The sequence below is a fragment of the Alligator sinensis genome, unplaced genomic scaffold, assembly GCF_000455745.1.
Source record: "Alligator sinensis unplaced genomic scaffold, ASM45574v1 scaffold237_1, whole genome shotgun sequence".
NCBI lineage: Eukaryota > Metazoa > Chordata > Crocodylia > Alligatoridae > Alligator > Alligator sinensis.
In genome coordinates this window covers 277,471-340,060 of record NW_005841849.1, presented here as the reverse complement: position 1 = coordinate 340,060, position 62,590 = coordinate 277,471, and the positions used below count along the sequence as shown (strand labels likewise).

Genomic DNA, 62,590 nt, shown 5'->3' with positions numbered 1-62,590 from the left:
CTGAAAAGGGGACATATTTCTGGCTGCAGTTAGCATGCCAGAGCATTTTACACAGGTCTTCATTCAGATCAGGAAAATACCTTGGTATGAAATCAAAACACCAGTGTCTTTCAAAGGGAATTAACATATGCAGCTTGTTGGCACCTTTAAAAAAGTAGGACACTAGTCCCAAAGCAATTGGGCCATGTAATGGCTGCAGGATCTGTACAGGGATAATCTGACAGCTCCTGCCTCTTACCTAGTCTCCCATGTGTGGGTTTGCCAAAGTAGTGGGTGAGCACTTAACCTTAATCTAGCTCCTTTTATTTAAGTGAGTACTGCTGCATATAGCCTGGTGCTCTTTAAGACCAGATCCTACCCCTCTTTCACATGTTGAGTGGACCTAACTTTATGCATAGTGCCCTTGACTGGGAATATGACAGAATCTGATCCTTCCCCCCATCTAATCTTTATGATCTATCTTAGTTTGTCAGTTTTCCACAAAAAAGCATTTTTTGTAACATACATGTAAGTACGACCTTTCCTGTACAGCTTTGAGAGAGAATGCAAGTGCTTGCTACTTAATGAAATCCATTTTCCTGGGTACGTGTTTTGTCTAGGGGAAAAAAACAGATATTTACGTGAACTGTCTGCAAACAAATCCAGATCAGTTAATTTGATCACAGTTTTATTGGTCCTTTTCTTCCTGCTGCAGGATTGTCATTTTGCAGCTCTATATTTTTGTCTTGACTACTGTCACTATTAAAATGTCTCTTTGGTATGAATAAAACAGGGTAGATCTGCATAAAAATGTAACCAAACCAATATGCTGAGGTCTATTCTACGTGTAGCAATTCCCTGGCATTCATCTCCATTTCTAATGCGCCTTGGCCTTGCAGTGTTTCCCACCCTTCCAACTTGGCTTATGCCCGATTCATACAAATGTTAAATGTGCCTTACTTGATGCACTGTGAGTAGCCTCTTGTTGGAAGCAAGAGACTTTATTAGTCACATTCCTTGAAGTTAGGCATGTGTAAGTCTTTGCAGAGGGGAGGGCTTGGTTATTCTAGCCATTTGCTCAACTCCATTCCACGCTTACATAGTTAAAAAGAGAGGTTTTTTTTTTAAGTTGGTAGCTATCCCTTTAGTTCACATTCCTTCCAGAAAAGTTTTTAAGCCTACAGTAATTACAAGTAACTAGCATTTGTGGAGTTAAATTAAGCTAGTGAATCGTTTTTAATTCACCTGGTGCTTTTGATAGCATTTTGTGTAGCCGGCTTCACTTCCCTGTGTAGCCAGCATTTCCCTCATCTGGAATGACCCTCAAACATGAAGATGGAGGTAAAACCCCTTTACAAAATTAAGTTAAATAGTGGGTCCTGATTTTTAATGACTGCCCTCTCAGGATTTTTTTAAACCAGTGGTTCTTAAAGTACTCATGTTGACAGACTTACTTTAATTAATCTTTTTCAAATAAAGTATTGTGCATAACCTCAGAAAACTCCCAACTGTTGTTCATATGTGACAAGAGACATTGTAAAGAAATTGGTGTGTGCTGGATATGGGCTGCAGAACACTCCCAGCAGCTTGGAGTTAGATGGAAGAACTACATGGTAAACAGATGGGATTCAGAGGGAAGAAAGCCTTTGTCTGGTAGACAGCTGAACAGGAGGAAGAAATGAGATGTCCTGCCTTTCCTAAGAACAGTTCAGATGCAGCTTAGAATGGCAGTGTTATCCACGCAGCTTGTTGCAAGTAGCCAGCTTGTTACTGTGCTACTAATGATCATTAAATATGCATGCCAGAGCTCACTACCACCATGTAACAGTTTCTGTGACCTCCTCATTTCCTGCAGTGTGTTGAACAGGACTACTAAGGTTCCTAATATTTCTACTCTTTTAAATCAGAAGCACATTAGTTAGAACAGGTGTGAAAAAACTTCTGTTTCCAGGCAAATGACCATTTCTGCTTGTGTTGTACCTGCCTGCAGTTAGGATGGAGGGATCTGTTGAAAGCAAGATATTTTATTCTAGAATCATGGGGCTTTTCTTTCTCGAAAAATGAAGTGTGTTCTGACTCTGTGCTGTGATGTTTTTCAGGGAAAGAAGCCCAGAAAGGGTCTCTGCTTTTTGACGATCTTCCGCCTGTCAGTAGTACTGACTCAGGTATGGGAGCTCTAATCACTGTCTTTGGGATGTAGCTGGCTTCCATAGTTTTGGCAGCATCCTTGCTTTGAGATGTTGTTGAAGGTTGTGCCATACCTGTGTATGGAATAAAGCCTTCCAACATATTCACATGGCTTCATGGGGGTTTTTTTGGAAATGTTTATGTGAGTAAGATAAAGCTTAAGTCTTTCCACTGACTGCCTAGTAACAGCCGTTTGTGTCCTGGGGAAGTGTGAACCCAGACTCAGCTGGGTAGGCTTAATTGTAGCCACTGCATGTGTGGGCTCTGCTCAAAATTTTGCTGATGACAGGATGGAAACACTGTTAATGCCTTGTCCGCTTTTCTCTTATGTTTCAGGGAAAGGCGGACCTTTGCTTTTTGATGATCTCCCACCAGCCAGCAGTGGTGACTCAGGTAAGGTGCTGTAACAGTCTTCCCCAGGGCCTGTTCATCTGCCCTTTTCTATAGAATATATCAGCATAGCTTGTCTGTCTGGAATTGCCTAAAATTTGTCACCTTGTTCAGTCCAGTAGTCTTACCTCTATCTAGGTGAGTAGTTGATCTGAGCTATTAGTAATGGTGACCTATTACTGTAACTGAAGATCTCAGTTAATCAAACATAGGGCTCTTCCAAGATGTAAGGGCAAGCACCTTTCAAACAACCCCACAACATCTCTGACATCCTTGAAAGATTACGGATAAGGGTAGTTTTACTGTGGGCCTTTTTGGAAGGGATTGGATTGAATCATAGTTGCTAGCATGAAGTTAGAGACCTGACAACAAGCAAGCATGCCATACAGTTAAGCACCAAAGGAGCTTCTTTATGATACAATCCTAGCTGAAACTGCACCTTGCTATTACAGTCCTGAATTCCTCTTAAAGGTAGACTGCCAATCTTGCCAAATTTCACTTTTGTAGACATATGTTCACTGGGGACCAGAGAGTGAACAAGTAACTCATCATGATGTGAGCATATGCCTCCAGTGGGAAAAGACTAGAGTGTTGACTTCATTGTCAGGTACAAGACTAATTATGGTACTTCCTCATGGCACTTGACTTCGTATTGTAATTCATCCTCTCAGGTAACACATACAGGATGCTATTGTCTATCTTAAATCAGTAAAAAAAAAAAACACAAAACCCTTCTTGTGATGGTCACATTCTGCAGTGTAGAAGTACCTCGTCTTTAACTTGTTATTTGGGTATGTTAAAATCAACTAACTCAAATCCTGGACTAACAATTTCCAGATTATCTGAGACTAAGGACCAGAGAAATCTCTCAACCCAACTGTGCTATCTGGTCATAAAATTGCAGGTCCATAGCACATCAGTGCAAAAGGAAATGTTATCATCAACATAAGTTAGAGATTCTCAGGAATAAAATTAAAATGACCAAATCTTCAGCTGTCTGTGTGTTTGCTGTCTTTCAGCTTTCTGCACCACTGAGCAGGTCTCAGTAGGGAGTCATGGAAAAGGCAAGAAGAGGAAATCCTCAGAGGAAGAGAAGAATGGCAGTGAAGAACTTGTGGAAAAGAAAGTTTGTAAAGGTTTTCAGACAGTTTGAAAACAAATGTACTCAATTTATACTCATGACATTGGGCTGAGTAAGTCCAGAACAATACCAAGCATGGTTCCTCAGTCTGCCTTGTTATGGCCTCTCAAGAAATGAAATGCCTGCCCTGTTCTTTCTAAACTCCATTGCCCAAGATGTGGCAACTTCTTATGGTTTGGACACACTCCCTAATCATGCCCTTGCCCATTTAGGACACTGGGCAGTTGTCCTGAAGCAGCAGAGTACCGAAGTAGGTATTTTTACAACTGTCCAAGTACCCACAGACAGAACATAAATTTTGGTTCCCTTGCCCCCAAAGCAGCAAAGATGGGAAAGTAACTGCTTAGCCTCCTTCTAGCAGATTGGTGCTGACCCCCTTGCTATGTTAGCATCTTGAATAACTTCTACAAACAGCTGCTAAGAATCCTTTGGGAGAACTGATTTAATCCTTCGCCTCTGGCATACTTAACTTCCATTGCAGATGTGCAAGGCAGTGATGTAGGTACCCACATTTTGCACTAGGATTTGGGCACTGAATGTGCTCAGTAGGCTCAAACTAGAAGTTACAGTAAATGTTGTTCCAGTAAAATGTACCTCTGTGTCCTCTACTATCCTCTACTTTCCTGTTCCTAGGAAAACCTTTAAGGGTTTGCTGTTTGATCAAGAGAGTTCCTATGGAGTATATTTCTTCCCCCACCCCCTAGATTTTCAGTGGCATCTGTTAACGCATTAGACTTTCCAAAGCACTCAGACATGCTCTGTTACATTAGTGTGTAAACAGCCTTGCAGTTTCTGACATTGTGTGGGACTTGGAATCCTGAAGTGTCAGAGCATGCCACTTTCAGTAGAAGGTGCCAAATGCAGTCTTGGAAAGCAAGAGATGCCACTTACAATGGTGCCGTGGGATTTTTCGGAATGCTGCACTGAGCAAAGCGATCACCAGTTTACTACTCTGTAAACTAAGCTCAGGAGATGAAAGAGTCTTTCGTTTGCTTCCCATTAGGATCTGCTGGCATTTTTGCACTGAAAGGTTACGTAGCCGAGAGGAAAGGTGAACGAGAAGAAATGCAGGATGCCCATGTCATCCTGAATGATATCACAGAGGAGTGCCGACCCCTTCCTTCTCAAGTGTAAGTAGTCTCAGACCGTAGGAGTCAGGAAACAGAAGGGTGGTGTTATCACAAGGAGATGAAAGAGGCCCTATTAAGCTTTTGACAGTGACCCCTCTCACTTCTTAAGCCGTTAATGCTTTTGACTTTGTCACTCTGTGGGTTATGTAGTGGCCTGGATTGCATCCGCAGGCTTTCTGCTGACAAAACCAGTAGCTAGCAATCTAACCTTGGGCCAGGGCTGTAGTATTTGATTGTGTAAGACATGTCTCATTCTGAGTAGTCAGTACCAGTTTCCCAGTCCATGAGTTTCCCTGAGGCACCAGCAACCCACAATCCCATTGGTTCCTTAGGAATTATGTAGGGCTTAGCACCTCAGAATTTAAGGGCCTAAGTTAGTCACACAAAGTCAGAGGTTTTCTGGGTGAATACAGCTATCTAGTTTCATAGTAGCTAGGGTCAGGAGAGCCCTGAACAGATCATCTAGCCTGCCCCCCTGCCACAGGCAGGAATGAATGCTGGGTTCACAAGACCCCAGACAGGTGATCATCCAACCTCCTCTTGAATATTCCCAAGGTAGGGGTGAGGACCACTTCCCTGGGAAGTTGGTTCCAGATTTTGGCCACCCTTACTGTAAAATATTGCCTTCTGATCTCCAACCTAAACCTATTTCCATCAGTTTATGACCATTGTTCCTCGTCACCCCAGGTGGTGCTGGGGAGAAAAGAGCTCTGCCTATTTGCTGTTGATCCCCCTTGATGAGTTTGTAGGCAGCCACCAGGTCCCCCCTCAGCCTCCTCTTGCTGAGGCTAAACAGGTTCAGGTCCTTCAGTCTCTCTTCGTAGGGCCTGTCCTGCTGCCCTCTCACCAAGCGGGTGGCCCTCCTCCAAACCCTTTCCAGGCTGGCCACATCCCTTTTGAAGTGCGGTGCCCAGTACTGGGCGCAGTACTCCAACTGCAGCCTGACCAAAGTCGCATAGAGGGGGAGTATCACCTCTCTGGACCAGCTTGAGATGCATCTTTGGATGCATGACAAGGTATGGCTGGGCTTTTAAAGGTTTTAACTAAACCTTCCCTTTGGAATGTTACTGAGATTAAAGTTCTGGTTGCAGCAATGGAAAGCACAGATATTTAGCAAAGGAGCCACCTCATATTGACCTCAGACTGAATAATCTGAAAAGTAGAATTCACTTGGAAAGTAATGTATCATTTTAAAACACTGTCAAATGATAAGGAATGATGACATCAAAACATGAGTTTAAAAGCCCAGTATAGGACCAAACTATCTCAAGCCTCACATAGCTAATATGTGCGAGTCTAGTGTCTAGTGGAGCTATAAGAATCATTCTGCAAGCAAAGCCAGCTGGGAAGTATTGGGTCACTATCGATGAAATACTGAATTTTGGAACTGCTAGAGAGAGGCTTCACAGTTGGCCTGCCCACAAAACAGACTGTCCAGCAACTGTTAACTATGGCCTTGGGTCCATCTTGCCACATCTTCCCTTTCAGGATTGGAGAGTAGGATGATGATTAGGGACATGTCCTGTCCCATGCCAGCCCTTTCACAGCCTGTCTGGTTTAATGTTTGCTCTTCACAGGACCCGTGTCTCATACTTTGCTGTTTTTGATGGCCACGGGGGAGTTCGAGCCTCAAAATTTGCAGCACAGAATCTCCACCAAAACCTGATTAAGAAACTTCCAAAAGGTGAGAGCAGGATGGGCATTGGCAGTCTTCCATGTCTTGTGACTTGCATCTGTGTTCACTAAGGAGTGAACTTGTTTGCGTGTCCAGGGTTGGTTTTATGAGGAACAGGAGCATAGCTGCATGTGGAGATTTGGGAAACTGAAGCCTGGAGGTGAGGTGAGACCCTAAATGATTGAGCATTTTTTTTGTTAGTGTCCCTGGTAATCACTGTTGTAGTGTTTTGTTTTTTTTTTGCCTTGGCTATGCAAGGTCTATATATATGTATGTATGTATGTATGTATGTATGTAGCATATTGTAGGCATGGTTGAGGAAAAGAATAGCACTACAATAAATACCCCTTACTTTCCGGGGTGTAGAAGTAAGAGGTATGTTACAATTTCTCTGTGCACATTTACATCCAAATCTTGTGCAGTTATGCTCATCATGGTGGCCATGTCTGCCCTGCAAATGGAACGTCCTTGCGCAAGCTCTGATATCTCAGTGTACCATTGGACCAAGTGTAGGGTGTTAGAGGGGGCTGCAATAGGTGATGTTAAGTGTTTTCAATGGGAGTATGTCCATTGTTTCTTCTGAAGGAGAGGTGGTCAGTGTGGAGAAAACCGTGAGGAGATGTCTTCTGGATACCTTCAAGCACACCGATGAGGAATTCCTAAAGCAGGCCTCCAGCCAGTAAGTGTAAATGCCTCCCAGGGCTATTTCTATCTATTAATAAACATCAACCCCTTCCAGGCCATGATCCTGAGCTGTGAAGCTTAGGAGCTGCAAACTATGCAGTTGGGCAGAGGTGCCCCAACCTGGAGATTCCACTCCACAGTTATAGAAATAGGTGTTTTCTGTAGATCTCCTATCTTCATCCCAGCTTTTTTCCTTTCAACCTTAGGTTAGCTTATATAGCCAGGACTTTATCCTTATGAAGAGAAGCTGGTATGTTTCTGTATCCTGCTCTGCCTCTGATTTAAAAAAAAAAAAAAGTATTGTACTTTTTATATTGGTAATTAGACAAACCTGTGAGCAGAACTGAGGGATCACCCAAGCAGAAGCCCAGGGGCTTGTATTAACTGAGTTCTGGATGTCGTGAGATGGAGACTTCCTTTTGCTGAGTTCTGTGAACCTTCAGGCATGTGACACAAGGGTCAGCCCTTAGCAAAAGCTGACTTTTCCTCCTTGTAACTTTGTTTCTGGTGCCTTCAGGAAACCTGCTTGGAAGGATGGCTCCACAGCAACCTGTGTCCTGGCTGTAGATAACATTCTCTACATTGCCAGCCTTGGAGACAGCCGGGTAAGCAGCACTGAGGTACCAGCTCCATGGAATTTCAGTCTTGTGACATTGCCCATCACCCCCAGAAAGAATGGGCTTCCTTTGTAGGGAATCCTGTCAGGGCTGATTGTCATTCAGCAAGTGGTTTCCTGTTTGGAGAGGATGTGTCATGAGAACTTACTCATTCCTCTTTGTTTCATGCCCTGCTCTTAAATTCATTAATTGCCTTGTGGTGGACTCTAGATGGTGCTAGATACCTGATTGTATTCATTTTTTGGGTTATCTTCTACTTACTTGTCTTAAAACTACTTTAAAAACACAAGTAGTTTGTGGGAATTGATGCAAACCCCTAGCTATTCATTTACCAAAGCGATCAAAATACAACACAGTGATTTTGTCCCAGGCATGTATTTGCATTGCTGAGGACTTGTACTTGATAACCTTTGTGTAGATGGGGAAGCAGTGCTTAGCATGTGGTTTAGTAGAGACTTCAAGTTAATGGTTTGATATCCCTTACTCACATGGGTTTTTGTCAGCACAGGCGATTCTGTGTCGTTACAATGAAGAGAGTCAGAAACACTCAGCCTTAAGTCTCAGTAAAGAGCACAACCCTACACAGTATGAAGAGCGAATGCGGATACAGAAGGCTGGAGGAAATGTCAGGTAAATGGGAGAGTGGAGAGGAGGGTGTGAGTGGTTTCAAAGGGACTGAGGATCATCACTTCCCAGGGCTGTCAGGGGTGTTCAGTACCAAAGGGCACACATGGGAGTTTCACTTAGTCTTGTGGGAGAAGCAGTTATCCTTGCAGCAGCATCCAAGGATTTGGTAACTGAAATGCTGGTATTCATCTTCCTAGCCAGAAGATGCATTTATCCATCAGTTGTGGCACTGTGTTGGAATGACAGAGGGTAGGGGACAGTGCAATGTGTCCAAATGAAAGTTAGGTGGCAAAAAACCAGCAGACATCAACTCAAACAGTTGGGAGTGAAATGAGGAAGTAAGTGTCTTTACATTTATTAAAAATGTATAATAGTTGTAGTAATAATGATGATCGTGGTGATAGTGATGATGATGATGATAATGCTAATAAACTGTATGTTGCACAGATGAGCTGAACGAGTTTCCCTGCTTGTAGAGTCGCTTTTAATTCTGCCATCTTGCCATAGAAGGGAGTGGTACAAGTGTCACTGGAAGTTGGGTCTGTCTGGCCTTTCCACAACAGCACTTGGCAATCAGTATTTCTAAATTTGCTGCATTGTTGGAATGTCACATGCATACATGAGTGCATTTAGTTCACCCCAACCTAAGTGAAATTGAAGGCTTTCTATACTGTGTCTGTTTGAAGCAGGGGAAATACTTCTAGAGCTGGATTAGTGTCTTTAAAGTGTACACCCTATCGGGGTGGGTGTGTCCATATTTTTCATCCATCACACTCAAATATCTGCTGTATTAGTAACTTACTAATCTGTTTTGATCACTTTCTTGAAAGCTGCTTCTTGGCACAAGAAACGTTCCACCTGTTCCATTTTTTTAAAGGGAAGTCAGTGACGGTGAAAAGTTTAGTTTGTGAGTGCTCCAAATGAATGTGCCTTACACTACCATGGAATCATATATCAGCAAGTTTGCAGGGTGTGGGAGTGGGTAGGCTAACATTTGTCCTAACAGTGCCACTTCTAGAGAAAGCTGTGTTGCCTTTATCTTCTGAGAGCGCATGCCATTTTTTGTATGTATCACTAGTCCATCTTTGCAGGCAGGAAGGAGATGAGAGAGTATCTTAATCCTTTGCAGACATGAGGAAATGTCCCCACCCATGCCAGGAGTCTTCCCCTAGTTTTTGTAGTTAAATGTTTTATAGCAGAGAGAGCAGAGAAATGAGCTATCTTTCAGCGGCTGTAGACCCAGAACCCTTTTTCCTTTGACAAACATGGCCTTTTACTTTCATGTTTTTGAATCAGTGTTGACTGAACAGGCAGGTAAGCCCACATGCACAGTACCTGCCTTCTAGATTGTTGATGAAGACATTGAACAAAACTGGGCCCTAGACTGACCCGTGAAGCACTCCACTTGATACTGGCTGCCAACTAGACATCAAGCCACTGATTACTATGAAACCAACAATCCAGACAGTTTTCTATTCACTTTACAGTCCATTCATCCAACCTGTACTACTTTAGCTTGCTGGCGAGAATGTTGGGGGAGACCTGTAATCAAAGCTTTGCTAAAGTCAAGGTGTATCACATCTACTGCTTCTCCCCACATCCACAGAGCTAGTCATCTCATAGAATGCAATCAGGTGGCTCAGGCATGACCTGCCCTTGGTGATGATTGTTCCTAATCACCTTCTTCTCCAAGTGGTTAGAAATGGATTCTTTGATGACCTGCTCTATGATTTTTCCAAGGACTGAGGTGAGGCTGACTGGTGTGTAGCTCCCTAGATCCTACTTCTTCCTTTTCTTAAAAATAGGCACTAGATTTACCCTTTTCCAATCAGCCAGGACCTCCCCCATTTGCCACGAATTTTCAAAGATTATGGCCAGCAGCTCTGCAATGACACCTGCTAACTCTCTCAGCACCCTTGGGTGTATCGTGTCCAACCTCAAGGACTTGTACATAGTCCCCTAACCTGTTTTTTCACCACTGTCAGCTGCTCACCTACTCACCAAACTGCTGCCAAGTGCAGTAGTCTGGGAGCTGACCTTGCCTGTGAAGATTGAGGTAAAAAAAGGATTGAGTGCTTCACCCTTTTGTGCATCCTCTGCCACTAGGTTGCCTCCCCCATTCATTAAGAAAGCCACACTTTCCCTGATCGTCCTCTTGTTGCTGACATACTTGTAGGAATTATTTTTGTTAAACTTCATGTCCCTTGGTAGCTGCAACTTCGTTGCGCTTTGCCCTTCACAGTTTCATCCTGCATGCCCAAGCAGTGCTCTTATACTCTTCCCTAGCTGTTTGTTCAAGTTTCCACTTGTAAGCTTCATTTCTGTGTTTTAGCTCACTGAAGTGTTCCCTGCTAAGCCAAGCTGATCTTCTGCCATACTTGCTAGTCTTCCTGTGCATTGGGATGGTTTGTTCTTGCACCCCCAGTAAGGTTTCTTTAAAGTACAACCAGCTCTTCTGGACTCCTTTCCCTCTCAGACTGGCTTTCCAGGGGACACTGCCCATCAATTCCCTGTGTGAGTCAAAGTCTGCTTTTTCTGAAGTCCAGGGTCCTTATTCTGCTGCACTGTTTCCTTCCTTTCCTCAGGATTCTTCCCTGTTTGTGAGCAGCAGGTCAAGAAGAGCATGGCCTCTAGTTGCCCTCTCCCAACACTTGAACCAGGAAGTTGTCCCCAACACTCTCCAAAAACTTCCTGGATTGCCTGTACAGAGCTGTATTGCCCTCCCTGAAGATGTCAGGGTGATTGAAGGCTCCCATGAGAACCAGGGCCTGTGATAGGGAAACTTCTGCTAGCTGTTTGAAGAAAGAGTCATCCACCTCATCCTTCTGGTATGGTGGCCTATAGTAGACCCCTACCACAACATCACCCTTGTTGTTCTCCCCTCTGATCCTAGCCCAGAGACTTTCAAGAGGCCTATGTCCAATTTCATACTGGAGCTCTGAGCAATCATGCAGCTCTTTTACATATAGAGCAACTTCTCATCTTCTCCCCTGCCTGTCCTTTTCTGAACAGTTTATACACATCCATGACAGTACTCCAGACATGCTAGCTGTTGCACCAAATCTCTGTTATTCCAATCATGTCATAGTTCTTGTTACTTTGCGAGGACTTGCAATTCTTCCTGTTTGTTTCCCAGGCTCTGTACATTTGTGTACAGATATCTGATGTAACTAGCTGGTTACCCTATTTTGTCACACATTTCTTATGTGCAGACAGAAGAAGATCAAAGCAAGTAATGTATATACCTAGTCACAGTCTGCAAGAGCAACCTGTTTGAGGAAGAGAACTTGGATAAAATACCTTGATATCAAAGCATATAAAGTTAAGATTCAAAAAGGGATGTTCCACCTTAAGAACAGTCGTTGGACTTAAACCAGGAATTAATGCAGGGAATTCCAACGTTGTGCAGAAGGCCAGACAAAATAGCCCCAGTGGTTCCTTCTGGCCTTTTATCTCTGAACTAGCCAATTGCCCATCAAGAATGACAGTGGGGGAGAAGGGTGGGAGCGTGGACAGAGGTCCATGTCTGGTCACAACCCCCCCACCTCCCCTTTGGGTTCAGGTCTGGTTGTCCCATCCGTCCGTGTCTCCTCCCCCTCCCATGCTCCAGGTCCACCTGGCCCACGTCCACCTGCCTCCCCCTCCCAACCTCCCTGTCTTCCAACCTCCCTCCCTCCCAGCTGTTGACAGGGCCTGGCAGTGGCATGGCACCATCATCATCGGCTTTTGTTGGGGTCCGGTGGCGTGCTCCCCGCCATCGTGGTGGGAGGGGACGGAGTCCATCATTCAGCTGCACTCCTGCTTCTCATCCAGGTGGGGGAGGTGGGGAATGGGCCTGCTCCCCCCACCCTCACCCCTGATGCTTTGGGGCTGGGTCCGATTTCTCTTGTCCCATATGGGTCTTCATAACTTATCCTATGCAAAATATTAATAGAACAGGGATATGAGATGGCAACCCCTGCCTTTGCTCTATTTGCTAGATACTGTGATACACATCCCCAAAAGCTTTCACAGTGCTGTTTACGAAATAAAGGTTTGTCCAGGTCTATAGCTAGTAATGCTAATTTTAAAATTGCTGCACTCAGGTACTTTGTATTTTTTGCTTGCAGTATTCTACTCAGTTCCTTGGTCTTGCCTGATTCTCAGCACAAGAATGGCATTTCCATTAAAAACACTGATTCTGTAACAAATTTTGTAGTGGATGCCATTACTTTTTTTTCTTTTTTTAGCATAATCACTCAGTCATTCTGAATCCTGGTGTTGGCATTCTTCATTTGCACTCCCATGCACTCTGCTCTATATCTTATTAAAACAGAATCTCCTTCTTCTGGCCTCTCCCTCCAGCAGCCAGGCAACAGTCCTGTTTAAAATAGATTTCTACAGGCCTTAGTTACATGTATCACACACAGCTCTGTGCTTCTGAATCAGGTTCCTGATTAGACTGAGCAATTATCAGGTTACACCAAGACCAAAGCAGCCTCCTAGCAACCTCCATTTTTAAGGAAGTTTCTGTGCAGGCTTTGCTCATTTTGAATTCTTTGTCAAAGGAAATGGGCAGAGATCTTGACTCTGTTGGAGGCTGTTATTCATCCCTGAGTCTGTTGGAGGCTGTTATTCCTGTTGATTTCAGTGGGGGGCAGGATTTCATCCATGGCCAACAGCACACCCATAGGAACAGCCCCTCATCTTTTTATTTATAAGTATCTGTTTATAATGCTCAATCAGTGCATTAAGTCTTCTAGCTGGAAATATGGTCACAGACCACTTGTGTAAACCTGGGAAATCTGGTGTCCTGCTGAGCCAGTTTGTTTCAAGTGGGTTTCCTTTCCCTCTTTTAGGGATGGGCGAGTACTAGGTGTGCTGGAGGTTTCCCGCTCCATCGGTGATGGACAGTACAAGCGCTGTGGGGTCATCTCTGTGCCAGATATCAAACGCTGCCAACTCTCATACAATGACAGGTAATGCACAACCAAGTAGAAAGTGAAGCAGGGAATGCATTTTCTGCATTGCTGACCCTCAGCAGGAGTGGCACTGGCTACTGCACTGAGTAATGCAACATGCTCATAACTCTAGGTGAATCAACATGCTAAGTAAATCAGGCTGAGCACAAAAAGTTAGAGGATGCTTTTGACCTTACTCTCTGTCCCTGGCCCATATGTGTAGTATTCAGCGAGGATAATAGCACTTCACTTCATGGGTGTGTTGTAAAGATTGTTTTTGAAGTACTCGCACTGAAAAATGAAAGCCTTGGGAGAAATGAATGATTTTGTGCTCAGAGCATGGCTCAAATTAGTGCGCTAAGCAAGATGGGGGAATCTGCTGAAGAGTACTAGAAGCTTTTTTCACAAATGGACTGCATATTCTCTTTCCACTGCACACGGTGGAGGGGTCTTGAAGCTCTGTTTTTCTGCCCGTGCCATTAAAAAGCTGCTCCTGTTTTTTTCTCAGCCCCCACATATACTGCACCACTCAGCAGTATTTTGGTGTATTTGTTGGATTTTTTTGGAGAAGTGATCAGCAGTTAAATAGTTCATGGCAAACTCATTAGGCCTGAGAGTCAGCAAGAGTTAATGATTGTCTTTTGAAGAAGTAAAACAACTGAAATCGTTGCTGGTGCTGAGAAATGCAACTTTAGGGTAAAATATCTCATACAGTTACAAGCCTTCTGGGGAAGGCCAGATTTAATTGCACACTCTCTTGGCATATTTCTAGGTATGCTGCTTATTTTTTCACTCTCCACCCTTGGAAATTTTTAGGTCAGCAGATGCTGTAATGTAGGATGGCACTGTTGATGCCCCATTTATTCTGCAAGTCTCTTCACAAGACAGATGTATGGAAGAACAGAACATCTAAGGAAAAAATAAGCTTCTACAGAAGTTGAAGATGTTGCACATAAGCCATGCACAGTGGCAGTTTTGCATTACTAACAATTGTAGTCTGACTTTGACTTTGATATGTGGATGTTACTGCATCTGTATTCTTGCGTTGCTCCTTAGGTTCACACATTATATATGTGGAAGGGTAGCTTCTGGAGTGCTGACATACTTGCTAGCACCTAGTAAGGCTGATGTCAAAACTTAGCTGCGTTTTGCAATGATCATCCTTTGAATTGCACTGGAGGGCTTTCTGTAGATAACTGGGGGATTTTGTATCATGGTCAAGGGTCTGAGCTTATTGCCCAGCCTTTCTACTTCTCTTCCAGGTTCATCCTGATTGCCTGTGATGGTCTCTTCAAGGTCTTCACACCAGAAGAAGCTGTGAATTTCATCTTGTCTTGCCTGGAGGTGAGGAGAGGCTAGCTCTGGGTAGAGGCTAATATGTGCACTGTTTCATCAGTGCATGAGGACTAAGAAATTGCATGTAGCTTCCTCCAAATGGTGGTGGTAGGCAGGAAAGGTGAACCTGGGGAGAGCAGCATACTCTTACCTGAGACAGGTGAGCTCTGCCAGCTTGTTGAAAGTATCTGTTTGGAAAGAGTAAAGCTACCTCTGCCATGTTATCCTAGTTATATGTCTGCTTCATGGTGCCATTTTATTACCTTACCGTTCCCATGTCCTGTACAAAGAAGTGGTTCCTGCCCATCATAGGACCTTTCTTTGCCAGTTATTTGCCTTCACGCATGAGTCGTCTGTTCTTCTAGATCTGAAAGAAACAGAATTCAAAGAAGTATGATGCTGTGTAGTTTTGCTCCTTAAGTCACTATTGCATTGTGTAGCACAAAAGTGTAACAAGTATTGGAATCCTGAATAACCCACTGCAAAATGTTTTTGCCTACTTAATCTGAGTGTGATTTTCTTGGTCTGTGCATCTTCCACAGGACAAGAACATCCAAATGCGAGAAGGGAAGCTAGAAGTCGATGCCAGATATGAAGCCGCCTGTAACAGGCTGGCCAACAAAGCAGTGCAGCGAGGTTCAGCAGATAACGTCACAGTAATGGTGGTCCGGATTGAGCACTGAAGGAAAAACTTGGTACAAGTGGCGTCCAAAGCTGCATGCCGTGGATTTAAAAAAAACAACAAAAGTCAGTGTGTGTGCGTGTGTGAGTGTATGTGGGTATCCCCACTGGATACTCATCATTGTAAATAAAGTTTTTTCTAATAGTTTTTAGTTCACTTTATTTGTAGTCGTGTATGTATGTGTATCTGAATACCCAGACCTGCCACCGGTATTAATTTCCACAAAGTTTAAATTACCTGGATTCACCAGTCTAGCAGAAGGCTTGGTAAGTGGCAACTGCTGGAACACCCTGTCTGTGGCTACACAGCAACATGAGCAGAATGGCAAATGGGACTAGACAAGTCGCATTAAAAAAACAGTCATGAGGCTTTTAGCCATATTAAGAGCAAAGAAGAGATCCAGATTCAGTGAAAAACTCAAGTAGCTGGTTATAAGTGCTTGTGAAAGGCAGTCATAGTTCTACATGCCATCTTTCACCCACCCTTCTACAAAAAGCAGCCTTGAAGAGCTAGAGCTTCAAGATGGCCATTGAAAGAAGGGAAGTGTAGCATTCTGGATCAACAATTACAGTGCATGTGAGCTAGCTAGCAATTGCATTTCAGTTTCATTGTAGCAGCGGTGTCAAAGGTATGGCCCGAGGGAGCCACATCATCTAGCCTCATGCTGGGCCTGGATGCCAGCCTGAGATGCAAACCACACATGGCACCCATGCCAGACTGGCTGGCTTGGGCGCTGCATGCAGTGTGTGTCCTTGAGTTAGGTCCCTTGTGTAGTGCAGTCCCAGACTGGCCAAAGTAGGTGCTAGATCCAGAATAGGGGAGTGGCAACTCCATGAGTGCCCTGCATACCAGAACTGGCACCTGCACTAAACATGGCATCTACCATGAACCAGCCAGAGTGGGCACTGCCTGCAGCACAGTCCAGGACCAGCTGGAGTGAGTGCCATGGGTGCTGGATCTGGCATGTAGTAGGGAGGAAGGGGGGCTTGGGCCTGATCCAGCTTGCCAGACTGGCTTTGTGCTGTTCATCCAGCCCATGGGCCAGCCCCAGGCCTCTTATCTGGCCCACAGACCAGCTGATTTTGAAATCCCTGCATTGCAGAATGCAAAATGTTTTGTAAACTCAGTCTAATTGCAAGTCCTGAACTTCAGGGCATATGGGATTCCCTCTTTCCCATGGATCACATTTTGCTTTGGAACAGAGAAGGCTAACAGATAGGAGGAATATCTTGGAAAGCTTCTGTTTTGAAGAGCTGAGCAGAAATTTCCTGTGCCAGCAAACCTGTCAGACTGAATAGCAGTTGAGGGTTGCTGTTTATAATTGTGTTTATGAAATGAGCAGGCTGAGGATATAATTTCTTCAGGCTCAGAAATGAGTATTGTAGAAGTGAGGGACAAAATGAGGGAAAAAGAGAGAAACTAATATTTTGTTTATTTAGTAACACTGAAGAAGCATCCTGATAATACAGGTATCAGAAAGAAAATGTTGAGCATGATACTAAAGCCTCCCTTCTCATCCCCCTGCTTCTCTCAGTTTATCAGAATAAGGGTAATGCAGACAGAGGGGAGAGGGAGATGTCTAATATAGTGCCTGCCAGCCAGCAGGGAGACTGTGGTGGCAGAGATACAAATAGATGGGGCATTGGGCTTCAGTCCATCATCTTTACTGCTGCTTCCAAGAAGTGCTCCTCCTCCACTCGTCTTTTATTCCTGCTTGCTTTTTGTCTCATCTCTGTCTGGCAGTGATAAAATGTGCTTTATTTTTTTTTCTCCATCTTGCTGCTTTCTCTGCTTTACAGTTTCTTTTTCTCATACTTGTCATTTCTTCCCCTTTTAGAAATGTAACTGAAAGCGCAACTCAAGCTAGTTACATAAATATATTCCATATTACCATAGCATCTCATAAATATTTCCATAAAATGCTTTATAGCATACATTTATCTATAATGCAGGTGGGGGAAAAACTTTGGAAGGATCCTTGACACGGTCCATAGAAGTTGCAGAATACAAACAAGCTGAACTCCATCATTGGAGGCTGGGGGCAACCACTGGCCCTATTTGAAGTCCAAGAAATTGTCTCCTCTCGTTTACTGGTAGGGTTGAGTGGATGAGCAATGTACTGAGAAATAGCTTTTTTTTTAAATTCTAGGTACATAGTCTTGCTGCCATGTCTCCGCTCATTTATCAGTTTGTTGGCTGGTATTTTCAATGCTGAGGATGGCATCCTGAGTCAGTCCTGAACACTATGGTATTCTGTAGCAATAACCCTGCTGTGGACCCTGAGTTTTTCTTTCTCTTCTAAATATGATAGAGTTACTTGTATCAGTAGGCTGGATTTATTTTATGGACGCAATCAGATTTGGGGATAGGATAGATTTTTATCATCCAACATTTCTACGTAGAGTTGCACTGTCTGGTTTCCAGTGGTCTGCTAGTCACCTAGCAGGGGTCTGTACCCAAGAGTAAAATCCTGCTGCCCTTTCGGCTGTTTCATCAGCCAGTGGAAACTGTGTTCTTACCTTGCATTAGCTCATACATGGTAATGTCCTCAGAGGTAAAATAGCCTGCAGTACTCGCATGTTGACAAATGATGGTAAATGTTTACCTTGACCTGTTAACTTGCATACTAACTACAACGCCTTGCCTTCATTAAGCTGCCACTGTGTTAGCTACCTTGTAACACCTCTTCTTGAGTAAAGACTGCAAGCGTTGGGTCTCTCTTACCCCATCTTTGAACATAGGTTTTATGTTCTGTTTTCTGTCAGGGCCCTCAAAAAATAGAAGAGCTATTTCCCCCCCCGCCGCCCCTCCCCATCCAGAGCTGCAGAAGCTTTTTGAAAAGATAACAGTTGGAGGGGGTTATACCTCTGTGTGCCTACGTGCAAAGGGTCCCGTTGTCATGAAGGTGGGGCTGCATGTCCTAGGATATCTCACTGAAGTTCTGGCAGCAGCTCAGGATTAAGTACACAGTACTGAGAAATTTAAACTGCAGCTTTTCCTCCTCCACCCCTCGAGATGCAAACCCCCAGCCCTCACGTACACACGTAGGCCTGCTGGCTTCATCAGCATTAGACTGTGTTATCAAGACCAAAATGAGGAGTGACAGCAAGTATCTCTGCCACCCATTGACCAGGCTCTGTGCCAAGGAGATGAGGTGGTGCTGCTGCTAAAACACTGGTGCTAGGAAGTAGGAAATGACTGGATAGCTATTTGTTTTACACCCAGCCTGTGACTCTCATGACGCTGCTCTGCTCTGGAGATGAGCTGCCACCTACCAACAAACCTTAACCACCTTAACTACAAATATGTTGCAAAAAAGCTGAAGCTATGCAAAACCTTGGCTTGAGCTGCTGAACAACTGATCACAAAAACCTGCTAATCTCTGGCTTGAAAGGCTTGTGCAGTCTTCAAACTGTTCTTTCTTAAGTACAGATGCTTACTGCCTTTGGAAGTCGGCAACAGTGCAAGATTGTCCATAGATGATAAGGCTTGACAACTGTTCTTCACAAAATAAATTAAAGGGGGTGATTCGAGTGAGTCTCCTCTAGCCTGTGATGCCTCAAGGGTTTTTACCTGCAGCTCTGTAGAGGCTTGCTATCTCATGCAATGTACCAACCTGGTGGTTTTGACAACTGAATCTGTGCAGCTGGCTGCTCTTGATTGCACGGTGCTGTGCTTCCCCATGCTTGGGTGAGAGTTGGTTGAATTGCTTTTGAAGAAGGATCTGGTACAGTTTACAGTGGGACAAAGGAAAGAGGTATTTTTGGATGAAGGGCCAAGTGCCTGGAAGCCATTCACACCCCCAGCAGAACAGCACTGAAATCCGAGCCACTTTGCACAGTGAGGGATGATCCTGTGGCGTTGTCTACAAAAACCGAGGCATACTGGCCAGCCTGCGGGAGAGAAGTTGATAGTGAAAGTAAAGCCAAGGGGCTAATACCCGTACACAGGAGTGCTTTGAGTGAACTCAACACAGTGCTAAACTATGCAGTTCTCATCTAGCTAAAGAGACACTCATTGTGATGCTACAGCTAAGGTTGAGTTCTAATATGAGACTGATCCTACCTCTGCCTCCAGCCCCTATGAGGGGTTATGAAGAGGTGCTGGACAGTACCAGAATCAAGAAGGGGTGGGTCAGCAGTGCAAAATGCTGCAGTCATCCCCCGGTGTGGCTGAAACAAGCTGTCCTATGGTCTGAGCAATTTCAAACTGATGGCTCAAAGACCTCCAATGTGTTATAACAGAGGCAAGTATTCTGCGTGTTGAATACAGCAAAGTCACAGAAAAAAGCATGATTGGTGCAGAGTGAATGACATCAAGACACTCACCTTTTAGCCCAAAAGCCTAGTGGTTAGGACACTTGCCCAGGGAGCAGGAGAGCCAAGTTTCAGGTCACTGTCTCCCAGAGGCAGTTTGAACCTGCATCTCAGCAAAGCATGCTAACTACTGGACCATAGGCTAGACTGTGCTGCAGTTCTCTACTTGAAATTGGCTTGTGGGACAACCAAGAGGAGATATGTGGTGCCAGGAGAAAGCAAACAAGCTGGGGAAGGGGGTGTGGCTCAGATGGATGCCTCCCTGGATGGCTGTAGGTTCCTCCCAATGTGGCAGGCACTTTCCCCGTGCTGTTTATCTATTTTAGGCAATGAATATAAATGAAAGGTGCAGTGGGCCAGCATCAATAGAGCAAATGTGTGCAAGTGCCCAAGTGGGAGCAAGTGCCAAGCTGGGTATGTGTCATTTAGGCATAAAAAGAACATAGGATCTAGCCCTGAATTATTTGCTCAAGGTCACTGAGGACATCAGTGGAAAGGAAGCACCACTTGAGTCGCCCAGCTGGCAGTGCCAGAACCCTCACCAGTGGGCTCTCCCTCCTGTCAGGTATATGTGAAAGTAGGAATCTGACTGTAACTTGGTCATGTCATGCACTACTGGGAAACCCAGTCAAAGCTAGATCATTTAGGATGGTACTGGAGGCTTCTATTAGCCCTAATGGCCACTTAAACAACCAGAAAAAGAATCCAGCACACCTAATAGTAATAGACCATCACAAACACCTTTGAGGACCTGGGTTCCAGCCCCTAGAGGAGCTAAAAGACCAGTCAGTGTTATTAAGAGTTGTGGAATATAGTACAGGCAGGCAGATTTCTGCTCAGCCTCAAACCAAGACCAGCATAGCAGAGGCAAGCTTATATTTGCCATTGACCATCTTCCCTGCTGGGTTCCCACTGCTCTCCAGAGCTATGACATTGCCCTGGGCTTGCAAACCATGTTCCCTTCCAGCTGTCCTTGGGAATGAGTCTATCCAACTACAATCATTATGCAGGTCCCATTCATAACCCTGGGGGGGTCCTGCCTCCCACCTCAAGCTCCTTCAGTTTGTCGATGTTTACCTGCAGATACAAGACGCCACTGACTGAGATGGTAAAGAGTTCGCTGCTGCTGTCCAAACCAGTCACTGTCTCCAGAGAACTGAGGGTAAGAAACAGCAGTGTCATTGCTATAGTGAGCAGATCAATCTATATATCCCCTGGGCATTACCTTCTAAATCTCTGTCTGTCTGAAGTAGATAGAGAAAGACCATTTACACCCACCAGGGTCACTTGAATCCACCAACCAGAGGGGAAGGTCCAGACAACACCCCAGAATAGCTTGTCTCCTTTCTGCAGATCTATTTGCCATTCTGTGTGCTGCATCTAGCATTTCCTTCTCAATTATATTTGTAAAAAATGAATATTGTGCTAAAAAATGTCCCTGGCCCAAGTATTCTGGACCTGCAGTCTCTACACAGAGTGAATGCAGTGTGGCAGAAAAAGCAGGTCCTCCCGTGCTGCCATACTAACATGCCTCACCCACGTTCTGGAGGGACCCTCTCATATATCAGTCATGAGTATTAAGACACCCACTAGCCCAATAGGAAGATACAGAACCCTTCCTCACTAAGACATTGACTGATATCCAGCATATATGGTGGTCAAGGTAGAAAGCCCTTACAATCTGATCACTCATGTGAAATGAGCTGGTATATTTCCTATGTACAACACAAGGCAACTGCTAAAGTTGGTGGTCTCAACAGGGATCAGTGACCAAAAGGGCCTGAAGACTGAACCCTGGCCTGTCCCTATGGCATGGCCCTCCAAAACAGGTCTAGTCAGCCTCCTGTTCTCTGCCCACCAGGTATTGCATAGAAATAAAATCCAGCTTCACTAGGAGCTGTGCTGGAACTTGCCTCATTCACTGTCCAATTGATGAGCTACCTGTGCATAACATGTATACAAATGAGGCAAGGCGAATCAAGGCTGCTCTAACTTAAACCCAATTGTCAATGGTTTCAAGAGACCCTTCAGGCAGGCACCAATCACAAGGATTCCCCAACTGCGTTATCTCCCTTCTAGGTACATTCCTTTCCGTGAGGGCTGGAGAAGGTGGTTGGCACTCTGGGGTTCCCCTGCATGAGGCATCCTTCACCACAGAGGCTCTGATGACATGCTGTCATCTCTTCAGTGTAAGAGCTATCTGGGGACACCTGCATGTCATGTGCACACTCACATGTTGCGCTGGCAGAGAGACTGGACACAGATCAGCACCCGCAGGCGGTCCCTCGCACGCTGCTGTCCCCTCCGCTGATGCTCACCATGAACTGCGCGCAGAGAGGAACCAATGAGAAAGGGATACAGTAACCCACTTGAGAGAGTGCTGACTGCTGAGCCCTGTTCTGGGGTCTCAGACACCTGAGCAGCCATGATACCACACTGCAGACCGAATGAACGCATATCCCAAACACCTGGGCTGGAGCCTCAGCAGATGTAAAGTCATGTAGCTGTATTGATTTACACCAGCTTGCAATCCAGCCCAGTGACTCCAATGGAGCTGTGCTGATTTACATCAGATGGAGATTTGGCCCAGAGAATTCCAAGAAGAGTCACCAGCATTATCATGTGGCACGAGCTAGTTCACTGAGGGTCAGCAGGAGCACTTACCGATGTGCAGTGTGGCAGCAAAGGTGTAGTACCCGGTGATGGGTGCTGTGTACTGGCCGCTGGTCAGATTCAGTCCCAAGCCTCGGTGGAACATACTCTCCTTCTCAGGCTGGTGAGAGAGGAGAGCAAGATGCTGCACAGCAGGAAAAGCCACCTCAGTTCTATATACTGAAGACAGTGCTGGGTTCTCAGGGAGGAGACTCGCATTTGACGGGGTACGTCAAGCAAGACAGTTGGCCAAAGTGATGCAGGGATTCACAGAACCTAATGAGACTTGGTTATATGCCACATGGACGTGGGATAGCATGGAAAATCTAACATCTTTACCATGGAGAGCGAAGTGACTGATGCCTATGGTTAAGTTCACACTTAAAAAAATATTCCAGCAGCCTTGTTAATGGGGCAGAATCCCTGTAGAGTGAATGCAGCTGTTCTGATATCAAAGCCTTTAAACTTTGTATAACTTATTTCATTGGGACAACATGAGTGTTAAAACAGACACCAAGCCCCTCATTCCAGTATGAGAAAGACCTGCATCTCTGTTGAGACTTTTGCTGCCATAACCTCATTGCTAACAGTCGCACCTTTTGCCAAGACCGTTATGCCAATAAAACCCCTTAAGTGCAGGTCCTGTGTAAAAAACACATTTGATAAATTCACCTGGCTTTCGATTTCCCTTCAGACTATGTGACAAGGTACTCTTTTTTACAAATGTACTTGTTAATCAAATTAATTCACCCGATGCTGCCTACAGGTGATTTTTCAATCATAAGATCCAGAGAGAGGAAGGAAGGATGGTTATAGAATGAGGATGGTTCTGAGTTCAGTGCCTAACTATGCCTTGGGTGAGTTGCCTAATCTCCCTCCTCAATTCCTCATTGGTAATGTCAGAATAATAAACATTCTTTCATCTTGCCCATTTCAAATGTAAAATGTTCCAGGCCAGGAAAATCTTCCCTGCAGTGACACCAGGAGATCAAATAATATGAAAATAACACAGAAATGCAGAAACCATAGCTTGTTTTTATGATTGGGCAGAGTTCAGCTGTTTGAGTACCTCAACAATGTACTTCCAAGCTCCTTAGCCTGAATTAGCTGCGATAGTAATGCCTATTTTGGGGATAATTTATAACATGCTTATAATTTATTTTTAACTGATCTGCACTTGGCCTTGACTCCATGTTTGTCTGCAAGCAATAATACCTAGTCACTTTATTGGCAGGGTATGTCATCATAACTTCAGCTACTCTTTTGGACAGGGACTGGCCAACCAGTGTAATCTGCTACTGCAGGAAGCTCTGGGAGCAAATCATTTGGGCGAATTTTCAGAAAGATTGCTGGGAGCTTTCTGAATGTTAGCATTGCAGTGTTGAACAGAAATGGTGCGAGGGAGCATGGCTTGGCACTTCAGGATGTAAGATGACTGACTAGGAGGCTCAGAAAGGAAGGATTTCCCTTCCACAAATACTAATAGTTCTGCACAAATTATGTGTTTGCAGGGCTGGGACTTTATTTATGTTCACAAACAATCAGTGGGAGTCTCTTCATGGGGCTATCTTCACCATCTGAGAGATAGCATGCCAGCAGTTACTACCAGGGGTGAGATAGTGGACTATTTGGACCAATGGTCTGGTCCAGCTTGGTGAATTCCCATCATCACTTACTATGTAATAGATCTGGAGCTCTTGCAGGGACCGGCGCTCAATGGAAATGTTCCTCCGTATCCGACAGTGGAAGGCTGCTTCCACTCGGTGCTGCAGCCTGCTGTCTGTCCATGAACCAGCCACCAGCGCCAACATATCATCTTCTTTTCTTTCCTCCTCTTCCTCTTCCTCACCTTGCTGGCAAGCTTCACAGGCCTGCATGCTCATTTTTTCCCGTTCCCTTATCACCCCTGAGTCAAAAAACAAAAAAAACCAGAGAGCCAGTTTGAAAACCTAGGAACTAATCATTGTTTTTAAGAAATAACTGAAGTCCTAATCTTGCTCCAGTTGAGGCCAGGGCAAAGCATTGCTTGATTTCATGGAAGCTGGACAAAGGCATTATTAGATATTCTAGTCCAAGCCCTGCAAATTGGTACTATCATGCAAGATGGGACCCCCAGTGATCCCTGATCCAAATGCACAGGGTCATGATCCAGTCAGATGTTCTGTTCTGGCCATGTCAGGCACTTCTGAGGTTGACTGAAGGAAGTTCTAGTTTGCTTTTAGGGCACTGTGAGAGAAAGGGCTATTAGTTCTCTCTGGGTTCCTCAGTGTTGTTTCTAAGTTTGACTTCTAAAAACTAAGGGATCCAAAAACCAAAACAGGAAATCTTCAGAAATGTAATAATCAGAGGTGGCATTTGCGATGCCCAAAAGCACCACACACAAGTACACACGCACAAATACAGCCTTTCACTATATGTGCACAGACACATAACCAAGGTGTCCATACCATTAGTAAATATTAATGATGGCAGAAGTATATTATATGCCTGTGCCATATGTATGCACCTGTTTAATTTTTGCGTGTGTGAGAGTGAGAGGGAGAAGCTCTGCAGCAGAACATTATGTAGTCATAAGTAATACAATGAACAATTAAAGCCACCCATAGGTCCTCATTTCAATTCAGATCTCTGAGCAGAGCTGTAAGGAGGAGTAAGGCCCATCACCTTCCCCACCACTCATGTCTTTGCTTGGGCTAGCAGGACCTTGTGTCTGGGTGTGCAGGGTAGGTGCAGTAGACTACCTTACTTCCCCCAAACTGCCTTCCCATATGCACTAGCCATCAACAAATGGGCAGTTAAAACAACCACCCTCTCCTGCCCTTTCTATGCCTCCACTAAGGTGACAGCAATGAGACTGGGGCCTCTCCCTCCCAGCAGGATAGGAGCTCTTCCTCTTTCAGCGTCATTTATGCAAACAACACACCACCTGGATGGCACCCTCTGGAAAGGCTCTCTGCCCACAGAGTGCATGCAGTGACTTAATCCCGTACCCTTCAGCAGCAGCCGGAACTCCCTCAGCAATTCTTCTGGGCTCACCAGGGCTCCTGGGGGCCCTTGGGGACCTGGCGGGCCTGGGGGGCCTGGAACACCAAACTGGAACCCAAGCAGAGGACAGACCGTTTCAGTACATGAGACAACAATTAACCTGAGGAGCTACAATGAGAACTGCTCCCTCCCACATTACCAGTCTCCTCCCAACCAGCCCCTTGTACCCTTCACCTCCCAAAATGCCACCAGCCTTTGCTAACTGTGCTTATGGGGCCCCAGCAGCCTTGGCTGGTGAGCAGTGGGCCCTGGCTGTGGCACCCAGTGAAGGGGGTAAGTGGGGCTGACTGGGAGGGGAGGGGCCCTGGCTGAGCTGGCAGATGCTCAGCCCCTGGCAACACGAATATATACCTTGAACTTATTCGCTTTGCTTTTGCCCTTTTTCTTGCCGTTCACGCCTTTGTTTGATTGCTTCACAAACAGCATCCAGGCGTCACGGGGATCGATGCTGCGTGACCTCTCCATAACGGCTTCCTTGGAAAAAGCAAAAGCACAAGAAAATGAACAGAAAAGGTAAGATATCCTAAAGGGAATGCCATTTAAATGGTTGGAGCTAGGCGGGTGCCTGCCTTCATTGTTACGCCCCATCACATCCTGGGGCGAGAGGTGCCATACAGAAGCCATGAGTGTTCCCATGTTCAATACTCTTGTGAACGCTGGGAGGTTTGTGTGTGTTAGATCTAACTCAGGGACCTCATCTCTCCATGAGAACACCAGTCGGCATCTTGGTGGAGTTCCAAGTCCTCCCTGGATACAGTACTTTTCATTTCCTGTCCTAGATTGCTGTCATCTGCTGCGAGGCAGCTGGTGCGTTTAATCAGAGCAGCAATTTTACTTCTGTGGCAGGTAGAGTGACTCTCGCCTATGGAAAAGAAAGCCAGAACCTCACCAGGTGTAAAAATAGCATACTTCTATTGAAGTCCATGCCAACATATGCCAGCTGGGCAATAGGTCTGTAAAGTTTGCACTTATCTTAGCACAGCCATGTTGTTCACTGTGTCCTAGATGAATGGTATTCCTGTCAGCATTCTGCACTATCATGAGAGATATCTGAATCTGATTTCCAACCCAACTCTCTCAGTGGTTGTTGAAACAACACTTGCAAGTGTGGCAGGGGAAGTGGGCTCCTGGGAGGTGGGAGGAGAAGGGCAAACAGACATCATACCTCTTATTAGCAACCTCTCTGGAAAATTAATGAGCAATATTGACCAACTTCCGGGGACTGTTCAGAGGGCTACAGATGCCAGGGTAAATGAAGAATCCTTAGGGTTCCCCACAAGATGGTGAGGATTTAGTGAGGACTACTATCTTCTGACTTTGTTAGACTCTTGGGGAGGGGTTGGATGAAGAGACCCAGTCTTGTTATATATAGGGTTGGGGTTCAGTTTCCATCAGGAGAAGACACTGAAGTGCAGAGAAGCTCTGTGACTTTCCCATGGTCACAAAACAAACCAGAGCAGGGGAGGATCAAGAATCAAAAAGTTTCCTGAGTCTTTGTCCTCTGCTCTGCACCCCTGGCATGATGTTTGCATTCACCCTCCTGGACACCAAGAGTTTTACTCTAACAGCAGTATCCTATCTGTTTATGCTAGCAGAGGATCTACCCCAAACAGTCTTCGCTCCATACTTCCATGTTTCTTTTCACACTGCTACTTTTCAAGTACTACCTTCTATGTGAGGTTATTTCTCTTCTTTGTTTACTTGTCTAAATTTGCTAGGGTATTTGCTCCAGAACCCAATGAAGTCAACCATATTTTCTATGGAGTACAGTGGGCTTTGGATCAGGTCTTAGGACACTCCAACTTTATTAGCATGTACAGCATCTTTCAAGTCTCACATGTATCTAAGGAATGGGCTTATGCTCCAGCAATTACTAATGTAAATGGACACTCAGAAGAGCAAATTGTGTAGCTGTCTCTACCTTGGAACACAGCTATTTATTATTAGCCTTGGTTTACACTCCTTAGAGTAGTTGCAATCCATCATGCTACAGCTCTAGATCAATCAGAGTGAATTGTTCAGGGAAATGGTACTATGTAAGCAACTCAGCTATGGACTTTCCCGCCTTGCCCACAGCCTGCTAATCACAGGGCTAGGAGGGAGCCTCAGGAGGTCATCATGTCCATCCCATGGCTCAAAGCAGAAGGAGTCCTACCTAAATCACCCCAGCCAAGTGCTTGTCTAACTATGTTAGTTCATGTGCCATTCAGGGCAAGGCTCCAGGCTATAACCCAGGGTCCCCTCCTTTTCAGGGCAGCATCCATCTCATTGAATCATATTCCCCCTGGCTTAGAAAAGAAAGCATAGCTCACAAGTGTTAGTGGGGACATACCTCTAAGTGCAAACAGTGTAATTGGTGGGAGCTTAGAGAGCCCTAGTCAATGGGGTGGCCAGAGTTGCTTCTGGTCCCTTTGTGGGGCTAACTTCACATCCAGCACCCAGTGGACTTGGGGCGGGTGAGACCTGGAAGATTGGTTTTGAAGCCCCTGGGCTTGCTGCTTGTGTGTTTCCAGAAATGTTCCTGTGATGACAGACTCCCAAAGCCTCACTGAGGCACAGGGCAGCCTCTGTGGTGCAAATCTGCCTGCTTAATGGATTCAAGAAACTCCCTAGCCCACTGCAATATGTGTTGTTGGAATCGAGCCAGAGACAGTCCCCACTGATTGCTGGGTACAATATAAAAGGATATCCCTGTCAAACAGTAACAGCTGCGGTTGCTGGCCAGATGTTTCCCACCCCTTCACACGCTGGTGGAAACAGCCTCTGTCTTGCCTCTGATTGGGGAGAAAAGAAATAGGGGCAGAGAGTGCGTTTGTCTAAGTGGCACTGCCATCCTCCTAGACTGGATTTTAATGCTGCCAAAAACATTTTCCCTCACTGGGGGTTCTGGGTAGGTTAGGCCAGTGGGGACCCACCTTTTTGGCAGGCATGCCACAGATTAACCCTGCATTGAATGCTTCTCGAATCACCTTCCACTGCTCAGTCTGCTGCTGCACTGCCTGTTGCCACCTTGACCTGCCATGTGCCACATACAAGGCTGCCCATGACCCTTGTGATACCTATGCTGCAGGTTGTGCCCTCTCTTGGGTTAGACTGAGCCTCCTGTTCATAGATTCATAGATGCTAGGGTCGGAAGGGACCTCAACAGATCATCCAGTCTGCCCCCTGCCTAGGCAGGAAAGAGCGCTGGGGTCAGTCAGATGCAGCAGGACAGAGCTGGGGTTCAGGACCCCTCTTCAAGGGATTGGATGGGGAGGCGCAATTCTTTTATTTTTCAGAGCTTGCCTGTGTTCATTTAGGATTGCCTGTAGGTCAACAAATAGGGCAGAATCTACAGAGCGGCCCACTCATGTCTGGGTGTTTGACCTTCTCAGACCTTGGTCTACCACCACAGAGTTTGGTTCAATAATGGCATGTGCAGCGGTGGAAGTGTGAGCTGATATGAATTTCACCTTCTCTAGCCCCTACCCTCCACCCATTTAGCCTCTCAGAAACCTGTTTTCACTGGCATCTTTGCACATCACCTCTAAATTTGGGACGTTCATGGTTGTTTGAGGTTTTTAATAGTATAGAAAGAAACACCTGTTTACATGCTGCTACTCGGACAGAAGGCTCAGTCTACAATATTGAATGGCTGCCCATTTAAAAGTGATACAAAGGCATGCTTCTTTATATAGTGCACGACTGAACCTTGGAACTTATTGTCATGAGATATTTTTGAGGCCAGGAGCTCCATGAAATTGAAAAGTAACTTAAAAATTTGTCTGGAGAATGAGAACAGCCTACATAGACAGGATACAATATTTTAGGGAGGTATTTGAACCCTTGGGCTTGGGGGGTGTAAATATCCATTACCCACCTGAGGAAAGGGAACAACGTCATCTATGAGCACATCACTCTGGAATCGTCCATTGTGAAGCTCTTTGCAGCTCCTATTGCAGCACCTGATACTTGTTACTCTTGAAAGGATGCGGACCACAGGTCAGTCCCTGTGCAGTTATCATAACTGAAACCGTTTGAGCAATTCTCCCCACTAAGGTTTATCGTGACTCTGTTGTTGAACATTTCCAGCTAAGCTTGAGGAAACTGTTTGCTTTGCAAAAATATTTTTGATAAAATCGGAAAAACTTTAGGTCTTTTGTTGACATTTTTTAATCAGCCATTTTCCACCCCGCCTTGCCTGTCAATTTGCTAGTGGCTGAATGCAATTGTTGTCTCGTTAGCAAAAGAAAAAGCATTTTCATCCTCAACTGAGTGGGAACAAGCGCTCCCTTCCCCGCACTGTCACGTGTGCATATGTGCTGGCATGTGTGTGTGTGCAGGCATGGATGTGCACGCAAAATCATTGTGCAGCTCGAATTCCCTGGCCACATTTTACACATGATCCTAGTCACCCAGCAGGAAATTAGGCTCCCTGGGCATCTTTCTGCCTCAGTTACCATGAACTTCAGTTTGGGCTGTCTTCACTATAATAAGGTGCAATTAGAATAAGTGCTTACCGGATCGTTGGAAGCTGGCAGAAGCAGGCTATTTTTCCCTTGACCTGTAGGATACTCATTCGACTGGGATTTCTTCTCTCGGCTTTTCCTGCTTCCGAGTTTCTCTGACCCCACAGAGCCCACGCAGGAGATTGCTACCAAGAGCCCCACACACAGCAGCATGAGCCAGCAGCTGGAAGAAAGGGAGGCAGCCATCCTTTCACACAGGACACGGGAGAAGTGGCCCTTTCTCTAGGAAATGCATAGAGTTTCTACAAACACCCAGCCTCAGGCCTGGCCACGAAGGGCAGGAAGAAATTGGTGCGCGCCAGAGAAGAGACAATATTCCAGCATGTAGTTGCTCAGGCCTCTCCTCACACCAGCACTAGACCAGGAGACAAGGCGCCCTTTCTGGATCCCCAGTTGGGATTTTTGTTGCCTGGGTACAAACTTTGCCTTTCGGTCAGCAAGGAGAGGCCAGTCCAGCCTGTGCTGTGGGTGGACAGCACATTACGCTGGCTCCAGTAACGCCCTGATCACAACCAAGAGCCCTGGCATGGTGTGGCAGGTGCCATGAACATGAGCTGTAGGCTGTGTCCAGCTTAGCGAGGGGAATTGATTTCCTTCTGTTTCCTCCTTGCTCAGTTTTCAGAAGCTGCAAACATATGTTTTGCAGCTTTGCCGAGCTGCCAGTGAGCTCTGTGGTTCTTCCTTCCACGCTGGAGCTGTCAAGAGGATGTCCAGTTTCTTTGCTGGTTTCCCTCTATCCTGCCACGGCCTGGGATCTCTGGCTAAAGAGATTTCCACCTGCTGGGTGCACAGCTCTGGGCACCCTGCTCCTGCCTCAGCAGGCACCGTCTGGCTCTGAATCTCTCGTTTTGCATCCACTCCTTTTAATAAGCTTGAATTCCCCGCCTCACAGGAGCTGCCTCCCACGCTCACTCCAGGGAGTCCAGGAGCCCCCTTCTGGCTCCTAGATTAAGTGCATCCAGTTCCTGCCACCAGTGCCATCATGCTAGAGGCTTTGGCAAGCACTGAGCACAGGGACAGGTGCACAGCGGCTCCAGTCATCTGAAGTGTGAGGCCGTTTCATGGATGGGCAGAGGACTGCAGCCAATCCCTCCCATCTGGTGCGAGCAGCCATCACTGCTTAGCTGTCTATGAGGCAGTGAGGAAATACTTCCCCGCTTTGAGAGGTGCCCACCTCATTCCCCCAACTGAGGCACAGTCCAACGTGCAATTCTGTGTCCCCCGTGCCAAGGCCACTTCAGCAGAGCTCCTTCAGGACCAGAAGCAGTTTCCTAGTGAAGGCAACCAGTTACAAACTAGAGAGCCAAGCTGTGTGTTCACCCGTTGCTTCGCCAGTGTCCCCCCAGCTACGCTGGCGAGGTGTGCCAGGTGTCTGACTACAGACTGCTCCAAGACTTCGCTGGGAGAGGTCTGGCCAGAGTTTAGAAAGAAATAATGAGCTTGCTAGTGACTGCCCACATTGTAAGACCAGGCATCAAATACCCATAGGAAGGATTGTGTTCTGCCAGCTCAGCACTCACCCTGCCCTACTTCTCAATCCTTTTGCTGCCCCTTGGCCATCCCCTGCCTTGAGTATTATACTCTTCCCTTTTCCAGTCACCCTCAGCTCTCTCCACGCTGTCTAAAACTGTGCTGCTTAAGTCGTCTTTCCCTGGAAACACCTTCCTGTGCCTTCCCAGACGTTGTATGAAGTGCCTAAGAGTCAGGTGGTACAACACTAAGCCAGCATCTGTGGCAGAGAGATCTAGCCTGGCATCTAATTCTTTCTTTCTCATTTGTCTTGCCAATTATCCCTCTTACTCTTGGCACTCAGAGGTGGCCTTGATCATAGACACATGCTCTCACTGTACCTAGACCCTAGCTGTGATAGTCCGGGTGCAGTAGAGACGGACTGGGAACCTCCCTGACCCACAGGTGTGGCCTCCATGCTTGTATTTGTGGGTTCAGAGTGCAAGTGTTCACCATGCTAGGGTGCAGATGCTAGTATGAAGCTCCATGGCATGAAATAGGAACACCAAGGGGAAGACATGCCTAGAAAAGCACTCTCACAGGGCTATCTAGGGTTCATACGTGCCATGGACATGCTGTAGAACGAAAGGTGATAATCAAGAGTGTCTCCTGTTTATAGCTAAGCAAACACTGAGTCATTTCCAGTCCTCACAGTATGGGCTGAAATAGCTTCACTGTCTGCAGGGGAAAGAGACCTATAGAATCCTAATTCATCAAGAGCAAGGACTGGGTCATAACAGTGTGGTCCAGGAAGGTCGATCAAGCTGCCACGGACCTTTAGCAGCCCCTGTGACATCATTACCACTTGCCAATGGGCTGACGAGATTGCTGAAGCCCTTGTTAAGCAGACAGATGGAGATGTCTCAGGCTTGTCGCCATGTGGAAAGAGTTATTTTCCCAAACAGTGAGAAATATTAATGATGTCATACAGGATACAAGAGGGCCAGAGCTAATTGGTTTAGTCCTTCAGCAAATCCTCATGTAATGCTATCGCTGAGAGGTGACATAGCCCAAGGTGGAAGGACCACAGGAAGTGTCAGCCCCCAGCGGAGCACGATGCTGACAAAGTGACCCTGTTTGCCACGTGAATTGTGCATCCCAATGAGAACGGTCCAGCCCAACCACTGATGCTGGCTGCTGCTGCAGCCCAGAGATAAACATTCATCCTCAGAGGCGTCTTCCAAGATCAAGACCAAAGCACAGGTTGTTTTTTTTTAGCCTCCCTTCCTTGTAAAATAACCTATTTGTTTAAACAGTAAGCACCTCATTGGAGCGGGCTGTTGAGGAGTTTCAGATGAGAGGTACATGTGGAAGCCTGAAGGGAGGTATGGAATAAGGGACTTCACCCCCTCCTTCCTTCCCTTCACGCTCTGCTGAAATCTAATCCTCATTCTTGAGCTCTCGTGTCACTGCCTTGGCCTGCAGTTCCCTGCAGACTGATGCAGCCAAGCTGGTCTCTTGCTTTCTCCCTTCCTTAGAGGGAAAGACCTTGCAGATGAAGTCATGGGAATGAAAGCTCTGTCCATTCCTGAAAATACAGCATTGCAGAAGGGAAGTTGGTGTGTGGCCTCTTTCCTATCTTGGGCACTGCCCTTCTGGGCCATGCAGTCAGGAGCTGAGTGCATTATATCCAACCACTAATAATGTCGCCCCCCCCTGCCACTTCCCCCACCTCCCCTCCGCCACCAGGCAGGTTTCTCTAAGTAAGGAAAAACCAAGCGTAGGTGATAACTATTTCTCTGCTGTGGCCGGCTGCTTTGGCAGTGTCACTGAGACAGCATGGCACATAATAACTTTTGTCTAGACCGATGGTGTTCAACCTCTGGTCCCTGGGCCAGGTTCAACTCATACAGCCACATCATCCAGCACCTGGGACTCCTCACAGGTCCAGCAGTTGTTGTTGGGTTTTTTTTGTTTGTTTGTTTGTTTTTGGGGGGGGTGGGTAGTGTTAATTGCTGCTGCCATGCTGCCAAATTTCCAGACTGGTGAGGAGTCTTCCAGGCCAAACATCATGGCCCTGCCCCAGTGCACAAGATAATGTGATGGTCACATTGAACATGCCAGGTGGGGCCAGTGTATTGCCAGATCAGGGCATGCAGCATTGTGCTGGTGTGCACTCAGGCTTGGGCCGAGGTATGGCCAGATCCAGGCACTTGGGAGCAAGGGACATGGGATCGCACTGATTCCACATGCTGATGCTTCATGGGACCCTATCCATGGACTGACCCTGTGCCACTCATCTGGCCCGTGGGGTTTGGAAAGCTGGGCACCACTGGTCTAACCTGTCTCCTTTGAGTCCAAAGCATTTATAGTTCACATGATGATACTGTCAGCATGTCCTCTGCATGCCCCTTGTGCCCACTTCTGTCAGTTGTGCTTTGTGAGGAAGATACACTTTGAGAGGGCTGGGGTTGAGGTGGGGGAGCAGTTCTTTCAACAGAGTCCTGAAACCCTTTTAACAAGCACACCTGAATGAGCACTTACACTGCTGAATAGTGCTCTGTGGTGAAGCTCCTCCCCACACTGAAGGGCTTGCAACTGCTTTCCCAAGTAGCATAACACACAACTGCTATGGGTCTAGGATCAAATAGCAACCCTGGGTGTGGGGAACACGTTGGAGGGGAGACACGTAGCAAGGGATGGGGCAGTCAGATCAGGAGCCGTGGAAGGATTTTTGCCACCTTCCCTTTTAATGTAGCTGGGACTTGGCAAGGGCAGGCACCAAACAGAGCCATGGTGTGGCAGCTCAGCAATGCTAGGGAGTCCCTGTTTGTTTCTGCATACACCCAGGCTCTTGAGGCAGCCCCCAGTGAGTATGTGTGCACGATTTTTCTCATTCCTTCAATTTGTCACCCATGCTGCCTGGCCAGTTATGCCAGCCCTTACTACAATACAAGCTTAGGAGTGTAGGGATGTGTGGGGAGTTGTAAAATCAAGTTTGAGAAAGAGAGGCATTCACCAGCCTCAGTAAGGAGCATTAATACTCTGACACATGAAAAGCTATAGCAGGCAGAGCAGGGAAGGGAGCAGCCATGATGCTTGCTCTAGGGGCAGGCTATATTTCAGCTGCTACAAAGAAGGGGGAGTTTCGAAAACAAACCCGATTCCACGTATTGAATCCATATTTTTATCTCCAAACCTCAGCCACAATGTGAGTGACCACCCTTCTTATACACCTCTGAGGCAGGGCATGCCTGCCTTGCCACGGTGTAGTTATTACCTATTGACCATGGGGATTCAGAGGGACCCTGCCTACTAGGCCTGTGCAAGTAGGCAGCTATTCAATCCGGCTTTGGATCCAGCTGCTTCAGATGCCAGTGATCTGATCCAGAGCTGAGGACCAGGTTCCCGCTTCAATCCAGCCAAAGTGGCTCCGAAGCTTGAGAGCCGCCTCAGAGCTCCGGCCATAGGGTATAATATGGAATCAATCAAATATCTATAAAGTTTTTGGATTTTGTCTGATTTGGATGAAACTCGTCGGGAGGGTAGCCTCTGCTGCAAGCATGAAGCCTGCCAAGTTTCAAGAAGATTGGTGCAGGGGTTTGGGGGGAACTGTACCCCAAATTCTTTAAAGCAAATCTCGTCATGTGTACGTTACACCACAGGGGGGTGAAAACTGCAGGGATGGTGGCCCCTGCTGAGGTCACAAAGCCTGCCAAGTTGCAAGAAGATAGGTACAGGGGCTTGGGGGGAACCGCCCCACAAATTCTTGAAAGCAAAACTCATGTCATGTGCATGTGTTAAGCCACAGCAGGGTCAAAACTGCAGGGGTGGTAGCACTTGGTGAGGTCACAAAGCCTGCCAAGTTTCAAGGGGATAGGTACAGGGGCTTGGGGGGAACCGCCCCACAAATTCTTGAAAGCAAAACTCATGTCATGTGCATGTGTTAAGCCACAGCAGGGTCAAAACTGCAGGGGTGGTAGCACTTGGTGAGGTCACAAAGCCTGCCAAGTTTCAAGGTGATAGGTGCAGGGGTTTGGGGGGAACTGCACCTCAAGCTGCTGACAGGCAAAACTCGTGACATGGGTGCTTGTGCAACTGTGTCTATCTTGGGGCACAGGGTTGGGGGCATGGAAATACTGCAGGCTGGGCTGCTAAGCTGCTGTGTTACCAGTTACCAATTAATCATGATTCACTCAGGGACCAGCTCAATACACACTACCTAGCTACTACATAATGAGTTGACAAGCACTGATTAATACCTACCAAACCACAGACTAAGGAGAGGAAATAATCAATACAGACAATCAACTGCTCCAAGACAGACAGAGTCAGTTGCACAAGCACCCATGTCACGAGTTTTGCCTGTCAGCAGCCAGAGATGCAGGGCCCCAGAACCCAGAACCCCTGCACCGATCTCCTTGGCAGCTGGCAGGCTTCGTGGCCTCAGCAGAGGCCAGCATCCCTGCAGCTGTCACCCTGCTGCGCCTTAACACACACAGTGTCACCCATGTCACAAGTTTTGCTTGTCTGCAGCTTGAGGTGCAGTTTCCCCTAACCCCTGCACCTATCTCCTTGAAATTTGGCAGGCTTCATGGCCCGAGCAGGGGCCACCACCCCTGCAGTTTCCACCCCCTGTGGTGTAACACGTACATGACATGAGTTTTGCTTTCAAGAATTTGGGGTGCAGTTCCTCCTGAACCCCTACACCAATCTTTTTGAAACTTGGCAGACTTCATGCTCTCAGCAGACGCTACCACCCCTGAAAGTTTCATCCAAATCAGACAAAAAACAACAAAGGTATAGATATTTAATTGATTCCCCATTATACCCTATGGCCAGATCTCTGAAGTGGCTCCGAAGCAGTTTGGAAGTTTCGAACCACTTCGGAAAGCCTAATGAGGCCAGCGCTTTGATCCAGACAAGTTGCTTCGGACGCCAAAGCATCTGAAGCTTCTCCAGATCCGAAGCATGGTCTGAAGCCTCGCACAGCCCTACTGCCCACTACAACCCCACCATTTGAGGAGTTGTTTTATAAAGGATATCACATTTTGACATGCTATAACAACTGGAGAAGGGAAGCATGGAGAGAAGTGCCCTTCATCAGATGGCATTAGAACAGCTCAGCCAGGGGTTGGAGACCTTATGACTTTCCTTCAGCTAATGTAGTTGAGGTCTTGGCCTTTGAGAGGAGGAGGTCTGGGTTCTTGTCCCACTGCCACTAGGAGTGCCTGGGGTGTTGATTGAATTTGTTACAATACAAAATGCTAAGTACAGTGAAGTAGCCAGAGTCAGTACAAGCGTCACTTCAGATTTCCATGTGTATACAAGAAGACAGGAAACAAAAACATGCCCCAGTACTGGCCCACATACTGGCTGCAGTGCATTGTGGGAAAATGGCCCAGCACTGCAGAGCCACCCATGAGATGTGGAAGTTCTGGAGTTGTTGTGAAAAAAGATGCCGGAGCCAAGAGAAAGCTGTTCATTTCCTGCGTGGATTAAACTGTGCTTCAATCCAGTTTGCCAACATAAGGAAAAAGATTGACACTGACAGTTTGGGACTGCTGATTCAACAACACAGATGCTTGCTTGGTGTAGGCATACAATAAGACCTCAGGTACTTTAAAATAATCATCATTTATTCAGATTCTGAACAAAATCAAGCTATTTGCAATCACCATAGATAGCAGTCAATGCAACACAGCTACATTGAAAGAAGTGTCATTCTCTAGTTATTGCCGTTATAAATATTTTGTGTCTCTCAGAACAGATCCCTCAGTCATAAAGGCAGCATGTGGAGTGATCACACCCCCATAAGAGTTACATCCTAAGGAAGGGCTTAGGTCTTGCTCCCAGTCATCCTGCTCATAGTTGATTTATGCTGGCTGGAAAAACAGGAAAAGGATCTTGCAAAAAATCAGCATTTCAAAGGCAAGGATGTTTGTGAGTGACAGCTTTTATTGGGCCAACTGCATGGTTGGGATAGACTTAGGTAAGTTTTTGAATGCAAGAATGGTCTGCACTCAGACCTCATCTAAATGTCTCCCATCCTTGCAGATGGTGCAATAAAAGATAATCACCCACAAAAATCGCTGCCTCTCCCATATTTGCTAGACCATCATGGCCACAGCATCAGTCCAGCACTACCACAGTGTTCCAAAGGCATTTCCCATCCATTTTTTCCCATGAGATTTTAATACAAACAAACAGCAGAAGTGCTTAGTTTTAAAAGGTATTTAACAAATAATTGAATTGTGATTTCATTAAACCTGTTGGTAAAAATATTGTGGCCATGTTAGCTAATGCCACAATTTTTTGTGAAATATTTTTAGGGGGAAAAAAATAGACGTTGTATATATGAAAGAAACATGTATGGAAACCCCCCTAGCCAGCTCTTGGGCAGCCCCTCCAATTTACTCAGATCCAGGGAAAGAATATTGACTTGTTATGGGAAGGAGTGAATAGTAACAGGTTCCTTCTTGTGCTGAAGGGGGAAGAGGAAGACACTATCTTAGTGCCTGACTTTCTAGCAAAGCACCTCAAGAAGACCGTCTCTTAATATTCTGCTGAAGGTTTGTCTGGCAGTGGGGAAGGAAGGAGAGCCCCATCTTAGCGGACTTGCAGGGGGGGCAGATGCACTGTGTGACATGGGAGACTACAGATGAATGACTCCACAGCATCAATGGAAATGACCTGGCCAAATCATAATGCAGCTCTGTGCAAACAGATCACACCGAGATGCTGCTCCCTTCTCACTCCAGAAGGGCCTGATGTAGTGAACCAGTTTCTGCTCTGTGATGCGGGTGTAAGTACAAACGGTCTCTGCTGAATGTGGATTCACTCTGTTTAACATGCTGTAACTGAGGACTGAATTTTGCCACCTCTGGACAATGTTTAGAAAGCACCTCAGAAGGCAGAAATCTGGTTCGCAGGTACTTCTTCTGATCAGCCTCTGTTTTTTATGCACAGAGAGATGAAAAGCTCTTGACTATAGACTGGGAAGCCTACGTTGTAGGATTCAGGCTGCTCTACTGCCAGCCCCAACATTTTTGAAAGAAACGCAGTACTTGCATACCAGCAAAATATACCATATTTATTCACATATCACAAGTACCTTTTCCCCAAAAGTCGGTCATCCAAAAGTTGGGCACAGGTTTTAAGAAAGGAAACTGCTTTCTGTCCTCAAATTGATGCATGTAGGTTCTGTAATGGCTGCATAGGGACCTGTAATGGTTTCTGGCTCTGCTTTTCTCCCTGGCCCCAGAGAAGGAGGGGTAGAGCGCACTCTGCAGCATCAGACTTAGTTTTAACTCTCTCCTGGCCACTTCTACAATTGGCAGTAGGTTTTGGCTGAGGAGGCAAAAGCTGCTGCTAGTTCAGCAGTGGCTGTGATGGAGTTAAAGCTTGAGCTTTTGCCTGAAGCAGCCAGTGAGCTGGCTGAGGGTAAGTGAGCCGCTCCATGTGGTAGATTTGGGCCATGACCCTGAAAAAAAATCTCCCCTTCATTCCACTTTCCCAAAACAAGGTGTGTATCTTATTTGGGTGCCTGTAGTTTGTGAGAACATACAACGAAATAGAAACACCAAAATACCCAGACATTTCCTCCCTGATCAGCAGCAAATCTGATCCCCACAGTAACTGCCAGCAAGAGAAATACAGCTTATTTTTCATAAAGCAATATCTAGCTCACTGTTGTACAGACACAGCAGAGCAGTTTATTCTATTTATACATAGAATAAGTATAAATAAAATGTATATACAACCTATATCAATAAAACAAGAACTGAACAGTTTCAACTATTTGGGCTATTAAAAGCCTAGTGTGGGGCAGCCACCCACAGGACAGCACCCTGTGTCCTCACTCTGTGCTATGGAGACCCAGTTTCAGAGCTGGGAACACAAATCCAGTCCAGGTCAGGCCAGTTTGCATTGTTCTCTTTGCAGGATCCACCAGCAGACCGAGCAAGGAGACTTCAATCAATGAGTAAAAGACAAATAAAGAAACCAGCCCCACCCCTGTCACATCGGCACTGAAAAGAGCTGTGCTGGAAGTCCATTTCATGAGCTAGGGCTTCCCCCGAGATGTGCTGAGTGGCCTCTGCACAGCAGAAGGGCTGAGGAGAGTGAGATGTGCAGGCAAAACAACGTGCAAACAGTGATGCTTAAAACAAAACACTCTTCCACATTGTGAACAGGCCCATCCCCACCCTGGCCAGCGCTCCCAGGCTCTCCTACTGCACGTGGTCTCCTAGAAAGGGTTCTGTCCACTTGGAGGTGTCCATAAAGATGGAGGAAGAGCTGTGGTACAGCCAGAGGCAGGGCATGGGTCCCTCCCTTTTCCAACTATCCTTGGCACAATCATAAATTTCCATCTCTACCAGATAGTCACCGTCCATGCCCTTCCAGCGCCCTCCTGTCACAAAGAGTTTGCCTCCCAGCGGCACCATGCCTCCATTCTCATGCAGCGTGTGAAGCAGCTGTACCTGTAACAGATATTTTTCCTGTTAGACGGATACATCCTCACACCACATCCCGATATGTGGAATCAAGTGCAAGGGAACAAGATGGCTTCCACACCCATCGAGTACCAGCTTTGTCCCCAGCTCTATATTAAGGAGCAACTCCTGTCTGGAACTCTGCAAAGCACACAGAGGCATTGACTGCTGACATTATACTGCAAAGAAATGTACCATTACTGCCTTTGCACAGTACTTTATAAGAGGAAAGGAGAAAGGCAAAAGGGTGAGTTTTCACTGAAGCATTACGTTGGATATTTGGCACTTGGGTCTGAGCGCACAGTTTAGCTCCATTTAAGCAAAAACTAACGTACTGCAAACTCAGACCAGAGTTAGTGTCTGTGTTTGTGTCACTCTCCTCTGGGTATGTCACTAGATCTTCTAGAGGCATCTGTCATGGGACTTTGAGCAGAGAAACTCTATGATTCTTTTCCAGGTGAACTGGGGGAGAACTTATCTGCTTTTCTGGGTACATAAGGGGAATTGTGTGAATATTTTAACCTGAATCCTCCCTGCAAAGCAGGTGGGTTACCAGGCTCTAACCCAGGGGTTGGCAACATTTTTAGTCAGTGCCAAAAATACCTGCAACTTCAACTGGTAAGATGTTGGTGTGCCAAGGGTGGATGGCAGGGGAGCCATGAGGGGCCCAATCCTTGTTGCTGTGTAGCCCTGGCCCCTTCCCCGCCATCCACCCAGAGGCACGCGTGCCAAGCTAAGTGTCTTAGCGTGCCACACTCTGGCAACTGTAATGGGGTTGCCTACCCCTGATCTAACCTATATCCCCAACTGGGCCAGCTAGCTCAGGTTTAAAACACTACCAAATTGCTGTAAAAGATTACAGCATAAAAGGGAGGGGAGGTAATGGCAACATTGATCACCACTGTCCCCCTGTTTTACCTGTGGCAGGTTAGGTTGTTATGTCTTGTAATGATTGTGTAGTTTTCCTAATATGTTAGACAAGGATTTATATGGGATGGTTCAGATAGTGATTATCCTGCCTTGAGCTCCCGAGGTCCCTTCCAACCCTACTAGATGACCTCTTGAGGCTCCTTCCAAGCCTACTTTTCTAAGATTTTATGATCCTAACACCCAAGGAAGAGCATGTGTTAACTGTGCAATGTAGACATACCCTAAGGAAATGGCCCAAGATGCATGTGCAATAACTGTTGGCTTCTCAGAGACCTCATAAGTGAAGCAAACTCCCTGGATTTCATCCCAGTTCTCAGTGAGTTTGTACCCAACAGCAAAGAACACCACTAAAAGCCCCTGCATAGAAATAACAAGAAGCTGAGGTGAATGGTGGGAGGTAAGATGCATTACAGAGCTGAGGTGGAATGGCACGGGGGGACCCTGATGGTCCTCCGCTGTGACCTGTGTTTAGACTGGGAGGAGCACAGGGCCGGAGTGGGGGGTGGTACCTCACCTGAACATCTCCATGGGGGCCACATCTGAAGAATCTAAATTCTTTCATTTAAAAAAAAAAACCAAGGAAACAAGCATAAACTCCTTTTTGTCAAAGAGAAAAATCTCAGTCCGCTGGAAGCACCCCTGAAAAATCAGGCCGTTCTCATGGAGATACTTCAGTATGGATCTAGGTGCCAAGATGTGAAACTTTTGGCTTAAGTTTCTGGCCCAAACACCTAGAAACAATTTCTGTAAATCTGAGCCAGCACACAGGCCATCTCACCCAAGAGTGGCCCAATAGAGAGGGCACTGAACTGGGAACTAGAAGACCTGATTGCAGCTGTTTTGCTCTTGTTCCATGATATTGAGCAAGTCAACTTCACCCCTTCTTTGTCCATGCCTTGTGATCTACTGGGGAACAGTGCTTTCAGTGAGCTAGGTTTTAGTATCATCAAAAGAGCTGTGAGCTGCTTCAGAAACATCTTCAGTCAGTCAGTCCGTGGAATTTCTATGGCAGCCATTCTTGGACTGTAGTATCAGTGAGGTATTAACTCTTAGATCTAATGTTTTATCAGAAACACCCAGGGAATGAATACTAGAGAAGTTTCATTTCTATGACCTTCCAAGTTTCCCTCAATTCACCTCTAATTACATGAAGGGAAAAACCTTATAGGGTCCCAGCTAATCTACTTTTTTCTGGGCCTCTTGTTACCATTGGTACTGCAGGAGTGTCTTGAGGTCCCATCATGGCAGGGACTGAGTGCACATGTAAAGAAAGGATGGTCTCTAACCTAAAGAAGCAGGACAGGTGATAAGAGCTAGGTGTGAGAACGGATTCATTTAACAAAGAGTCAAAGGGATTTCACCAACCCCGGAAATGAGCTCAGCTGAATGGGATGAACTGGAGTAAATAGATCAGGGTGAGGGTGAAACTAGTAATCATCCAAGTTACCATCTAGCTCTCTCTGCCATAGGCTATGCAGAGATCCTGGACTGCAGCAGCTCTCCAGTACAGAGACCCACTATACCAACAGAGGAGGAAGGGAGCTAGATGGGAACAGCAACCATCAGGCTGAAAGAGTTAACAGGGGCATTCCCCAAACTGGAGCTGATGGGTAATGGGAACCTGACAGCGCTAAATGGTATTTGCAAGGACAGAGGGAGGGAGCTGGGAACACGCTGGCAGGGTGCTCCCTGCACCTGTCCCGAACATCAGAGTGGGGGCAGCTTGGTCAGCTGAGCACTGACGCCATGGGAACAGCTGCATCAGGATTTCAGAATGATCTTGTGTAACCCAAGCCTGCAACAACATTACACACATCTTCAGAGGCCAGCAGGGTCTGGGGGGCAAATCATGCCATGCTGCTGCCTGGGGCATCCTCACAGCCACCCTTCAGTTCCTGGGACTCTGCCACAGGCATGGGGGGGCTTCTGAAGTCAAAACCACAATGCCCCAGACTCCTTTGCTAACAAATCACTCAGCAACTAAGAAGTGTCTTTATTTAATTGGTATGGTTCCCACTTATTCAGGGCTAGCATTTTATTCTGAGCAGAGGGGAAATTAGTTCAGGGGTGGGAGGTATCAGCTAAAACAACTTAGCTACAAACTCGTGAGGTTCATCGGGGGTTCAGGACACGCTTCACAGCCCTTCCCCCAACCACTCAAGAAACAGGCATCTACCTCGCTATGGTGGATCCTCATGGGGAAGCCTAAGATCTAAATAAACACTGTAATTGAGCTCTGCTTTTGCCCACGAGAGGGTTAGAGAGAAGGGCCCCCCAGAGAATCTTTAAATATTTACATATCAGTTCCCATTGAAATCAGGAGGAATGTGGGGGTCTTATTACTGTGGGGTGAAGCACTATAAAGGTTATATTAGATCCCTCCCTTAACGTGGCTGGCATGATAGCAGTGCCCAGAACAGCGCTCCTTAGCTACCTATGTCACTTACTTTCTGCCATATGTTTGCATCCGGATCGTACACATAAACCTTCTTGGTGTTGTCACCAATAAGGTAGATCACTCCATGTAGGGAGGCACAGCGTGGGGCCGAGAGGTACTTCGGTATAAAGGGAGATGTAATTACATTCCACACATCTGCAAGAAATATCCATCAGCATCTCATTAAAGTGCTTGAGCTCCTTGAATAGTAATGAAGTGATGCACAATGCCAAAAAAAAAAGTCATTACTGGAATGACAGAGTTATTTGAGGGGAGAGAGAAACTGTAGATTGGCCAGGCCAGGGGATCTTGTCCCTACATAATAGCTTCTTAGGCTGATTTTCATATCACTTACTCTGGTGTTAATTGGAAATAAGTCTGCTTACAATGGTGGCTTTAGAAGCAGAGATCAGTGTTAAGCCCCATATTTTTAATTAACCCGTACCATGTGGGAGCTGTATTCTGGCAAGTACTCAGGAGAGCTTGGAGGAATGCTTTTTTTTACAGTTCACTGTCCTGCCTTGGCCTCATGATCACCCACCTGGGATGTAACTCACTGGTAGATAGCACAAAGATAGAAAAGGAGGGTACTGAGACCAATTTGACATTAGCAGGGACATAAAGCAGTGCAGGTGGACAATCCCATGATACTAGTGTCTCTATTAATCTCTGTGTTACTTTGAAAGACAATGCTTTTTGGTGATTGAACATGCTACAGTGTTTTAGTCAGGTAGTGCAGCAGGAACAGCTGTCTTACATAAGAACTAGGCCTTATTTAAACATTTTAGATGATTCTGTGCATCTATGCTTGTCATACAAGTCATATTACTCCAGCTATTCTAGGGCTGAGTCACTTTATATGATACCATGACCGTGCATCTGAGACTTTTAAGTGATTCAAAGGACACAAGTGCCAGTGCAATTAAAGAGACTTCCAAATATGAGACACTAATGGCCTCCAAAATAACTTTCAAGGTCCTCCAAGCATCATTGCTCTGTCATGTCCCAATCCAGCATTGTAATGTAATGTACATGTACATTGTCTCACTGGATAAACAGCAGTGCCAGCTCCGTACATAAGTGTCCAGTCTGATGTCACAGTGTCACAGTCTGATGCAGACTGAACATTCGCTGAATTAAAAAAGAAGGTGAGATGGGAGTTAAGTCTTGGGGGCAGAAGCTGGATGAGGCCAGCCCAGTTTGATCATCCTTAAAACTGTAAAACAGAAAAGTGCAATATACAGTCCAGGACCACATACTGGATCTGGGGCCATGCACTGGGTCCAGGGTCATGCACTGGCTCCAGGCCATGTGGTGGGTCTGACCCCGTGTGCCAGCCTGATTTGGCACATGAAGCCATGACATCTGGCTGAGGGGCCTCCCCATGGGTCCAGAAATTGGGCACTTGGGGACCAGTGGCTGTATTAAATGCCATGGCTCCCAGAGCCAGGGTAATTAATACTGACATTGTCCCCTCACCACCAAATTTCCAGGCCAACAAGGATCTGTTTTTCTCAAGTATAATGCACACCCCAATTTTCACCATCTGGGTTTGAGGGGAAAAGTGAAGAATATACGCAAGAAAATACAGTAAGCAAAGCATTAGAGACAGCTGAATTTATCTTATATTTTAAATAAGTGAATGTGACTAAGTTTAAATTAAGAGCACTTAGTGCAGGTTTTACAGGCTAGGAGGGAGCAAGGGGCACCCCTGACGGCAATGGAACTATATTGATTTATCCCAGCTGAGGGTCAGATCCAAGATGTTAGGACCTGGTGCAGAATGTACAGAATCTCCCTGCAGGAAGCCCTTGCTCCTGATGCAAAAACAGTACAACGATGCCAGCAGATATGATAGCCCCTAGTTTTGGTCTACCAGGCTGATATGTGTTCTAATTCATGCATCACAAGCTCGTCAATTGGCTCACACGTGCCCTGCTTCTGCCCTTGTACCCTGGTTTCATACAGGTTGGCACACGTGTTGCAGGTTAGCAGGCTAATGTGTGTGTGCCAGAAATGACACAGCACTGTTTGGAAGGACCCTCCAAGTTTGGCCCTTAGATCCATATCCTCAATTTTGGTGCCAGAAATCAGTGGGAGTTAGAAACCTAAGTAACATTGAGGACTGGGCTGTAATGCATGAATGCCCTGTTGAGTCTCCTTTTTCTTACCTATGACAGGGTTGTAACACTGCAGGGTCAATGCATTGTACTTGACTGCACATGAGCCAATGAGGTAGAGTTTCCCCAGGCACCCAGCTGCAGTAAAGTTGCTGACATACTTCAGGGCAGGGCTGATGGAGCTCCAGCTGTTGTTATAGGGGTCATAGCACTCCACCTCCACAACATCCATGGTGGTACCTGCAAATCAAGGTAGGAAGGCAGGGAAGAGGAGAACCGAGAGTAAGATGATGACTGCACTGGGCACTATATGGACACATCACATAAAACCTGTCCTGATAAAACTTATAGTCTAAGGATAAGGGGCTACACAGGGATACAGCAAACATGGAATACAAAAGGAAGCAGTAAGATAATACCCATCATTGAGATAGTCCAGAATCAGTTCTATGGTTTTGTAGGTGCCAGAGCAAGGAAGAGTTTGAAGGAGGGGCTTAACGGAAGAGAATGAGCTGCCATTGTTGGAAGGAAGTTTATGGAGAGCTGTTCTCAGATCCAAGGGGTGGCATTGGAGAAGGCACAACGGTGCCTGCTTGATTGAAAATGTTTTAAATAGGCAACCAGTTGGCATCATTTGTAAAAGGAAGGCAAGACTCAAGCAGGAGTGGGCCTATGTGCTTGGAGGGGGTGGGGGGTGAGCATGTGTGCCAACAGACACCTGCCACCATTGGCTGCATGGCCCTGGGTGTGATATCTGCAGGTATCAACACCCACAGGTCTCCTTGTACTTGAATACTGCCAGGATGCATTACTGGATCATGGTATTGTGAGATGTGTTGTACTGTAGCCTTATCAGACTGACAGACACAAGAGGTGAGGTGGACAGGGAAGGTCTACTACAGGGTCCCTACCTCCAATGACATAGATCTCTCCATTGAGGACAGCGCTGGAATGATTTGTTCGGGATTTCAGCATTGGAGCAATGGGTTTCCATGCACCTTCCTTGAGGCGGAAGCACCAGGACTGAGTTGTGGACCATGTATCATGCCGTGTGCCTCGGGAGCCACCTAGGAAGAGAAACCCACCATTCACAAAGAAAGAAAACACTGTAAGACTGATTTGATCTGTGACCTTGACATCTAGCAAGCCTTAAATCAAACAGACAGAGAAGACACATTGGTAAACAAATACCAGCTACAGTCTCATGTACTCTTGGTAGCTTCACCTCAATAAGAAGAAAAGCCAGAAGATAAAAAACCAACTAATCTATTGCTCACCAAAACCAGAAGTCTGGAACAGTCACTACATTTCAGGGGAGGGATACTTTGCGAGGGAATAAGACCCCGAGGAGAGACCTCTCAGTTAAGAAACCCTGATCCCCAACAGTTCGAGAGAGAGGAACTCCAGCCAGTACCACCTTGGTGGGAAGAGAGCACGAGTTCTCTCACAAGAAACTACCCCCTCCAAGCAAGGGGGAGGGTATGATGTTCACAGTGTCGCACACAATTAATTTAGGACACTATGCTGTCATGGATTATTGTTTGAAGTGGTCTGGCAATTACATTAACTAAAATTCATTAATGTCAATTAATTAAATCAGAGAGCTCCAGTCTTCCATAACATGTGAGAATTGCTCAAGGCCAGTGTGATGGCACAGAACTTCTGCCAAGCTGCTGTTGTTTGTTGGCTTAGCATACCCTGGATGCCAGCTGCAGAGGAACATTTATTAAATTGTCTTCTACTGTCTCTGACCAAACAAGACAAGAGCTAATGGAGAGGTCACCAGGATGACTGAACCCAAGAATGTATGAGGGGGTCTACAAATGTGGTTCAGTTCAGGTTCCATGAGTGGGCTCAAGAACGGAGCCTGCATTACATACCTGTGACATAAACATCGTTATTTAGCGCCACCACTGAAAAGCCCCATTTATTGTAATCGGGAAAATCCGGAAGAGCCATCCATCTCTCTGGAAAACAGAAAAACCAAGTGATAAAGAATCAAAAGGCTTTGAAATGATATGCCATCTTAAACCACTACATATGCTGAGTTTTCTCATGCTCCTATCTTGCTTAATGTTAGTCCAAAAGTCAACACTCTTTACCATGGATAAATGACAAGTAGGATCATGTTAACATTGTTAACCTGTCTGTTTCTCCAGATTTCACTGTCCTTTTTTAGTCCTTTTCCATTTATCACATGGTTCTTGAGGCAAATGAACAGCCCAATCCCCACAGGTATGAGTAGAAGGAATACTGAATTGGACACCAAGCAACTCCTTAGTACACCAAGCTGGCCAAAGTCCACCAAAGCTTTAAAATGAAGATAGTTGGAGACTTCCAGTCATTTACCTCTGGAAATACCTTGGAAGAGCAAAATAGGAAGCCTAAATGCATCTGTATTCCAAAAAAGACTATTTTAGCTTCTTCCAAAAGCCAACCAGTGTTTCCCAGTTGTCTCAGGTAGAACACAGTTCCCTCTGATGCGGGTAGGATGCTTAAAAAAATCATTCAGATGGAACTGAACTGGTTCTACTCTTAGGCCCTACACAGTCTAAGATAAAATGTGACATTGCAGTGGAAATCCTCCAATTCTGTAGGCTGCGTACTCCTCTGGAGGAAATCAACCTATCTCCATTGTCTTCAGTGGTCTTCCACCAATTTATTCCATCTGGGGATCTTGACTTCAATGAAATGTTAGCAGTGCCCACCTTTAAAGAAGTATCAAACTCTCTGCAACCTGCCTCTGACAATCACCAAGGCCTCATGTACCTAATGCACCTGTCTGGGCATCGCTGTAAATGGAAGGGCTATGTCCCCTACCCCTGGAGTGGTGATTCCTAGCCGCCTGAGATTGCTTATGCTTCCCATGGCATGCACAACTACAGCTCTCACTTATTGATTACTGTGCTCACACTGAAACACTTCACACCATAGTATCCCTGAAATGTTCAATGCTGTCTCTACCACTACCTTACAACCTGGATACTGAAGTCAATAGTCCTTTGGAATAGGCCCCTACGACAGCACATGGCTAGGATGAGATATGGCTATGTTAAGTTGGCTCCAGTGGGAAGGTGTATCTGTCCATTAACTCCGCTCCTGCTCAAGTCCTCACAATCATGATGTTGTCAACGTCTCCTCTGATTGCATCATGCTGTCAGGATTATGCCCTGTTCCCACACCCCAAGCCGCAGCAGCTCTGATTCATGCTTTTGATCACCTAGGAAACAGAGCTGTTGTAATGCTGGGTGTTTGCTGGGCTGCCTGACAGGCTCCCAGCTCTACCTCAGCCAGTGGGGCAGCTGCTCAGGGAGTGACAAAAGCCAAGGGAACATGGATCATTACCTCACCCTGAAACCCCCTGTTCAGTGACGACTGCTTCACTCCATGCTGAACTCGGACACTTTGCTGCTTGTGTCTAAACCTCTTATGTCATGGATTCATGGGGAGTTTAGATCCTGGCATGCTCTGCTTGTTTGTTTGCTGCCAGGGCTGTGCTTCGTGCCGTGGTCTCAGGGCCGAGAGTTTGAGTCATTATGGAACTCACAAAGGGTTTACAGACTCAGAAACTGTGAGCAGCTTCACAGCCCAGAGGCTGTTGTGTTTTTTAAAGCTGCATTTTAAAATTAGCTTGGACATTGGAGCTGCATGAAATGTGAGGCATTTGCATAGCACACGCTTCCTGGTGCCAACCCCAGCCTCATTCGGTGGCACCCAGGAGAAACAAAGAACAATGCTCTCAAAGTCTGCTCTCTCCCGGTCGAACACCACTGACCTCAGGGGGAGTTCTGGCGCACAGGCCAGTGGAGCCAGGCTATGGCTGTCTGGAAGGGAGGAACAAAGGAGCCACCATGACAGAGCACAGGCACATGTCATGAATATTGTAGTCATTTACCATGGATTTTCCACTGTAGTAAATTTACTCCATAGTAAAGAGCAGACAGGGAACCCTTCCACCCAGGCTGGAGGCCTGCCACAGGCACTATTAGGGGATCATGCCACTAGGCAGTGGGAAAGCCAGTTAATTTTGAACAAAGTAGTACCACAGTATGAAATTGACTGAGGGCATTGACACACACATGCACACATTATACTAGTGTAACTTATACCTGCACAGCAATACTCCTAACTTTCTGGGGAACACCTTTCCCCTAGACTGGAGTGACTTGCATTGAGAGTATGCAGTGGATCTGCTTCATTATAACTATTGAGCAAAGTCAGTTTATTCAGTAGTACACGCATCAGCAGCCAGAGGTGTGACCACAGCACAGATGAGCAGCCAGACCTGAGCTAGCTTTAAGATAAGTCCCTTTAGATACCAGTCATAGGGATGCTGTGACAGGATGGGCTTCTATTGGGCTGTGCAAGCTTATGTACTTGGTGGCTTAAGCCTGTGCCACTGTGGCTTCACTGTCTCCTGTACCTGAGCTCACTAAATCTAGGCTGGTTTTGTCTACACATGCTACAGTCAAACCTCCAAATGCGAGGCAGATGCAACCTGAGGCACTCCATATCTTCTTGTGCAGGGGCTCTAGCTGAGGACTCTGCTTCTGCCACAAGTAATAGCAGCTGGCATTTGCCATCCCAGTCTCCCAGGTGCATTAGTATCATCCCACCAACTGAGGAAAGGTCCACGTTTTCAAAACTAGCTACTGACTTTGGACCCCTTTGCTTAAATACGGAGGACAAAGTGACTAGGCCAAGTCAGTGGCAGGGTCACAACAAGCAGACAAGCCTCCTGATTCCTGGACCAGGGCACTGTTCTCTGGGCCACAAGTGATGCACATTGTCACTAACACTACAGCAAGGCACATTCAGCTGTCTGAGGATGACCACATACCACCCTCAGCTGCCCATTCTCTTGATCTATAGGTGTTGCTACAGGTTACCTTTAACACATTTTCAACCTGTGGACTGTGAGGCCATCATGAAGTTAAAGCTGTTTCAGAGCAGTCACAGATAATAAGGCTTAATGTTTTCTCAAGACCTGCACAACTGTGACTTGCCAGTAGAGGGCCTGGCGGGGTGGACAGGAGCCAAGAGGCGTCTTTGGGGTGGTGGAGAAGGGGAGGATGGCATGTAGCTCAGAGGCAGAGAAAAGGGAGGTGAAGGGAGGCTCAGCAAGGAGAATACTTTTTCTCTGGTTGATTTAGCTCTGGTTAAAGGTGCCCTAGAGCAGTGGTTCTCAAACTTTTTGTACCAGGACCCATTTGTAAACAGCGATGGCCAGTCCCAACCCAGTAAACAGTTTAAGTAGAAAGCATAGCCCCCCAGTGTGTGGGGCAGGGGATGGGTATGTGGGCTGGGGGGAGGTGTGGGGCATGGGGGGAAGCACATGACCCCCAAATTTGTGCACCCACAGCAGAACTGGGGCTACACCTGATAGGCAGGAGCCACCTCCATGGCCCATCAGGTATGAGTCGGCACAGAAGGGCTGAGACAGGCAGTGAGACTCATTGCTGCCACTGCCACCAGAACCCCTGTGCCAGCACATGCTGTCGGCAGCACAGGAGTAATGGACAAGGTGGTAGAGGGGAAAGGGCGTGCTGCTCTCACCTTCTCCTGCTGCCAGCTGCTCATGTGCTGTGCCATGGCTCTACCCCACCACCATGGCCCGGCTGCTGCCACCGTTCCCCTCAGACCATAGCTGTAGCTCAGGTGGGGTGTTGCCTGTGCCGCTCTGCCCCCCTGACACATCATCTATGCCCACCACCCCATAGACTTGCCTGCAGGGAGCTGCATTCCACACTGCCTGGCTGCCCTGTGCATGTGTGCGTGTGCACTTGCACATAGCACCCCCACCTGATCACCCTCCTCCCGCTGCCCCCAGCCCCAAGCAGCCCCTTGCAGGCTGGAACTCTGCCAGCCTGCAAATGTTTTTCTCCTTTAAAAGAGAATCCCTTTTTAAAGTTTGTTGATCCATTTTTTTAGTTTCTTCACAACCCTTTCATATATTGCTGTGACCCACTTTTGGATCATGACCCACAGGTTGAGAGATGCTGCCCTAGAGCATGAATCCCTGAATTTATCCACATAGTAAGTATGGCATAGGCAGAAACATTGCAAACCTCCACCCACATACCTCAGTTATGGCCTGGAGGGAATGAAAGGTCTCTCTGCCACCATCCCATCCTTGATAGTGTTCATGTGGTAACAGGGCCCAAACAGGGAAGGAGCAGTGTTGCCTGGTTTATGCCCTGATCCATTCAGGAGAGCTAAGTTCTGCTGCTAGCTTGCCGTGTAGTGTTGGGAAGCCTCTGCCTGTTTCCCAAAGTGAGAGATAATTTTGAGCTTCCTTTGCAAAGTACTTTGAAATACATAGATGACAAGTTCCACATAAGAGCTAAGCATGGCTTTGGTAGGTACTTGATGTCTGTCTGGGCAGTACCCTTCCTAGCAGCTGTTTGTCTCTTCCTCTCTACCTCCAGTGAACTGAATGTATTTAAATACCCTTGATGAAGGGCTACTTGAGGCACCTCTCAATAGACTCCAGGCACCCCTTGATAGACTCAAGGCACACCTCAGTAAATGCCAGTTCTTAGATTTCACTCATTTTTTATACTATGAAAATATAATAGAGCAATTCTTCTGCAGTGAAGAATTCAGAAAGAGCCCAACAGGGCAAAGTGCTTCTAACATCTTGATTTCTTATTTGAAATCTCTTGGTTTATCTTATGAATCATGTTTGTAAACCTAACAGTGCTAACATTGTGTGGCACCTTTGAGAGTATCTCAGGGTACCCCAGGATGCCATGGTAAACCTCGTTGAGAATCACTAGAGTGATTAGTTAACTGGCAGCTCTATGCTGAGAGTGGAGTTGCTGGGGGGTTAATCCCTGGCAGCTCCATTCTCGTAGTGGAGCTGCTGCATAAATTTCAGGAGGTCTTGCTGGGCAGCAGCTCCATGCTGAGAGGAGATCTACACCAGAGTGAGACCCAGGAGCCTGGGGTCTCATTGCAGTTATGGTGGTGACTCCATGCTGAGAGTGGAGCCCCAAGAGGTTAACCTCCCACAGCTCCGCTCTGAGTATAGAGCTGCCACAAAGCAAGACCAGCAAGCTGGACATGCCTCTCCCTGCTGCATGCTCTCCTTGCACTTAAGTCCTGGCAATTCTGTGCTGAGTGTGGAGCCACTGCGCAGCAAGACCATGATGCTGAGGAACCATGCTTCCCTGCTCCATGGTTTTGCTGTACTTAAGATGCTCAAAGCAGCTGCTCTCAGTGTAGAGGGGAGAAGGGTAAGGAATAGAAGTGTGAAGGGTGGGAATGGGGAGAGGGGCTGGGAGCTGTCCATCCTGGGATGCTGGAGGACTGCAAATTAAGCATGTTATCCCCCTGGAGCTAACAATACCCTGGATAAGACAGAACAACTATAGCCCACACTTCACTTGGTTTATCTTTGAATTGTTTAAAGGGTAACCCTTTAATGGGTGAAGGCTCTCATTTGAAATGCCTTTATGATGGTTTAAAGGTAACCTGTAACACCACCCTAAATTACTTATTCCAAAAGATGATATGAGAGACCCAGAGGAGACCAGTCCACCATGCTGTTACTGTCAGACATGACCCTGTCATAGGGGGAAAAGGTTTGGAAAGGGCATGACTGCGTATCTTACATCACACCTTGTATCCCTAAGCTGATATGGCTGGATCCTGGGCCACTACCCCAGCAGCTTCACAGGGATGAGAGCCGCTCTGGGAGGGCAGCTGAGAAATCCCATGGTGGCCACCATTCTGCTGCAGCCTACAACAGTATTTCATCTGTATCACTTCAGAGCCCAGAAACTGCAGGAGCAAAATTCAGTCTGAGCTGCGAGAGCATGTGTGATGCTGAACCCATTTTACAGACGGGCTGGTTGATTAGTTTGGTACGTACTGGGCTTGATGTCATAAAAAGCAAAGTTTCTGGAGACTCGTGGTGGCTGCACCCCATCCTCCTCTTCCTCCTCTAGCACTCGTCCTCCAACCACGACCAACACCTCCTCCAGCTTCTGTGGAAGAGCAAGCAGGCTCTTCTGGACGAAGGATCTATTCTCCACCTTAAATAAGATTAAAAGAATGTCACAAGTCTTGGAGGCCAGGATACCACCTCATCCTTCTCAGACCCACCACGCAACATACTGACTGGGCTGTGGGGCTCGGGGCTAAAGCACAGTGATGTTTTCTTGAGCACCAAAGGGACATGTTACCCCAAGATCCTGCCAGGCAGCATGGGAACTTGGTCTGTTTTGGCAGTGGGTGTGGAGCTAAGTGGATTGCTCACTGCTCTTCCCTTGAGGAGGCTCAGCAGACTCAGACAGATGTCCCTAACATTCAAGACACATCCCTCACACTGAAGGTCACATTTTACTCCCCACCAAAAGGACTGGAAACACTGCATTTTGAATGCAGGCTGGGATCATCATATGCCTATGGGAGCCATGGGTCTGGGCACATGCTGAAGGGTTCATCTGGCCCTGCACAACCTTTCAAAGGTATTTGGGGCAGGTGCCATTGCACTTTTAGAAACATGCCAGCTCCCACCAGAAATCAGAACAGAAAGTTTGGACAATGGAACAAGGGCTGATGGGAAGAGTTGTGGGAGCTGTACCCAGTGTGTGTGGAGGCCAGCAGGCCTGGCTGTCTCTTGTCAAGCTGGCCTGCTTCTTGATCTTGGTTACTCTAACTATAGTTACTATTAGATGCAAATGCCAGTAAAGCTGAAGATGGACTCTTTCTGTCTCCCTCTCTGTGCCTCAGTTTATGATGCTACGGCTTAAACTACTGCAGTGGCCAGAGTACAAACTGTGGGGTGACCTGCTGCTACCCCCTTACCCCACCCCAGCACAGATTGGTGATCACCTGTTAGGCCCTGGACCCAACCACACAGCAGCTGGGCAGCTCTGGAATTATGCACGGATGGATGGATGCAGGCTCAACTCTCCCCACACTCTCTCACCAGGTGCCTTTTGGAGGCTTTTCTGTGCTCATTTATCCATAGAAAGGACCCCTCAGGCCTTTTTTATCCATACTATATGATTGCACTTTCTGCCCACTGAGCCCTAGTGGCTTCCTGCTTGCCTTCTCACTCCTCACAAAATGAGTGTCAGCATCTGATTCCTTTTGCTGCCTCCTCCTCCAAAATTAAGGGAGGCAGCTCACTGATGACCAGGGATCCTGGCTTTCTCAAAAAATGAAACACCACTATATATTAGTAGTGTTTCATTTTAATCATGGAAAAATGTGGATTTGGGGGGGTTTTCTAAATCAGAAAATGTGGGATTTTTTTAAATCAGAGAAAACCAGGATCCCTGCTGATGACAGCCCTAGAGGATGTGATGGAGCTGTAAGATCCTAAAATCCTGCACCAATCACTCCAGATGAAGCCCAGACACCAAATTCTTGGCTTTCAGCAATACCTAAAATTGGTCTCCACTTATTTCTATGACTGCATTAGAATCCAAATATGGATTTTGCTGCTGTCCTTCATGAATGATATTATGTGCACCTCATATTTGCATCAGAGCCTGGTGCAAATGCAGCTGTCGATTCAGATCTAAAATGTTCTGCTTGGCTCGGCTCTGAGGAGACAATCTCTCTCCTGTCTGCATGTACTAGTGTGGCAGTGATACTTAGCTGTGACACTCAGTGAAACATCCTTGGGTTGGGAATTTTGCTCCTCAAGCCCTGGGGGGCTGGGGGCCCTCATGGTACATTTCAAGGCTTGTTTTAAAGATGTGATCTGGGTGGGTAGGTGAAAAGATGTTTCCTTTTGAAAAAGGTTCTGGTTTTACTTCTGAACAGAAGCCAAAAGACTGAGCAGGGCTCCTGAAACAGGTTGAGTGGGAAGCACCTTGTCAATCAAACAAGTAAAGGCCCTGCCTATTTTGAATAAATCATGAACAAAAACAAAATAGTGCACGCTTATTTTACCCAAGAAAGTCAGAGAAGCACTAATTGGACTCAGACTGGCACCCAGGAATCACAGTGCTCGTACAAAGGCCAGCCCAGCAGACTCAGCCCCCCTGGGTCCTCCTCTTTGCAAGAACTGTGGTATGCTCTGCTTGCAGCTGGGTTGAAAATACTCACTGGAACAGGCTTTCCAGTGGTATTCATGCTTCCAGGCTCTGAGAGAACCCTACGGTGCAGATGCAAACCAATGCTATGGGATTTCTAGGAACAATGTGGGATCAGATCACATTTCAGAAGAAGGTTTGTGTTGGTCACTTGAGTTGAACTGACTAACCACTTTGTCTGCTCACCAGTGCCTTAGGGAAGGCCTTAGCTAAAAGTTTTATGGTGCCACATAAACTGTAAATTTAAACCACACCCACCCAGTGTAGGCACTCATATTCCAGTAGAAGGGGATCCTTTGTTCCATTATACCCAGCTTTCCAGATGGATCTACCAGCGCCTACTTATAATGTGAGCTAACTGGGGACTTTGGGTTTGTCTGGATCGTTTGTGGAGCAGAGTTACCAATGGCTGGTTGGCAGCCACTAGGAATCTGACAGCATCCACATTCCCATTGGGCATCTCCTCCCAGGATAGAAGCTCCTCCTAGACACAGACACTGCTGTACCTCCCAGCACTGACCGTGCTCTGGTATCTGGTGATGACAGCCTTGCTGGCTTCCGAGTCCTGGATCAGGGGCTCTGAGCAGAGCAGGTTCTGCAGGTACTGGTCTGGCAGTGAGACCAGGTGCACCAGTTCCAGGAGCTCTGGCAGGTGCTGAACTCTCGATGCTTTATCGTACCTCACCCACCTCAGCATGGCCTCGGCAAGGCTTTGCTCTTCCTGTACCTGTAGCTGGTCTTTGGACAGGTAGACAGACAGCCTCTCCTTGGAGAGCTGGAGAAACTCTTCCTGATGTGACACAGCTTCAAAGTTCTCCTGCAGGAAAGCCCAAGCCTTAGAAGACACCTCTGGGCAGCCATGGTTTTCCCCAAACTCACAAATACCCAGGCAGTTCGTGGCATCCATCTGCTGCCTCAGGTACCGGCTGCAGACTTTCCGGATAGTAGGGAAGTGGAGCTGGTTGGAGGTCCGGAACAGCCCTTCCACATTCCCTTGGTTGATGGTGATCTTCCCTGTGTAAGCAAAGTCAATCAGCGTCTCCAGAAAGACGGGATCCACCTCCTTGAGCTCCACCCGGGCCGAGATGCTCTCAATGAAGTTGCCAGCAAACATGGCATTGAAGTAGTGGCTGCAGAGTGCCAGGATGCTGCGGTGGCAGGGGAACTCTAGCCCGCCCACCACCAGGGTTACATCAGAGAGCTTGGGATTGGTGCGCAGAGCCCGCAGGCCTTCCAGCATGGTCTGGGGGTGGGACGGGAGGCAGAAGTCAAAGTCATCAACGTTCCTCACCATGGTGCTGCTCTTTTGCCAAGTTCCTGTCTTGAGAATATCACATGGAAACACAAGTTAGTTCCTCCACTCTGCACAGCAAGTAACAAAAGAGGGCAATGAGCAGTGAGCTGAGGCCTCTGTGAGGGAAAGTCATCAGTGGCTCCTGCCCTCTAGCCCCTGCATGCCTTCAGAAAGGCTGAATCTCCAAGTGATTTCTCAGCAGAGGCAGAGCTAGTAATGAGCCCTCCAGTGAGCAGGCGTCCACATGCAGACCTTTCTCCCTCCCCACCAAGCAGATCTCTCTCCCCCCAGAGGTTCAGAGCTCCTGGGGGAAACCCTGGGGCACTCCCTCAGGGCCAGGTATGCTCACAGCATCCCTGGACCTCAATGACACTCCCCTCTGGGAAACATTAGAGAAGGGAGAAAATTTGCTTGAAGGAAGTACATTCCCAGCACCCCCGTGCTCTAGGGGCCTCATCTTCTTGGAAATTGGACACCGGATATTTATTTCACTTTCCACACCATTAGCTGCCTGGAAGCCCAGCTAGGAGCAGGGTCATTGACCCACCACATCTAACAGAGGTGTGATCAGAAGTCACCCTCGTGGTGCACTGTCTTCTGGCACCCGCTGACAATGCTGAACAGGAGGTTGTGCACACGTGAGAGAGCCTTCTCATTTTAAACTGTTATGGGCCAGGCGCTTGGCTGGCATAGATTGGCGCATTGCCATGGTTTCTAGTACAGGAGCACCTAAGAGAGAGGACGGCTCCCAGTGCCAGGCCTGGTACACACACGTGAAAAGAAACAGTTCAGCCTCAAAGCCAGATGGTAGAAACAGGCAGAGGGCAGGAGGGGAAACCGAGGCATGGAAAGTGGCAGAAACATGCCTGACGTCACAGAGTAAATTGGCAACAAGGTAGAGATTATAGTCCAAGTGTCCTGACTCCCCTCTCCTTCCCTGTGCCCCGCTGACTGCAAACTCTTGGCAAGGAGGTAGACCACCTGGAGGTCTGTCCAGTACTAGATCATCCCACCTATTCCTTGTCCTTCCTCTTTGCCTCTATCCCCATGCCACAACAGCGTCAAATGTGGCCCAGTGTTTCCGTTCCTCGTGAGCCCCCAGCAGGCTCCGTGCCCACAGAGCGTGGAGGCTGCGCACCGCAGCCAGCAGAGAACCCACCTGCTGCCAGAGGCTACAAGCATTTCAGAGGGACCCCAGCAGTGGAGTCAGGGCTCCTGCAGCCTGCTTCTCCTCTACCACACTCTCGACCTGCTGGAGAGGAGGGCAGAGGAGCAGAGCTCTGTGTTGCCCCTGCTCCCTCCTGAGCTATATAAAGCAAGCAGCAATTTTTATGCAGGACCGAGTGGTACCAGCACTAGAGAGCTTTGGCCTGCCCAAAACAGGAGCTCTTCTGACTGGAGCTTTTCTCTCCCTGCTCCAGCAGCATACAGTGCTCGGGCACCCTGTGCCACCTGGGTGCCTGGCTTGGCTCTTTGTGCTCATGTCAACCTGTGCCATCTCCACAGCAGCCCCAGCTCTTACCTCTCAGCCTCGCTTTGCTCCTTCGGAAGGGCTCTCTCTGTGGCTGGTCAGTGGATCAGCCTCCCCAGAGAAGCCAGGAAAGAGGGACCCTGTCAGATCCTAGCCGTGGGCACAAAGTGCCTGGGAGTAGCTCTCCTCAAGGGAGGCTCTGGCTGGAGACTAGCAGGGGTTATTTTTAGAGAGCACCGCCTACCCTTGGGGCCAGAGGGGAGGGTGGGAAGTTCGTAGCTCTGCCCAGGCCACCTGCTCTTAAAGTGACCCACTTTAAAGCCAGGAAAGCCAGAAGGAACCTGCCCACAAGGGCTAGAGGTAGGGCTGAGCCAGCAGGGCCTTACTGGGATGCAGACACTCAAGATAACCTCAATGGCTACCCTCAACCAGCTGTGACATGGGCAGAGGCCCCATAGAGAATTCCTCCCTGAATAAAGCAACCGGCTTTCAGGGAGCACAGCTGTGGGCACTGCCCCGTGCACTCCACAGACCTGCAGACCCAGGCGGAGGGCAGGCTAGCAGCACCCTCACATGGCACTGCAGGTGGGCTGAGCTCATGAGGAGCTAGCATGCACATAGGGCTGCTGCTTCAGGATGCAACCCAGGACAGTGCCCCACACCAGAAGCAGCATGGCTGCCTTCCCGTGGCACCTGGCAGCATTGTGCTGCTACCTCAGCAGGCACAGCAGAACGGGGCCTGGTACAGCAGAAACAGTTTGGAGGGGAGAAGGGGGTTTGGCCACCATGAGACCAGCTTTCCAAGGGCAGGATGCATGTCCCACTTCTGGGACTCTCTAGGCACATGGAGCTGCAGCCCTGAGATTCAGACCCCTCTCAGGAAGCTCAGGAGAGGTGGTTGCTTTACCCCAGGGGGTACCAGGTTACTGTGCTCCTGCCCTTTCCCCAGGGGAATCAGCAGCCCCAGCCCTAACCCAAGCGAGATGCCTGGGGAGGGGGCTTGTGGATTGGGGTGGGGATGAGGCACCCCTGTCCTGCATCAGCCCACCTCCCCTGCCAACCTCATAACACTCTGGGCAGGAGACCAGGTCTGGGTTTCCTGTGCAAGTCTACTGAGGCATGGGGGGAAGCCAGCCCAGGGCAGCCTGGAAGCAGGGTTCACAGGCCACCTACTGAGCCTACCACCCTCCAAAGCCTTGAAGGTTTACAGGATCGGGTCCTCTCATCCCTGCACTTTAGCTAGGAGGCAGGCAATTGCAATGGCCCCACTGTACCACTAGGGGGCACTGCAGTCACACAAGGGCATCCCAAGGTTTCCTAGGCCAGGTGTCTTCAACCTTTTAGGTTCAAGTCACCCCTCGCCCCCTTAGATTGAGTGCACCCTTTGTTGGACTGAAGGTGCCCATGGAAAATGCCAATTCTCAATCCTCACTCATTTTTTACTACAGAAAAATACTCAATCCTTCCCAGGGGTTTAGGTTGTAGCCGTGTTGGTCTAAGGACATAGGCAGACAAGGTTCCTTGGGTGAATTTGATATCTTTTATTAGATATATCTTTTATTAGATATATCTTTTATTATTAGGCATTTGGGTTGGTCTAATAAAAGATATCAAATTCACCCAAGGAACCTTGTCTGCCTCAATCCTTCCCAGACACTCTCCCAACCTGTCTTTCCTTCTCTCCTATCAAACAATCTCTAATGAAACTGCTGCACTGTTCCGTGGTGAGAAAAGTTATCCTCTACATAGGCAGGACTTTATAGCTTAGGGCCAGCTCCTCACAACTCCACCTGGAGATCTTCAGACAATGCAGAGCCCAGAGAGCATGGGCTTATGGCAAGGTGCTCCCTGTGAAGATACCCAGCGCACAATCCACTCATGGATGGTAGATGTAGCCCTAGGTCTGGGAGAAGGACATTGAATGTAGAGATTTGATGAAGGTACTTTCAAGCCCTGAGCCTCTGAATCATGATAGACCTTCCTGGTGGAATGAGTCACATCACAGCAAGAGAGTTCTCTTTTGTACCTGGTATTACAAGTGGCTGTATGGATCCAATACCAGTAATAGATTCTCCCACATGAGATCCTGACTTGTCCTAAGTGGATTAGAACTGGAGTGCATTTATCTCCTGTTTATAAGAGACTTACAGGTGTAGCAATGCTGCCACACAGCCTGGAGTCTCAGCATTTAGAAAACATTGTTCTGTGCTGCCTTTTTATGGCACTGACATTTCTAGTATTCCAACTGAAACCCTTCTGTGTGCACTGTCTCTGTTTTCAGGATTGATCGGACATGACACCCAGCGTTATCCCAGATGTACACAAGCAATCACTTGCTTATTTTTAAGCTATGACCATCCCACGCCACCTCAGCAATGAATCAGTTTACCCTGACAGACACTTATGTTGGAAGATTTTGCAATAAAGGATTTAAATAGCCACAGAGGAAGAGGCATGCATGCTTAAGCAGGTCCACTGTACATCCCTGTAAATGAGAAAGCTGATTTTAAGGCAGGCAGCAGGGAGATTCTAGACATCAGAGCTGGGAAAGACTTACCCAATTTTCTAGTCTGTTTCCTTGCCCAGGTCAAGGTGTATCTTACCAAACATTTTGTCCTGCTTTGTCCAGTCTGGCATTAGACATCCCAAACTCTGGAACTTCCAACGCATCCCATGGGAGGTCCTTCTGCTGCTGGATTCTTGGGAAGATTCTGCTCATTAAGTTCAGCCTAAATTTCCCCCCTTGCTGTGGTTCACCCCCTGGTTCCTTGTTACACCCTGTTGCACTGTGAATAATTTCTCTCTTGCCTGGTGCCCATGCTCAATAGTTAGAGGTCATTTTCATATTCCTCTTTGGTCCAGAATTAGTCAAGCTATACATATTGGGGACGGGGGAGGTTTGAAATGGCTCACTGTTGACCTAACTTTCTTCCCATTCAAGTCAAAGAGGACAACTGTTGTTCAGTAGGACTAGTCAGGCCAAGTGCCAAATGCCTTTCAAGATCCCACCTCAAGGTATTTTAATCTCAACTCATAACTCAGCCTCTCAAGCCTCCAAATCATCGTTGTTACCCTTCCCTAAAAGGCAGATAGATGTGTAGGCCTGAATAACTGACTCAGCCCCATGTCAGATCACCCTATTCGAAACAGCTCAGAAACCTGGCAGTGTGGATGTGGAGTAGGGGTGATGTGTAAAGGATGAGAGAAGCAGGGGAAATTACCTTTCTCTACGTGATCTGTTCCCGTGGTTCTTAATACTCTATATATTCTCTGAAGAGGAAGTTATTTTCTCCTTTCCTATCTATGGCTGGCAGTGGAATTGGCTATATATAGTATGCTGTGCTCCTGATCACATTCCTGAGCTTGGAGACCTCAGCATGACTCTGCACCCTGCTCTCAGGAATGTCCACAGATAAATCACAGCAGGAGTTAGACTGCAATGGAGACCTGCAGTTTCCCCCTCAGCAGCAGGGATCTCTGGCACTGCTGTCACGTGAAGAAGTAAGAGTCAGGAGCTGATGGCAATGGTGTGGCAGTGACAGCATGGAAGTGGTGTAAGTGAGGACTGCATATGGCTGTACTGCCCTGATGGCTGCCTCACTTCCAGGACAACACCAGCATTTGGCTATAGCTGCTCATTTCCCAATATGTCTGGGTTGCTTTTCCCCAGGCCACCATGCACTTGGTCTGTCAGAGAAACCTCAGAACTCCACACGGTCCTTGATTTAAGGGCCAAATAAAACCAATGTAATCTTCAAGTTGATCCTCCTATATAAGACCAGCCATAGAACTTTACCCACCCAGATCGAGAACTTGAGCTGACACTACAGGGTGAAGAGACCTCCAGATTTCATGGGAAAACCTTTTCAAGGGGGAGCCCATCATACCCTTCAGTGAGCTGGTCCTAAGGTGATGATATATCCAGTTCAGTGAATTGTCAGGTGGGAAGGAAAAAAAGGACCCCCTCTTTGCCCTCTGCCCCCTCCCCACTCTTGCCACCACCACAGAAAAGGACCTTGCTGGGACAGTACAGATTTTATTAAATCCACAGCCCATCTGAAAAACAGTACCACATTTCTACATTGCAAAATCAAAACAATGGAAAACTATGAACATTTTAAATAAACAAACTATACAATGGGATATCAAACTATTTAACCTAACCACAGCAGACAACGTACAATGAGTTAGCTTTCCATTTGGAGAAACTGAGTAGATCAGTGGTATTTCTTGTTCAATATGTACCTACTTTTAAATGTCAATGGACACCAGGTGATCATCTGAGACTTTTGATAGAGAAACCCAAATCACACAGGGCATGGAGGCAAACCCATGTAGGGAGGACCAACTGTCTCTACAGATCAAGAATTATTCCTGGTGACATAAATTTTCTCTGTGGGGCTTTTCTTTGGGGCCACAGGGGACAGGACT

The 62,590-nt window shown here is 47.0% G+C and overlaps 3 protein-coding genes across 5 annotated transcripts; 1 reads left to right on the top strand and 2 right to left on the bottom strand.

Moving 5' to 3' along the window:
- Window positions 1-2,068: 2,068 nt before the first annotated feature.
- ILKAP (ILK associated serine/threonine phosphatase) lies at window positions 2,069-15,532 on the top strand (the record flags this gene model as incomplete). Its single annotated transcript, XM_025209260.1, has 11 exons — window positions 2,069-2,144; window positions 2,503-2,559; window positions 3,576-3,692; window positions 4,701-4,827; window positions 6,405-6,511; window positions 7,088-7,181; window positions 7,704-7,791; window positions 8,312-8,433; window positions 13,269-13,388; window positions 14,633-14,714; window positions 15,248-15,532. Coding segments are annotated over 11 exons (1,131 nt in total), but the record flags the coding sequence as incomplete, so codon positions are not given.
- Window positions 15,533-16,802: 1,270 nt separating this feature from the next.
- Window positions 16,803-30,726, bottom strand: ERFE (erythroferrone). 2 transcript variants are annotated; one of them, XM_025209248.1, is made up of 8 exons: window positions 29,900-30,726; window positions 25,752-25,874; window positions 25,346-25,448; window positions 24,032-24,261; window positions 22,368-22,500; window positions 21,937-22,027; window positions 20,781-20,859; window positions 16,803-19,280 (listed from the first exon to the last, which is right to left on the bottom strand). In XM_025209248.1, the coding sequence occupies exons 1-8, from the start codon at window positions 30,092-30,094 to the stop codon at window positions 19,182-19,184; spliced, it is 1,053 nt and encodes a 350-aa protein (XP_025065033.1). In that variant the 5' UTR covers window positions 30,095-30,726; the 3' UTR covers window positions 16,803-19,181. The 2 variants fall into 2 exon arrangements, with proteins under 2 accessions (XP_025065033.1, XP_006016039.2); XM_006015977.2 differs by having other exon boundaries at window positions 22,368-22,476.
- Window positions 30,727-37,000: 6,274 nt separating this feature from the next.
- KLHL30 (kelch like family member 30) lies at window positions 37,001-58,352 on the bottom strand. Of its 2 annotated transcripts, XM_006015975.2 has the most exons (8): window positions 58,211-58,352; window positions 55,915-56,715; window positions 53,216-53,378; window positions 47,220-47,306; window positions 46,251-46,406; window positions 45,391-45,579; window positions 43,230-43,375; window positions 37,001-39,840 (listed from the first exon to the last, which is right to left on the bottom strand). In XM_006015975.2, exons 2-8 carry the CDS (start codon window positions 56,686-56,688, stop codon window positions 39,589-39,591), a joined length of 1,767 nt encoding a protein of 588 aa, XP_006016037.1. In that variant the 5' UTR covers window positions 56,689-56,715; window positions 58,211-58,352; the 3' UTR covers window positions 37,001-39,588. The 2 variants fall into 2 exon arrangements, with proteins under 2 accessions (XP_006016037.1, XP_025065029.1); XM_025209244.1 differs by lacking the exons at window positions 37,001-39,840; window positions 43,230-43,375 and adding an exon at window positions 43,468-44,350.
- Between the last annotated feature and the right edge of the window lie 4,238 nt (window positions 58,353-62,590).

What these genes read in the sequence shown, in the direction of transcription:
- ERFE (XM_025209248.1), bottom strand. Translation starts at nt 30,094, where the DNA reads ATGGCTGCCTCCCTTTCTTCCAGCTGCTGGCTCATGCTGCTGTGTGTG. An exon ending in TGCCAGCTTCCAACGATCCG is followed by an intron (nt 25,875 to 29,899) that starts GTAAGCACTTAT and finishes GCTTTTTCCAAG; the next exon opens with GAAGCCGTTATGGAGAGGTC. An exon ending in GTTCCGGCTGCTGCTGAAGG is followed by an intron (nt 24,262 to 25,345) that starts GTACGGGATTAA and finishes TTTTTGACTCAG; the next exon opens with GGGTGATAAGGGAACGGGAA.
- KLHL30 (XM_006015975.2), bottom strand. Translation starts at nt 56,688, where the DNA reads ATGGTGAGGAACGTTGATGACTTTGACTTCTGCCTCCCGTCCCACCCC. An exon ending in TAACGATGTTTATGTCACAG is followed by an intron (nt 46,407 to 47,219) that starts GTATGTAATGCA and finishes TTCTCTTCCTAG; the next exon opens with GTGGCTCCCGAGGCACACGG. An exon ending in AGAGATCTATGTCATTGGAG is followed by an intron (nt 45,580 to 46,250) that starts GTAGGGACCCTG and finishes CTTGATTTGCAG; the next exon opens with GTACCACCATGGATGTTGTG.